Below are 71,408 nucleotides of genomic sequence, written 5' to 3' on the forward strand. Positions count from 1 at the left end.
TCACTATCTGCTTTCTCCACACCAAGCATCTTCACACATATTCTCCACCTCTGTTGTGGCCCAACCCTTGCTTCTTCTTTTTCTGAACCCTGTCTGCGTGGGAGAGTTGCTCTTGAGAATTTCATCTGGACCTTTTCCAGCTCTACAATATCCTTTTTGAGGTCAGGTGACCAGAACTCTACACGTTATACCAAGTGTGCACAAGTGTGCAAGCAGCACAGATATGTATAACTGCATTATGATATTGGCAGTTTTATTTTCTGTTCCTTTCTTAATGACTCCTAACATGGAATTTGGCTTTTCAAGCTGCCACATGCTGCTCAGCAGCATCACCAGCCCATCCACTACAACTCCATTCCTTGTCAGTCACCACCAGTTGAGACCCCATTACCATATATTTGAAGTGGGGGAATTGCACACTTGCTTCCAGGACAGCATGTGCCTAGGCTGGCCTGAGCTCAAAAACATCACATTTTTAATTTTTTAAGAATCTATGAACAGAAAGGCCAATGTCATTCTAGATTATTCCTTTGGTTTGATCTAGGGAGGTACTTAAGACTCTCTGCCTGAAGCCTTGGGAAAGCCATTCCCAGTCACTAGAAATACTGAGCTAAGACGGACACGGAACAATGGATCCAAACTACAAAAAAGAAGATTCCACCTAAACATTAGGAAGAACTTCCTGACAGTAAGAGCTGTTCGACAGTGGAATTTGCTGCCAAGGAGTGTGGTGGAGTCTCCTTCTTTGGAGGTCTTTAAGCAGAGGCTTGACAACCATATGTCAGGAGTGCTCTGATGGTGGTTCCTGCTTGGCAGGGGGTTGGACTCGATGGCCCTTGTGGTCTCTTCCAACTCTATGATTCTATGATTCTATGAAGACGGACGAACAGGCCGTTTTAGTACAGTGGTGCCTCGCAAGACGAGAAGAATCCGTTCCGTGAGTCTCTTCGTCTAGCGGTTTTTTCGTCTTGCAAAGCAAGCCCATTAGCGGATTAGCGCTATTAGCGGTTTAGCGGCTATTAGCAGCTATTAAAGGCTTAAGGGATTAGCGGATTAGCTGCTAAAAGGCTATTAGCAGCTTAGTGCCTTAGAAAAAGGGGGTGGGGAGCGGGGAAAAAACCCCAGGAATCGCAAGACATTTTCATCTTGCGAAGCAAGCCCATAGCAAATTCGTTTTGCGAAGCACCTCCAAAACGGAAAACCCTTTCGTCTAGCGGGTTTTCCGTCTTGCGAGGCATTCGTCTTGCGGGGCACCACTGTATAAGGAAGCCTCCCTCTGTGCTTGCTTTTCTCACATTTGGCTTGCTTCAGCCCCAGAAGACTCCTCTGCTGTTTAAAGAGATAAGATGGCAGCATTATCGCAGGACTACAGATTACATAATCAAGCCAACAGAAAGCAGGGAACTGTATTTACTATATACAGATGGGGGGGGGGGGGTCAGAATTCAAAATAGGCCCTTCTCCCCCACCTTGTTTAAGGATTCCAGTACCAATTACCTCAATAATAACACTCACCATCAACAAAAAGAGATCATCAATAACCAGAGACTCTGTTTATTTTTTATTTCCCAGAGCTGCCCCAGGAGAGGGGAAAGACAGCACCAGGGGAGGGGCAGCTGGGAGGTTTCTGTATTAAAATAGCATCTTCATAAAACATGCAGCTGGCTTAGACATGCACCTCTCTTGCCCCTCCTTGCACAGTCCGGTTGAGGTTGGGGATCCAAACCAGGAGGGCAGTCATCTGTAACAAGTTTCCCACCTGGCTGCTGTTGCTGCCCCTGCTCAAAGTGAAATGCAGGACTGGGCAAATAGAACAGGGAAAGGCTGGGAAATGGATCTTTTCTCCATGGAATGGATTCTTCTCCAACACTTGCTTCACTAGCCTGAAACTGCTTCCCATTTCATTATTGGCTGATGTTTGCAAATGCTTGGCATATCCCAAGGCCCCCACAAATAGGAGGACAAGGTTTCCCCTTCTTGGCTCATACTTCCAGCTTCTTTGTGGAGGAAGGGAACTCCTCTGAAGCCATTGTGACATCGCAAAGGCAAGGATGCAGATGTGTGGGATGTGGATCCATGAGGCCTGGGAGAGACAGTCACTCTGCAAGGCATTCCGCATTTGCGTTGGGGTGGTGGATGCAATATGGCAAGGGGCACAGCTGGCACCCACTACTGGGGAAGGCCTAGGAAGAAGTCTCCCCCCCTTCTGCTCAGACAGGTGCATTTTCCAGGGAGCTGGGGTGGGGTAGCTGACCACCACCCTGTCCTACCATATTTCTTATGCTCAGTCCTCCCTTCCCATACTCATCTCTGTGGGGTCGGGTCCATCTCTCCTTTTGGTTGCCTGTCTGTCCAAACCAAATAGCTCTTGCTTCTGACCAATGGCAGGGGTGGGGGGAGGGAATAACACTGCTAAGGGTCTCCCTAGTTCCTTGCCCCATAACTACCCTAACTACTGTCCCACAGACCCCACCCACCCCTTCCAAGAGCAGGGAAGGCATCAGAATATGGGATCGGGGAAGCAGGGGCCATTATTCCTCTGTCTCCGTGACTTCCTCTATCTTGCTCTGCTGCTCCTGCGATGTGCATGGAGTCTCCAAACGTTCAGCCAGCCTGGGTGCCTCAATGGTGACCTCATGAGCAACGCTCATGGAGGAACGCGGAGTCACGGGCAGACGGCCACTGACATCGGGAGCCCGGAGACGTTGCATGAATGTAGTAACACGAATGGCTTTCTGCAAAAAGAAGGGCAATGTCAAATAATGGCCCCCAGCCCCCCAATTTTTCCTGAGTCTCCTGGTGACAAGGGATACGACAGGCAGAGACATTCATAGCCTAGGCTGCCAAAACTGGTAAGCAGGACAGAGCAAAGCGCCATCTCTGACCTGCTTGCAATGGTTCCAGGGAAGCTGTCTACAGATTTCCTGGAACCATTGGCTTTGAAAGACACATCACGTCACATCGAATTGGGTTGCTGATGCATAGGGAAAGACTGAAGAGCCTCAGACTCAGCTAGCTCATCCTCCTCCTTTCACCCTGAGCTTGAGGCTAGAGCCACAATGGAAAGGTTGGTCCCATAGGCCTGGCCAGCACTTCATGTCAACTTAGTCTGTGCCCCAGAACACTTCCTGGTTCCCTAGACTCCCCTGCAATGTATCTGCTTCCTACGACATCATAATTCTTACTACTGCCTAGATCAGAGGTCTTCAGCCTGTGGGTCATGAGGCAGCACCAAGTGGGTCACAGCAAAACTGTTGCTGCCCAGTTGGATTCCAGCTAAGACTGACTGGACCACATGCAATGTGGTCAGGACACATTCTTCACATGGGACACTAGTCTTGTTGATTTCCACAAGTGCTGTAATATTTCAGGAGAAAGGTATGAGCTGTTTTTTAATAAGATACATATTTTTGACCGATCCCATGCCCTTCTTCCTTCAACTCTGCCTCTGGTGAGGGAGCTGCATTTGGAGCCAGGGGACTCTGATCAAAATTGCCGGATTTCAATAGCCTCTCAGTGGCTGACCGCTGCTCTCTACTCCCCTTCCTTCCCCACAGCGCCACCATGTGACATGTGACTCACTTACCCTCCATTTGGCCTTGGCAAAGTTCTTTTCAATCTGGGCGCAGACCCCTTCCTTGAGGTTCTTTTCAGAGGCAATGTTTCCAGATATCCTGAGAGGTAAAGAAGGTAGAATTGCAGGTGAGAGAGTGTAGGCTTTCAATAATACAAGGACAATTCAGTGTTTTTACCACCTGGTTTTCCTAGTGTTCTTAGACAAGAACCAGAAATAAGGAAAAGGCTCTGGGGCACCTGCAAGTTGGCACGGTTGTGGGAGGCATATTTAGTTAGTATCCTGCCTCTCTACCAAATGGAATACTGTAGTAAAAAAACAGTCAGTGAACACCAATGACTACATACAGCTTATGGGCCAAAGGCCTATCTAAATGAAAATGTATTTGCTAGTAGTACCTAGGAGCAGCCATTGAGGAGGCCCTCTCCCTCCCAAGGTCTTGCCAAATTCAAATGTTAGCAGGTCAGAAAAAAAAACCTCTCCCAAGGATCTGTGCACCTGAACATACCTTATGGAGCCCCAGAGAGAGGCTGGATGTGGGATGAAATATTCCCTCTAGATGGACTGATTGAAAGTCCTAGGCAGGAAACCAGATTCATACCCATTGCACAAGTCTGTCACCTCCAGAAAGTGGTCTGTACTTGGGTATGTTCTTTGAGATATAACTGCAGTTATATCAGAATATAACTGCAGTTATATCAGAATATAACTGCAGTGACAAGGAGCATAAGTACACCCTGATAGGTCTCGAAATAGTGGACACTTGTCCAAGCTGTACAATGGGCATGTCAGGCTGAGCTTGAATGATACAACACAGTGGGTTGCTCTCTTAGAAGAAACAATATATTACAAAAAAAATGAGGACATCCTGTCTGACCCATTAAGAAATATCATGAACAACATCTTAAAAGACGGAATCATGCTGGACTCTTGGAAAGACAGCCTTATTGCATGAATTCCAAAACAGGGAACGGACCATCTACTTATTAACAACTATAGGCCTATCGCACTTCTAAATAACGATTATAAATTACATGCAAATATTCTAGCTGAAAGATCCAAAAAAGTCTTCCAGATGATTATACACAATGACCAAGCTGGCTTTTTGCCCAGGAGACACATTCATAGCAACACTAGAAACATCATAAACTTATTAGAGTATTTAGATTTAAGAATAGAAAAGAAGGCAGTCTTAATGGCTGTAGATGCTGAAAAAGCTTTTGACAGGGTCTCCTGGAAATTTATGAAAGGTCTATTATATCATATGGATTTTGGTATACAGTATATAAAAGGGATTGAAGCAATATATTCAAAACAAAAAGCTAAAATAATAAATGGAAATATATCACAGGAGTGTGAAATCAGTAAAGGGGTCAGACAAGGCTGCCCACTATCCCCCTTAATCTTCATATTAACATTGGAAGTTTTATGTAAACGAATTAGGGAGGAAAAAGAAATAAAAGGGATTATGCGGGGAAATAGAAGTTACAGAATGAGGGCATTTGCTGACAATTTAATTATAACTATGGAGCAACCAAAACAGAGTTTTAACAAAGGCGTTGGAAATAATACATGGCTACGGTAAAGTTGCGGGGTTTAAACTGAATCTAAATAAGACAAAACTATTAGTTAAAAATCTGTCGCCAGATGAAAAAGCAGAATTAGAAAAAATAATACAAATTAAAATCTACCCCAAAATCAAGTATTTAGGATTATGGATAACACCAAAGAATATTAATTTATATGGAGATAATTATACCAATTGTTGGAAAGATGTCAAAAGACAGTTGGAAACATGGACTAGGTTAAATTTATCATTCTTGGGCCGTATTTCGGTAATTAAAATGATAGTTTTACCAAAGCTACTCTTTCTATTCCAAATGATTCCAATTATACGAAAGACCAGCAGTATCGACAAGTGGCAAAAAGAAATTTCTAAATTTTTGTGGAAGGGTAAAAGACCAAGAGTTAAGCATAAGATATTAATAGATACTATAGAAAGAGGTGGCTACGGGTTAACGGACTTGAAGCTATATTACGAAGCCTCATGTCTTTTCTGGTTGAAAGATTGGTGTACATTAAAAAATTGGGATATTTTAGATCTAGAAGGCCATGATAACTGCTTTGGGTGGCATGGCTATCTTAATTACAGGAAGATAAAGGCGCATAGGAGTTTCTCAAACCATACAATACGAAATGCTATATATATGGTATGGGAAAAATACAAAAGATATTTGGAACAGAAAACCCCAAGATGGAACTCTCCACTAGAAGCAATCACTGTTAAAAAAAATTAATAACATCAAAGAGAACTGGATAACGTATAACACAATATTCAGGGAGGAAGAGGGTCAACTATTATTGATAAGTTATGAGAAAATAAAAGATCACTTTTCTAGTTGGCTAGAATACTTCCAGGTGAATGAAGTGTTCAGACAGGACAAGCAGATAAGTTTTCAAAAGGAGCCTTCAAGATTTGAAAGAGAACTACTGAATAGTAAAACCAAAATAAATAAATAACAAACAAAATATTGTTGTATGTAATTTTTATTTCTCGGTTGTATTTTGTGGTGGTATGGTTGTGATTTTTGTGATATAAATCATTCAATAAAAATTATTAAAAATAAATAAATAGAAGAAGCATTCCCAAACATGGGAATGCCTCACGTGCGGAATAATCCCAGGCATGCCTACTCAGAAGTAAGTCCTGTTCATTTCAGTGGGGCTTACTCCAAGGTATGTGTGTCTTGGACTGCAGTACTAAGACAGTGTTGTTTGACTATGGCATTATTATTATTATTATTATTATTATTATTATTATTTGTTATTAGTAACATTTGTTAGTCCCACTTTGGTCTTCTCTTCCTAGAACAGGAACACACAGAGAGTGGCTAGTTCACCACCGTGTGCAAACCAACACTTGCAGTTTGTTTCTCTCTCAAAAACACCACCAGGAGTGGAAGAAGAAGAAGAAGAGAAGAGTTTGGATTTGATATCCCGCTTTATCGCTACCCGAAGGAGTCTCAAAGCGGCTAACATTCTCCTTTCCCTTCCTCCCCCACAACAAACACTCTTGTGAGGGGAGTGGGGCTGAGAGACTTCAGAGAAGTGTGACTGGCCCAAGGTCACCCAGCAGCTGCATGTGGAGGAGCAGGGAAGCGAATCCAGTTCACCAGATTATGAGTCTACCGTTCTTAACCACTACACCACACTGCTCTCTCTGATTTTTCTTGGCTTCCTGCTTGCCAGGGCAAGCCCAAGTCATTTGGCTGCCTCAATTGGACAAAGTAGGACCCTTCTCCTATTCCATGTTCAGAGGTCAGCTAGTCTTACTTCAATGCTAGTATTGGGATAATATGCCCTGCCATACCTGCAGGAAGAAGGGTAGTTATGAGGGTGCAGGGTAGGCCTCCTGGCACACTCAGTTCACAAAAGAAGGGTATGTCCAGGGGGCTCAGGGGGGAGAGCTGCAGGGCTGTTCCCATTGCTCCTCAGAATCTGCTGCCTGAAGCCATTGCCTCAATCTTCCTAATCGTAGAACTGGCCCTGTGGTTCATAGTTTGTTCAGCAGAAACAGCTTATGGATGCTGGTTCACACATAGTACTAAGCCAGTCACTCCAGTTTGTTAATGAAAGGCAGGAGGAAAACACGGATGGGGAAGAAATGGGGCAGATTATAGGCATGTTTTCCACACACGTCCTGCTAGTATTGATAGAATTTAGTTTCATTCATAGTCATCTAATAAATGCTGCAATATGTAATAAGCAACCAATTTCCCCCCATGCACATGTATGTTGAGGGCCTCATGAATGGTGAATTCTCACCAGATATGTCCCAGTGCCTCCTGGGCAGTGATTCGTTGGTCCTGGTCAACTTCCATAAGCTGTGACACCAACTTTTTGGCTGCATGGGAGAAAGGAAAAGGGTGGTTGGTGGGAAACATTAAAGAAAGTGAACAATCGTCGTCTCTGTCCCCCGTCCCCCCATGACCCAGAGCAAGGTTGGAATACATGTTCCGTGGTAGAATGGACTTTACCATTTCAAGTAACAAGAGGAGCATACATTTTGAATTCCTTATGTAGTTTTGGGGGGTGGAAAGAAGACCGCCACATTGAGAAGTGTGTGAGATACCCAGCCTCATATAACCAACATGCTAAACTCTAATTAATGCATGAAGGGGTTAAAACCATAGAGTAAGCTGTCCTGCCAGGCTTATATTAGTCCTGCACATTTTGTGATTGAAAATCCGCTGAGGCTCTCTTGCCAAAGAGTACAGTCGTACCTCGGCTCCCAAACGCCTTGGGAGTCGAACGTTTCGGCTTCTGAACAATCGAAAACTGGGAGGGTTCCAGTTTTTGAATGTTCTTTCGGAAGCCAAAAATCCGATGGAGCTTCCGCAACTTCCAATTGACTGCAGGAGCTTGCTGCAGATAATCAGAAGCCGCACTTTGGAAGTTGAACATTTCAGAAGTCGAACGGATTCTGTTCAACTTCCGAGGTATGACTGTACTTGCCCCAAACCCGGATCTTGGCATCCAGGGAATTATCCTTTTATTATAGCATATCTGTTTTCCTTTTAACCAAATCAACCCACACAGAAGATTGTGCTAAAGGATGCTCTCCCCATGTGTGCTTTCTTCATTCATTCATTTGAACAAACAGGCAGAGTTTTATATTAACAACCAATGTCCTTCCCACTTGAAGCCTGAAATCGCCCACTTTCCGTCTTGGGATTCTACTGTCTCATTCATTTGCATGTCTAGACTAGGCTAGAGGAGTCTGGTCAGAATCGAGTCAGGTCCCAGAGTCCTGGCCAGGCCTCCCTCTCTTACCGGCAAGAGAGATGTCATCCCAATAGGGGGAGTCAAAGTCGTAGTCCCCAGCCAGAATTTTGCGGAATATTCGGCGGTTGTGGCTGTTGCTGTTCTCATCATCTGTATCATCGTAGAACGGGGGGTTCCCAGACAGCCTGTTTTTTGGGGGGGCAGGTAATAGGGGTGAATCAAATCATTACAAGGTAACAGAAGACTTGGACCCAAGCAATTCTGAATCAAACACATCATTGAAATAATCATATATTCCACCTCTCAGGGAATAGCCTCGCAAGGCAGCATATAACTAAAGGAGATCCAGTGGGGGTAGAGTTGAGTGGTTAAAAAAATAAATAAGAATATGGAAGCATCTAGTCTCAGGAATCAGCAGTAAAAAATGTGGCCAAAGAAAGGCAGACGGGAAGAAATGAGTCTTCAAGGAACATCTGAAGACCTGCCCTGAAGGCCCTGTGCTTCGTGTCTGCCAATCTCAGAGGCCGTACCTGTGGGTCAGATGTCTGGCGAACCATGTCTGTCAAGCTTGTTGTGAGACTGCCACTTTGGCCTTTCCTAGGTTCCTTTCTGCCCACCTTTTACACACACACACACACACACACACACACACACACACACACACTGGTGGAACTCACAGAATAAACATGATAACTCCAACAGCCCAGCAGTCAACAGGACGTCCATAGCGCTGCCGAGCAACCACTTCAGGAGCTGTGGGGAGAAACACATATGGGTCAGAGGGGGGAAGCATTTAAGAGCTGGTTAAGACAAAACTAGTGGTGTTAGGAGGCAGGTGTCCAGGTGCTGCTTTTCACCTTCCCAGCCCCCCCCCCCCCCGGCCAAGGTGGTGTGCTGTTAGCAGCCGTATGGAAGGCAGAAATGCAAAAGGCAATGTCTTCTTTGTCACTGTGTCTCTGTGCCAGAAGGATGGCTCTATCTGTTGAATTTTTGCCTGTGAGGAAAGAAGTGTTGGGCAGCCTACAAAGCTCCTAGTTTCTGTCAGTGTGCCATGAAGGCCAGTTAGAGCTGTACAGGGGAGGAGAAATCATGCCTCTTAGTTTTTAATCCAGCTCTGGGAAAGGGAAAGACATATCCATACCCAAATATTCAGGGGTCCCGCATGGTTCTGTGATGGCCCCGTTCTCGAAGCGTGAGAGGTAAAAATCCCGCAGTACCACCTTGGAGCGATTGTTCTGGTTGTAGTACATGAGATTCTCCAGCTGGAGGCAGCAGAGACACAGGTGAACAAAGTTAGCCATCATCTCTCCCCAGCCCTAAAACGGTACAGTGCAGTACAAATGTATTCCGGGTCCCTCTGGGCCCTTTCTTCTTGTTGGAAGAGTGAAAGGCCCATCAGAGGGAGGGAGGTCACTCTGAGCATGTCAGGCCTGGGATCCAGGAATCTTTCCTTACCTTGAGATTGCGATGAACAATGTGCAGGTTATGTAAATAGGCCAATGCCTCCAGCACCTGCCGGACAACATTGCTGGCATCCTTTTCCGTGTAGTAGCCCTGGTCCAGGATCCAGTCAAAAACATCCCCACCAGTGGCCCTGCAGGCGACACACAGAATTCAGCATGAGTTGTGGAATCAACGGAAAGAGGGCAGCACACCCCATTCCCCGCTGGGCACTGCTGGATTCGGAGTAGCCAGACAACAGAATGGATTGCAGAAAAGTGACAGCCCAAGTGATTCCTACGTTGCTCTTCCAAAGACTAGGACCCCGGGACATCAGAGTTCAAATCCCCACTCAGCCACAAGGCTCACTTAGGGGACCTTAAGCGAAGCAGGCAGCCTGACCTACTTCACAGGGTTGTTGTGAGGATAAAATGGACAAGGGGTGGACCATGTTTGCTACCTTGAGTTCCTTGGAGTCAAGGTGGGATATAAAAGTAGCAGAGATGTGCAAACATTCAGAGGCAAAAGTGGGCAGAGAAGCTAATGCAAATGTTACTTTTGCAAAGTGAGATTGCTTTAAATATGCCCCTGTCTAGCCTCCACTTGGCAGGTGAGAGGCATTATCAGAGTTCAAAGACACAGCCCAGCCAAGCAATTCTCAACACCCAGTCAAGTGCACACAAACACCTAGCATGGTTTAATCAGCTTTACACAAATTGAAATGGCACTGGCATTATTTCTGTGATAGTAAGTTGTTTTTAACTGCTTTTAACATTGTACTTTAAGGGACGCGGGTGGCGCTGTGGGTAAAACCTCAGTGCCTAGGACTTGCCGATCACATGGTTGGTGGTTCGAATCCCCACGGCGGGGTGAGCTCCCGTCTTGCGGTCCCAGCTCCTGCCCACCTAGCAGTTCGAAAGCACCCCTAAGTGCAAGTAGATAAATAGGTACCACTTTAGAGCGGGAAGGTAAACAGCGTTTCCGTGTGCTGCGCTGGTGCTGGCTCGCCAGAGCAGCTTTGTCACGCTGGCCACGTGACCCGGAAGTGTCTCCGGACAGTGCTGGCCCCCGGCCTCTTAAGTGAGATGGGCGCACAACCCTAGAGTCGGACACGACTGGCCCGTACAGGCAGGGGTACCTTTACCTTTTAACATTGTACTTTAATTGTTCTAACCTGCCCCAAGCCCTTCAGGTGGGATGAGGGTGATGATGACGTTCAGGGCAGGTGGAAGGGCTCCTTGCCCTCTCAACCAGCTGCTTCTTGGGCACATTTGTGCCTGACATGTCATAGTACGCCTACACCTCCCAGTGAAACTTACAGTTCCTGGATGATGTAGAATTCCTTCCTCGTCTCAAAGGTGTCAATCAGTTGCAAGATGTTGGGGTGACTCACCCTGGAAGAAAAATGCAGAGACGCATGAGCTCCTGTCCTGCTCCCTCCACGAGTATCCACTCCCCACCCCTCCGAACTGCTTCAGTACCAGCCCAGTCCTCCATCTCCTCTCTCTCCTGATCTGACTCCTTCCACCATTCTTGCCGCCTGTCCCCTGCCAGCTTGGCTTTGTTGTTTGCACCTGAGGGACCATTTGTGCAAAAACCAAGTCAGCAGAAATCCCAGCCAGCCCCCAAGGCCCTACTCAATAATGCATGCCTGGCCTTTAGACGTCTAAAGAGGCTAAAACCAGCTCTGATGATGTCAGGTTGAGCAGGGAATCAAGCGCACAGCTTTGATGGTGGCAAACAGAGATGCGGGGAGGGGTGGCTGCTTGCAATTTGGGATGGAAACAGGTGAGGGGCTGCCACCTTTCCCTTTTGGCTCTCTCTGCCGTAGGCTTTCTTTCTTTCTTTCTTTCTTTCTTTCTTTCTTTCTTTCTTTCTTTCTTTCTTTTACATCTACCTGCCTTGCAGAAACGGAGACTCGCTTAAAGAGAAATATTAATATTCCCCCTTTCCCCCTAGCAAATGCTGCTAGCACAAAATGAGGGCGAGAGTTATGTGAGTGCTCACATGGGTCGGACTGTGCAACTACAAAGCAGAAACAGGGATATTTTCCAAATGATTTGGCAGTTAGCACCTCAAGTTAAGGTTGTCTTTAGCAGGCATGAAATCTGTTGCCGTTAGCAGCAAAATTAACTGTAAAAGCTAGGTTTAACAGCATGGGCGTAGCCGGGGGAGGGGGCAGGGAGGCAGCTGCCCCCCCCATCAAGCAAAACAAAAAAAAACTTAACTAACTGAGGTTCTGTCCCCCCAACATGGAGCCTGCCCCCTGGTGCAGTTAAAAGCAGATTAGGCATGATTTTCAAGGCTGGGTGTGGCATGAATAGAAAGTGGCAAGGGCCTCTCTCCTCACACTTCAACCGCACTCTGTGTTGGTATGGGAAATCACACATCCTCACAGAACTCTGTGTCACATGTAGTTTCATCCACAGCCTGAAGAACTTGGGAACCCCACACAAACCCCGTTTTATTCTGTTTTTAATCTGTTGGGGGCTGCCCAGAGTGTCTGGGAAAACCCAGCCGCATGGCTGGGGTATAAATAATAAAAAACTATTATTATTATTATTATTATTATTATTAACTTTGAATTTTGTGATACATTGCGGGGGGTATAAAAATATTAATGAAACAATCACAGTGCCAGAAACCACTGGGATTATAAATGCCACTTAATGTTTGTTTTGCAGTTCTCAGCAATCTTTCAGCGCTGCAGCATCTACCCTCTGGAACTGCCTGCCAATTGACATTAGACAGTCACCTTCACTTTATTGTTCTTGGTGTCTGCTAAAAGCGTTTTTGGCAAGGCTGCCAAGATGTGTAAAGTTGGCATGTATTTTAATATGTAATTTTATTTTGGGGTGTGTGTGTGTGTGTGTGTGTGTGTGTGTAATTGGTGGCTTTACTTACAATTTGTTAAGTCTTATTTTTAACTCCCAGTTGTTACTGATGATTTTAATGTCATTTTATATCTTCCATAAGCTGCTTAGAGGTTTTTATGATTAGGCAGTATACAAATTCTTTGTTATAAATTTAATAACACAAATAATACAAATGCCCCAGACCACACAGGGGAAGTTCATATTCACCCACTTACCACAGGGAAGGGAGGGGGCTGTGGGGACACTTCTAGGCTGTAACACAGGAGGCGGACCCCTCCTCCCCTGCGCAGTGGGTTGTAGCCCTACTTGTCCTGCCGCTTGTGGGACAGATTTGACACCCACCTGTCAACCACTTGGCATCACAACGACATAAAGTCACAGGCCTTTTCCAAGCTGTGCTCTTCAGAAGACTTGCTCCAGGATCACAAAGGAGTTTGCACTGAACTTGCTCTTAAAAGGGAGCGCCCCCCTCAATTTTAGAAGGGCTTTAATACAAACACCTTCCAGATCCTGGAGCAACGTATGTTCCTCTCCTCCTTGTTTACCAGGAACAGCTGAGCGAGAAGGATATTTGGTGAGCCAAAACTGGCCCATACGCCAGAGGGTCCTCACCTTTCGTGCAGTATAAGAACCAGGCATTTCACATTTGGCACACCTTGTGGTTATTCCACCAAGATGTCCTGTCTTCTCTGCTCTGGATTTTAGTTTCCTTGCTTGGCCCTTACTAGGTAGGATAGAGATATTTCCACCATCACCCCACCTGGTGCAGTTTTCAACAAGTGGTGATTTTCTCAGCATGCAGAGCCGGTGAAGGGAAAGCTTTATCTGTGGAATTTCTGCCTCATAATGCAGCAGTGCGTATATATACCCACATACTGTATATAATTCCCTAATTACAAAATATTTCTTAAACCGACCAGCCTTCAAACCATATATCATAAGAGAGATGTTAAAGACCAGAGGAGTCTTCCCGTGGAACCCCCCACCCCCACAACAGATGACAACCTTTTTGTCCTGATGCATTTGCTTTCGTGAATATTTTTATTCTCCTTTCATGTCCCCCAGTCTCCCTGTCTCGTTTCCTCACAATCCTGGAGCTCCCCAGCCCCAACGCCTCACTTCCGTTGCTATAACTGAACATTTAGCTGCGAGCTTAACTCTGGCTCGGTGGCCGTGAACTCGCTCCACAGCCTGTCAACTTGGCAGTTTGCTGAAAAGAAGCTACGGGGAGTGTTATGATTTACAGAAGCACAGCTTCTTTCTCCCCAGAACAGCAGAGCTTTATACACAGATGAGGGCCAGGGAGCACCCGGGAGTCCACTGGCACAGACACGCCAACCTGGGCTGCCTGCAGGATGGAGGGACCTTTGGCAAAGGGACTTTGGGGAGGTAAGAATAATATTTCTACCCCACCCATTCTGCTTACCCTGCCACTTTCCCTGGGAAAACCCACAATCAGTGGCAGAGCGAGGGCAAGTGTGGATGACTCCCAGCACCCCCCCCCCCACTCCTAAACCCCCATCTCAGACACGTACATCTTCAGGATGAGGATTTCATTCTTGGCTGCCCTTCGCACCTTGCGCCCGTCTTTCTTGAGAAACTTCTTGCAGATATACAGTCGGTCTGTCTGGCGTTCGCGGGCCACACAAATCTCACAGAACTCCTTCCTGTGGGACAGGGGAGGGCAAAAAAGAAACCCACTTTCGCTGTGAAAACTGCTCTGCTGCTGCTAGATGAGTCGCCCAGGCTGCCTCGTTCAGCATCTTGCTTTCTCGAGTAGCTGGCCAGATCATGTCTTGGGGAAGCAAGCAAGCGGGGCAGAAAGGTGATAGCCTGTGCCCTGTTGCCTCAGACTTTAGAGGGCCCTTTCAGCTGCCATGGCTGATAAACAATAATATATCAGTTCTCCATGCTTTGGGTTTGAGGCCACTTTTTGGAGTGTAGCATAGCTTTTAGGGGAGGAATAGGGAACCTGTGACCCACCTGATATTGCTGGACTACAAGTCCTATCATTCCTGACCTTTGGCCATGCTGGGTGGGGTTGATGGAACTTTTGGAGGATACCCCGTTCCTATTCTCAAGTGGTGGACTGGGACCTGGGAGACCAGGCTTCAAATCCTCATCAGCCATGAAACTCACTTGGTGACCTTGGGCTATCACTATCTCAACCCATCCTACCTCACAAGGTTGTTGTGAGGAGGAAGTGAGGACATGGGCTGCCTTCTCTCCTCAGAGGGAAGGCATCATCATCATCATCATCATCATCATCAAATTTTATTTATATCCCGCCCTCCCCAGCCGAAGCTGGGCTGAGAGTGGCTAACATCAAATGAATAACACATTAACATAAAATCAGACAATCAATTAAAATACATCCTCAAATCAGGATCAGAATAAAATTCAATCAGATGGCAACCTGCAGATTAGGGTTGGGGACCTTAAATGCTCACCAGGCCCAACTGTTTGTGCTGAACTTATATGGGCCTGTGAGAAAAATTGGGAGGCCACTTTCATGCAAGTTCTTATGAAAGGGGAGAGGGAGTCAGACTGAACCCCGACCAAAGGCCTGGCAGAACAGCTCCATCTTGCAGGCCCTGCGGAAAGATGTCAAGTCCCACAGGGCCCTAGTCTCTTGTGACAGAGCGTCCCACCAGGTTGGAGCCACAGCTGAAAAAGCCCTGGCTCTAGTTGAGGCCAGCCTAATCTCTCTGTGGCCGAGGACCTCCAAGATGTTTTTGTTTGAAGACCAGAAGATCCTCCGTGGGACATACCAGGAGAGGCGGTCCCATAGGTACAAGGGTCCTAGGCCGTATAGGGCTTTAAAGGTTAAAACCAGCACCTTAAACCTGATCCTGTACCCCACTGGAAGCCAGTGCAGCTGGTATAGCACCGGGTGAATGTGATCTCGCATGAAGTAAATGCAATGACCAAACCAAGTCCAGAGGCACCCGGGCAAGTTTGAATGGTTGTGGTGCATTGAAGATGCCAAATAGGCTGGCTGGACATTTGCCGCCTGTGCTGTCCTGAAGGGACTACCCTCTGGCCTTCAGCTTGTCTCTCCCAGCAGCCAGTTCATGGATCCTTCGCAGCCTAGGAGGCCATTTTGGAGAAGCCGGGCTCCTCTTCTTCCTGCTCACTTGTGGCAAAATGGCAGGCAGGGTATGGGCTAAAACGAAAGCAACAATCGCCAGAGCTGCTAACTGTCCCTTGCTCACCAGCTGCATATGTGCCATGCATTTAGAGCACACCCTACACCCCAGGGAATCTTGGGAACTGCCGTTTGTGAAGAATAAGCTACAGTTCCCAGCATTCTTTGGGGGGAAATGTGCTTTAAAAGTACATAGCTATTATATGCGTCAGGGGCACTGAAGGCAGAGCAAAGGGAAGGAAGGGGTTAAGGGCTAACGGGATGGGCAGCCGCAAAGCAGTGGCGTGAGAGATGCGAGGCCAAGAGCTCTGTCCTGCTGCCAAGTGCCAACTTCCACGTGCACCAGGCAAGGGTGAGAAGATGCTGTGGCTGCTCTGAGGCTGCTGGGTGCAGGATGGCCGTGCGAAAGAGAAGAAAGGATGCTGCAGCTGTGCCAGAAATGCCAAAGGGCGTCTGGCCAACTGCTGCGAGAGGACATTCCAAACATAGCTGTCAAGTGTCCCTTATTTGAAGGGACAGTCCCTTATTCCAGCACCATGTCCCGCTGCTGTCCCTTATTGATGGATGTCCCTTAAATGATGTCCCTTAAATTTCAAAGGAAGCAGCTCCTCTCCCTCCCTCCCTGCCGGCCAGGGAGGAGGAAGGATCCAACTGTGTTGCTTGGCTGTGTTGCTCACCCAATAAGAAGTCTAAGAACGACTGGGGGGTGGAGCTTGCATGCCTTGTGTGTGGCTAGTTAATGCAAGCTGAGGGGTTTTTTGAAAGCTGGATGCCATTTTGTTGCACGTGCTGCTGCAAACTTAGCAGTGCAAAGCCAGGCCGGGGAGCCATCTTAAGTTGAGGCTGTATAGGCCTTGTGGTGCATGTGATTCAGATTCTATTCAGTTGAGCCTCTGGTTACAAAGTTGGTTGGACAGTGTTCTCAAAGCTACCCAGCATGAGTTTGACCAGACTGCAGGAGGACAGGGAGACTGGAATGCCTGGAACATGTGAGGCTGCAGGTCCCTTATTTTGGCTGCTGGTCCCTTATTTTCAAGGCTGCTGGCCCCTTATTTTCAAATCTGTAACTTGACAGCTATGATTCCAAATAATGGGTGGCAAAGACACAAAGACCCGCCCCCAACAGCCCAGCCTGCCAGTGGCCCGGCTCCTTTGCTCCCTTGGGGTGCTTCCCCGGAGGCCACAGGGAGCTGCGGCTCTTCAGCCGGGGGCTCTTCATTCTGCTACCCTACTTACGCCCGTAGCAGCTGCCCAATCTCATACTTGTCCGTGATGTCAGACAGGCTGTTGTAGTTCTTGTCATCCCGAAGTCCGATGCAGCCAAACGGCATCCTGAGGAAAAGCAAAGTGGGCTGAAATGATTCCCGGTATAATCTGGGGGCCCAGGGAGGAGGGGGCCGTCAGGCCAGGCCAGTATTTCCTGCTCTGACTTGCAGCAGCCTTCTAGGGTATCAGGCATGAGACATTCCCAGATCCATCTGAAAACATCATGCAAAGCGTCTGTGGATCTTTCCCAAATCTTCCTTCCTTAGATTTCTTATCCACCCTTCACCAAAAAGTCTCACATACCCTCCAACGTTCTCTGATGAAAATAGGGGTGCCATATTCCATAATAATATAATGATAATTTGCCACAGCCACTCTGGGTGGCTTCTAACATATATAAAAACATAAGAAAATAATAAACCTTAAAAAACTTCCCTATCCTGGGCTGCCTTCTAACGGTTGTGTAGTTACGTATCTCCTTGGCTCAGGAGTCACCTCACTCCCTACCCACTATCATTTCTCTGCTGAAAATAGGGACATCCTAAGGAAAATAGGAACATTCTGGAATCAAATCAGAAACTGTGGTGGCTTTCATAAAACCGGGACTGCACCTGTTTTAGCTGCACCTCTGTGCGAAGTCACTTCTGCAAGTTAGGGGCTGCCACAGAGAACTAGCCCCCTCCCAGGCTAAGCTTCCCTAAGCTTCTGAGGGTAGTAAAAATACCAAGGGAATCAGCATAACATTAAATAAGAATTAAGGAAACTTTTTGTTCTTGCAGCTGTTCGAATTCTGTGTAGCCCCTAAATATTGGAGTACGAACATAAACAGGTCAGTAGGTTTTGTTTTAAGTCAACAAATTGAGTTTTGTGTGTGCAGAATTTAGCAAAATGTTTTAACATGCGTTCTTTAACTTCCTGGTTCCCTTCCAAAGAACTGCAAAGTGCCTATCACCCAATGACTGGCATACACACACTCCACGCCAGATCCATGCAACCAGAACCCCTCTTGCCACCCTCTTCACAGCATGGGGGGCTGCCTGGGACCCCAAAACCTGGTCCTAACTGGAACCATGGCCCCCTTGGAAGGGAGGAATAGGGGTGGCGAGACACAGAGGCACCTCCTGCTGCCATGACCCTTTCTCCTGTCAACGTTCCCTTCATGCCTCGTTAGCGCGGCCTTCACACTCCAGAGGCAAGGAGCAGCTAGAGCGGAAGAGCACGCACATCTCCTTTCAGGGCTGGGAACAAAACCCTTGAGTTCTCTCTCACACACACACCAGCCCAAATACATCTGTCTACATGCTGTGTGCACATTTCTGGCTCAAGAGGCAGCTACGGTGTTCTTTTACTCAATCCAGATCAAAGCCAGTTTGATAGGGAAATGCATAAAAAGGCAGAATTTCCTAAGAAGCAACAGGATAGATATGGATTGTGCCTAACATGGTGTGTCCACCGCTCCCCAAACCAGAGGTGGGAGTGCATAGGATGCAAAGCACACGGGAAGCACATAGCCTCCATTCCATGCCTCTCCCAAGGCTAAAGAGAGAACCAGGGGTCCTGGTTCCCTCAGCACCACGGAAAGCATGGTGACACATCAGACAGCACAAACAGCACCCCCTCCAGGGATGATAGGTGGGGGACCTGTTCAAATGATGCCCTTCAAATGATGCTCTACTGTAACTCCCACCATTCCTGGCCATTGGCCATGTTTCCTGGCACTCATGGAAGTTCTAGTTCAGCAACCTCTGGAGGGCCAAAAGTTCCCCATCCCTATACGACATCTCCCCTCCCCAAGGATCCCAGTCCAGAGAAGACGAATTGTGCAGAAGCCTTGTGGAAATTAATGAGACTTACAGTAACATAAGAATAGACCTGCTTGATCAAGCCAGTGGCCCATCTAGTCCCACATCCCACGCAATGTCCAACCAGATGCCGATGGGAAGCTCACCAGCAGGACCATCTCCCCACCTGGGATTCCCAGCAACCAGAATTCCAAGACAAACGACCTCCAGCAGTGGAAACAGAAGATGGCCATCCTGCCTAGTAGCTATTAATAGCTGCCATGGACTGATTGGATGCAGAGCTTGTTATTCCTAAAATCTCAAGTTCTTTTTCATAAATGTGGTTGTGTGTTAAAGCACATTGTACAAAAGCAACCCTTTTGACCAGAGATAGCTCTGGGGCATTTCAAAAGGGGGAAATTATTTTGTGGTCCATGGGCTATCTTTTTCTTTGGTGATCCCTTGTAGCTGAGTAAGGTTGTCTTCCATGAACACGGTTTTAACAATGAGTCTGTAAGAGACTGTGGAGGCCAATTCTGGATCCACACATCCTTCCACAGTGGGGATATTGGTTTCCGGACGGGAGTTGGTCCCGGTGAGGGTTTGCCAAACGTGCCTTCCTCCTAGCACGTTTCTCTCTTTCATCCTGAGTTTAAGTGCCTTCAAAACCCAAGACACCTTTGGTAAAGGCTGTTCTCCAACTGGAGTGCTTGCAGACCAGTGTTTCCCAGTTGTCAGTGTTTATACTACATTTTTTTTTAGATTTGCCTTGAGAGAGTCTTTGAACCTCTTTTTTGACCACCAGCATTACGCTTTCCATTTTTAAGTTCTGAATAGAGTAGTTCCTTTGGAAGACGATAATCAGGCATCTGAACAATATGACCAGACCAACCAAGTTGATATTGAAGAATCATTGCTTCAACACTGGTGATCTTTGCTTCTTCTAGTACACTGGCATTTGTTCACCTGTCTTCCCAAGTCATGTGTAAAAGTTTTCAGTGACACCATTGATGGAATCTTTCGAGGAGTTGATGATGGCGTTTATAAGTGGCCCATGTTTCCCAAGCATACAGTAAGGCTGGCAGTACACTAGCTTTGTAAACAAGCATTTTGGTTCCCCTGTGAATGTCATGGTCCTCAAACACTTTGTGTTTCAATCAGGAGAAAGCTACAGAACTCAGGCAATGCTGGATTTCGGCATCAGTGTTGGCCCTTGTGGAAAGATAACTGTGCAGGTAGGGAAAGTGATCAACATTTTCCAATGTTACACCATTAAGTTGGATTTGAGATGCTGCCAATAGGTTGTTTTGTGCTTGTTGGTGCAGCACTTTGGTTTTTTGGATATTGAGCAATAGCCCAAGTTTTCTTTGAAAGCTTCTTTGAAGATAGTTAGGATGGTTTGGGTAGTTGTACACACTATGTTGTCATCAGCATACTGAAGCTCTATGACTTAAGTTATGGTAACCTTACTCTTTGCTTTCAACCTACTCAGATTAAAGAGCTTTTCATTTGCTTGATTCAGTATATGATTTCTACCCCCGTGGGGAGTTTCCCTTTGACAAACTGTAGGATCATGACAATGAAAATAATAAATAGAGTTAGGGCGATAACACAACCCTGTTTAACACCCGATCCCACTTATGAATGGTTCACTTTGAGAGCCATTGCTATCTGCAATTGCTGCTGTCATATTATCATGTTCATAAATTTATCTGGGCAGCCAGTTTTCAGAAGGACAGTCCACAGGGCATTGAGATGTACAGTGTTGAAGGCCTTAAAGGTAAAGGGTAAAGGGACCCCTGACCATTAGGTCCAGTCGCAAACGACTCTGGGATTGTGGCGCTCATCTCGCTTTATTGGCCGAGGGAGCCGGTGTACAGCTTCCGGGTCATGTGACCAGCATGACTAAGCCGCTTCTGGCGAACCAGAGCAGCGCATGGAAACGCCGTTTACCTTCCTGGTGGAGCAGTACCTATTTATCTACTTGCATAGAATCATAGAGTTGGAAGAGACCACAAGGGCCATCGAGTCCAACCCCCTGCCAAGCAGGAAACACCATCAGAGCACTCCTGACATACGGTTGTCAAGCCTCTGCTTAAAGACCTCCAAAGAAGGAGACTCCACCACACTCCTTGGCAGCAAATTCCTTTCCGCTGTATAGTAAACCTCAGAAGAGCATGATCACTCGCGCCTAATGATCCTTCCACTTCTACCCCACTAACCAGGTCATCAACATTGGTTAGGACCAGATCTAAAATGGCTGTTCCTCTTGTTGCTTCTCCCACTTTCTGGACAATGAAGTTGTCTGCAAGGCCAGTGAGGAATCTGTTTGACCTTATGCTCTTGGCTGAGTTTGACATCCAACAAATATCTGGGTAATTGAAGTCCCCCATTACTACTATCTCCCTTCCTTTTGCATGCTTGGCTATCTGTTCCAGGAAGGCATCATCTATGTCCTCCGTTTGGCTTGGGGATCTATAGTAAACTCCCACAATGAGGTCACTGTTATTCTTCTCTCCCTTAATTTTGACCCAAATGCTCTCACTTTGGCTTTGAGGTTCTAAATCTTGGATCTCTTCACAGGTATACACATCCCTGACATATAACGGCACTCCTCCTCCTTTCTTGTCTGGTCTCTTTCTCTGAAATAGATTGTATCCCTCCATTATTACATTCCAATCGTGGGACTTATCCCACCAGGTTTCAGTGATGCCTATTATGTCATATTTAGTTTGCTGTACCAAGAGCTCAAGCTCACCTTGTTTATTTCCCATGCTTTGCGCATTAGTGTACAGACATTGAAGTCCATTAATCATTCCCCCGTGTGTCTTATTTAAGGATTTTTTCCTCCCACCACTAGGTCTGCGTGCTGTTTGCTCCATTTGGTCTATGACATTTGGATGATCATCTTCATCAATTGATAGACTCGTACCTTCAGGAGCACTGTCTCCCTCCCCCAGTTGGACTGTTGGACTGTTGGACTGTGTGGCTGAGCTTAACTGTGTTTTCTTCTGGCCTTCTTAATATTGGGAGGAGAATGGATAAGTTTTCATTTTTCCTTTTTTTGTTTGGGGTTTTCAGAAATGGAAGAAACAACCTAAATATATTTTCAACTATATGAGTGAGTAAAATCTCCAGTGCTCTTTCTCCAAAAGGTGGTCAGACTCCCAGTTGCAGAGCTGGCAGCCAATGGGTTCTGTTCACAAACTCCTTTCCTAGCATGGGCCTCTTGCTCTCCAGAAAGATTCTCAGGGTGTCATTGGTGATTGACATAGCCTTCCTTTCTGAGCAGAGGGGCGATCTGTCTCTTTCTTCCCCCACTCCCTCGCTGGAAGTCAGCCAGGCTGCATTCCTGCATCGGTTCTCAGTGAGTCATCAAGAACCTGAGGAACAGATCCATATAATTTCTGACTCCAAACTTATATAGTTGGATATAATATCTGGAGGCAGCTGCTTCTTACCCAGGAATAAAATGTCCCAGTTTTCTGTTGTGATTGCTGTACATTTGAATTCCTCACAAGCAAACCAACTCCTGCCTCAGGCTTGTTTTTTGACCCTTAACCCTTTTTCCTTTTCAGTAAATCTATTATTTTGACAACAGCATTGTTAAATACCTTGTAAGGGGTGACATAACTGCCAGAAAAAGTTGCAAAAGCCTGCATAAAAGGAGGGACCTGCTTGCCACTCTCAGCAGCAACTCAGCTGTCGGCCACCAGGCTCAATTCTTTTGTTCCAAATGGCTACTCAGCACTTTGATTTTTGTACTCTTGGATTTGTAGTTTATTTCTTCCAAGCAGGGTGACCAATGCAGGAGGGCCACAACGCCATCATCCTTGACCATTGGACATGCTGACTGGGGCTGATGTGAGTCGGAGGAGGTAATTATGGAGACAGGTGCTTTTCTCACATAAGGGCACCAATGAAAAAGATGCTTGAAATGATCAGGGTGGACAGTAAGCTGTGCAACACCCACATCTCTTCTGTTGAAATATACAATTACTGACTCACACTTGCATACATGAAAGGGTTAACCTGAGCTTACTTTACCTAATAGTAGAGTCATCTCATTGACAAGAAAGGCATGCACAAGAAATAGTTTGCAGAGAGGCAATTTAGAACAGCAAAAGTGAGTGTCACATCTTAATTTGAATTACTTGCCCGGCAATAGAATGTTGAGAAACAGTGCAACTTAGGGTCAAAGTGGACAGCATGTTAAATGTGTATTTGCATTTAAGGTGTGCATTTAAAAGCTGCAAACAGAAGCTGCTTTGGGGCAGCAGGGTATATATATATATATATATATATACATGTGTGTGTGTGTGTGTGTGTGCGCGCGCGCGCGCTAACCAGTAATTAGCAGGGTTGCAGTGTCTTGAGGCCTGACAAAAAACCCTCTGCAGAAACAGCTATTTGCATCGGAATGAGATCCAAGAGATGGGAGAAGGTGTGCATTGCTGAAAGGAAGCAGAAACAGCCCAGGGATGATGGGCAGGAGGACTGAGAGGGGGCAGAAGAGGCAGAGTACTTGAAAAACAGAGACCTTGTGGGGTTGGCAGGAGAAGTGAGTGGGGGAGCTGGAAGCCTGAGAAAGAAAGAAGGGCAAACAAGAAACGAGCAGAGAGAATGGAAATAAGCCCTCAGACAGGATTGGACCAGAGTAGAATTTGCAGCTTTTTCATCCCCTCATGTGTCTCTACCTTTAGTGGCAGCTTAACCTGCAGTCAAAGTTTGTCACCTTATTTATTGATTTATTATTATATTTATATTCCACCGTTCTTCCAATGAGCTCAGAATGACACACTTAGCATAGAATCATACCCTCCAACATTTCTCTGCTGAAAATAGGAATGTCCTATTCCATTATTATTATTATTATTATTATTATTATTATTATTATTATTATTATCCACCCATCTGATTAGGTTTCCCTAGGACATATTCACAAACTAGCAATAATCTACAAAAAATAATAATATAGAACAATATAGAACTATTTTCACAAGAAGTGTTGCAAAATAAACAAAGCAAAAGGGAAACAAATACAGTAATCAGGCCAAGCTAATTGTGAATAATGTGGTGACGGAAGAATTTAAGATTGAGAAAGGAACGTGACAAGGGTGCCCAATCTCTCCACTGCTCTTTATATCGGTCCTGGAGGTTTTGCTAAATATGATAAAAGGGACCAATTGGTTAAAGGGATACAAGTTGGGGCTAAACAGTACAAATTGAAAGCATTTGCTCATGACTTGGTATTAACTTTACAGGAGCCAGAATCTAGCACTAAAAGAGCATTAGAATTAATTCAAGATTTTGGCCAGGTAGCAGGCTTTAAGTTAAACAAAATGAAAACTAAGGTTTTGGAGAAAAACTTAACTGCGATGGAGAGAGACAAGTTTCAGAAGGAGACAGGACTAACATTGGCTAAGAAAGTGAAATATTTGGGGGTTAATATGACTTCTAAGAATGTGAACTTATTTAAAGATAATTATGAAAAATGCTGGTCTGAAGTGAAAAAGGATTTAGAAATTTGGTCAAACTTGAAACTATCACTGTTAGGCCGAATTGCTGTTATAAAGATGAATGTATTGCCAAGGATGCTGTTTTTGTTCCAAAACATTGCGAATTGTGGATAAAATGGATTGTTTCAAGAAGTGGCAGAGAGATATCTTCAAATTTGTCTGGCAGGGCAAGAAACCTCGAATAAAATTTAAGATATTAACAGATGCTAAAGAAAGAGGTGGATTTGCCTTGCCAGACCTTAAACTCTATTATGAATCATTTTGCTGGCTGAAAGAATGGATGCTTCTTGAAAACACTGATGTTTTGGATCTGGAAGGTTTTAACAATGTATTTGGCTGGCATGCATACTTGTGGTATGATAAGGTCAAGGTTCATAGGGCTTTTAAGAATCACATTATCAGGAAAGCATTGTTTAATGTTTGGATAAGGTATAAGGACCTGCTAGAAAACAAAACCCCAAGATGGTTGTCACCAATGGAAGCGAAAGCATTGAAAAAACTCAATATGGAGGCCAAATGGCCGAAGTATTGGGAAATTCTGGAGCAAGAGGGAGACAGACTAAAACTGCAGAGTTTTGAAAAATTAAAAAATAGAGTGAGAGATTGGCTCCATTATTAGCAAATAATGGAGGCATATAAATTGGACAAAAAATTAGGCTTCCAGGTGGAAAAATCAAAACTAGAAACAGAATTGTTAGATCCCAAAGTTAAGACTGTATAACTTGCTGTTGAAATGGAATACTCAAGATGAAACGGTGAAATCTGCTATGATTAAATGGGCACAAGATGTTGGGCATAACATTATGATGGCTGACTGGGAACAGTTATGGACCACTGGTATGAAGTTTACAGCATGTAATGCCTTAAAGGAGAATTTAATGAAAATGATTTATAGGTGGTACATAACACCAGTCAAGCTGGCAAAAATCTATCATTTGCCCAATAACAAATGTTGGAAATGTAAAGAGATAGAAGGTACCTTCTTTCACCTTTGGTGGACGTGCCCAAGGATTAAGACCTTCTGGGAAATGAATAGAATAGAATAGAATCATAGAGTTGGAAGAGACCACAAGGGTCATCGAGTCCAACCCCCTGCCAAGCAGGAAACACCATCAGAGCACTCCTGACATATGGTTGTCAAGCCTCTGCTTAAAGACCTCCAAAGAAGGAGACTCCACCACACTCCTTGGCAGCAAATTCCACTGTCGAACAGCTCTTACTGTCAGGAAGTTCTTCCTAATGTTTAGGTGGAATCTTCTTTCTTGTAGTTTGTATCCATTGCTCCGTGTCCGCTTCTCTGGAGCAGCAGAAAACAACCTTTCTCCCTCCTCTATGTGACATCCTTTTATATATTTGAACATGGCTATCATATCACCCCTTAACCTCCTCTTCTCCAGGCTAAACATGCCCAGCTCCCTTAGCCGATCCTCATAAGGCATTGTTTCCAGGCCTTTGACCATTTTGGTTGCCCTCCTCTGTACACGTTCTAGTTTGTCAGTGTCCTTCTTGAACTGTGGTGCCCAGAACTGGACACAGTACTCCAGGTGAGGTCTGACCAGAGCAGAATACAGTGGCACTATAACTTCCCTTGATCTAGATGCTATACTCCTATTGATGCAGCCCAGAATTGCATTGGCTTTTTTAGCTGCCGCGTCACACTGTTGGCTCATGTTAAGTTTGTGGTCAACCAAGACTCCTAGATCCTTTTCACATGTACTGCTCTCAAGCCAGGTGTCACCCATCTTGTATTTGTGCCTCTCATTTTTTTTGCCCAAGTGCAATACTTTACATTTCTCCCTGTTAAAATTCATCTTGTTTGTTTTGGCCCAGTTCTCTAATCTGTCAAGGTCGTTTTGAAGTGTGATCCTGTCTTCTGGGGTGTTAGCCACCCCTCCCAGTTTGGTGTCATCTGCAAATTTGATCAGGATGCCCTTGAGTCCATCATCCAAGTCGTTGATAAAGATGTTGAATAAGACCGGGCCCAAGACAGAACCCTGTGGCACCCCACTAGTCACTCTTCTCCAGGATGAAGAGGAACCATTGATGAGCACCCTTTGGGTCCGGTCAGTCAGCCAGTTACAAATCCACTGAGTGGTAGCATAGTCAAGACCGCATTTTACCAGCTTCTTTACAAGAATATCATGGGGCACCTTGTCAAATGCCTTGCTGAAATCAAGGTAGACTACATCCACTGCGTTCCCTTCATCTACCAGGCTTGTAATTCTGTCAAAAAATGAGATCAGGTTAGTCTGACATGACTTATTTTTCAGAAATCCATGCTGACTATTGGTGATCACAGCATTCCTTTCGAGGTGCTCACAGATTGTTTGCTTAATGATCTGCTCCAGAATCTTCCCTGGTATTGATGTTAGACTGACTGGGCGGTAATTATTTGGGTCCTCTCTTTTCCCCTTTTTGAAAATAGGGACAACATTTGCCCTCCTCCAGTCTGCCGGGACTTCGCCTGTTCTCCAGGAATTCTCAAAGATGACTGCCAGTGGTTCTGAGATCACATCTGCCAGTTCTTTTAATACTCTTGGATGCAGTTCATCTGGCCCTGGAGACTTGAATACATCTAAACTAGCCAAGTATTCTTGTACTATCTCCTTAGTTATTCTGGGCTGTGTTTCCTCTGCTGAATCATTTCCTCCAAATTCTTCAGGTCGGGCATTGTTTTCTTTATCGGAGAAGACTGAGGCAAAGAAGGTATTGAGGAGTTCAGCCCTTTCTGTGTCCCCTGTTTGCATTTCACCATCTTCTCCTCTGAGTGACCCCACTGTTTCTTTGTTCTTCCTTTTGCTACGAACATACCCATAGAAGCCTTTTTTGTTGCTTTTAACCTCTCTAGCAAGCCTGAGTTCATTCTGTGCTTTAGCTTTTCTGACTTTGTGTCTACACGTGCTGGCTATTTGTTTGAATTCCTCTTTGGTGGTTTCCCCCCTTTTCCATTTTTTGTACACATCCTTTTTTAATTTTAACTCAGTTAAAAGTTCTTTAGATAGCCACCCTGGCTTCTTTAGGCACCTTCCATGTTTCTGTCTCATTGGTATTGCCTGAAGTTGTGCTTTTACTATCTCCCTCTTAACAAACTCCCAGCCATCATGAACTCCCTTTCCTTTTAGTATTACTGTCCATGGGATCTCACCCAGCACTTCCCTAAGTTTTATGAAGTCGGCTTTCTTAAAGTCAAGAAATTGAGTCCTAGTATGCTTGGCTGCTCCTTTCCGTTGTATAGTAAACTTCAGAAGGGCATGATCACTTGCGCCTAATGATCCTTCCACTTCTACCCCATTAACCAGGTCATCGACATTGGTTAGGACCAGATCTAAAATGGCTGTTCCTCTTGTTGCTTCTCCCACTTTCTGGACAATGAAGTTGTCTGCAAGGCCAGTGAGGAATCTGTTTGACCTTATGCTCTTGGCTGAGTTTGATATCCAACAAATATCTGGGTAATTGAAGTCCCCCATTACTACTATCTCCCTTCCTTTTGCATGCTTGGCCATCTGTTCCAGGAAGGCATCATCTATGTCCTCCGTTTGGCTTGGGGATCTATAGTAAACTCCCACAATGAGGTCACTATTATTCTTCTCTCCCTTAATTTTGACCCAAATGCTCTCACTTTGGCTTTGAGGTTCTAAATCTTGGATCTCTTCACAGGTATACACATCCCTGACATATAACGCCACTCCTCCTCCTTTCTTGTCTGGTCTGTTTCTCTGAAATAGATTGTATCCCTCCATTTTTACATTCCAATCGTGGGACTTATCCCACCAGGTTTCAGTGATGCCTATTATGTCATATTTAGTTTGCTGTACCAAGAGCTCAAGCTCATCTTGTTTATTTCCCATGCTTTGTGCATTAGTATACAGACATTGAAGTCCATTAGTCATTCCCCCGTGTCTCTTATTTAAGGATTTTTTCCTCCCACCACTAGGTCTGCTTGCTGCTTGCTCCATTTGGTCTATGACATTTGGATGATCATCTTCATCAATTAATAGACTCCTACCTTCAGGAGCACTGTCTCCCTCCCCCACATTAGTCAGTTTAAAGCCCTCCTGATGAGGTTTCTTAGTTTTTTGGCAAAAACATTCCTCCCAACCGTTGTGAGGTGCAGCCCATCGCTTGCCAGAAGTCCATCCTCAAGAAACTGCAGTCCGTGATCTAAGAATCCAAACCGTTCCTGTTTACACCATTTGCGAAGCCAGCTGTTTACTTCCACTATTTTCCTCTCTCTCCCTGGGCCATGTCGTTCAACTGGGAGGACAGATGAGATGACGATTTGTGCATTTAATTGCTTCAATTTCCTGCCCAGAGCCTCGTAGTCTCTTTTGATCTTCTGGAGGCTATTGCTTGCAGTGTCATTGGTTCCCACATGAACCAAGAGGAAGGGGTATTTGTCAGTGGGTTTTATGATTCCTTGCAGTCGTTCAGTTACATCTTGGATCTTAGCCCCGGGGAGACAGCACACTTCCCGAGACATCTTGTCAGGCCCACAGATCACTGCTTCTGTTCCCCTCAGTAAGGAATCCCCTATCACCACTACACGCCTTCTCTTAGGTTTGGTCAGGGTTCTTCCGTGAGCGGTCCGTTCCAAGGTCGCCTGCACATTCCCTGAGGACTGACTTTGCTGCTCATCTTCATATACGTGATCGACTGTAATGAGGGAGAGATCCTCAAATGGAGTCTGCTCTTCGTCTTCCATGCTAGGGGAGAGGACCTCAAAGCGATTGTGTATTTCTAGACAATCAGAGCGAACCCTGGGCCTCCTACTTCTTTGAGTCACGTTTCTCCACATATCGGGCTCCTGTGTTGGTGAACTAGCCTCCTTCTCAGGGGAGTCCCCTGTCTCCTCCTTGGTGGAGACGGTGTGCTCTGTTGCTTCCAAGAAGAGCTCCAGCTCTCTAATTCTTTGGAGCGTAGCTACACGTTCCTCCAGTTGCTGGACTTTGTCTTTTAGGAGGGCAATCAACATGCAATTGCTGCACGTAAAGCTGCCTGCAACCTTTGGCAAGATGGCAAACATTGCGCAGGAACCGCAGGCGACTGCAGCTGTTCCCTCCCCCTCCATCTTGAGAATGTGTCGTTGGGCTTGAGACTAGCTCCCCTAAATCTAAAAGATGGTTCAAACTGCGCGCGCCGATAGGCGCGCGCCGCTGCCCTGCAAACACTGATAAGCTCCTCCCACAGCTAATCACCTTCCTCAACAGAAACCCTGCCCCCTCTGACCTTTGACCAGGGAAAGCAGCTAATCAGCCACAAGAATCACACCCACAAGAAACCCCTTTTGGCTCCTTCTTCAGCCGCTGCCCTGCAAACACTGATAAGCTCCTCCCACAGCTAATCACCTTCCTCAACAGAAACCCTGCCCCCTCTGACCTTTGACCAGGGAAAGCAGCTAATCAGCCACAAGAATCACACCCACAAGAAACCCCTTTTGGCTCCTTCTTCAGCCGCTGCCCTGCAAACACTGATCTATAATGAAATGATATATAATGAAATGAAAAAGGTATTTAAATATACCTTCCTGAAGAAACCAGAGGCCTTTCTCCTGGGCATGGTCGGCCAATTGGTGTTAAAGAAAGATAGAACTTTTTTTATGTACGCCACAACAGCAGCAAGAATACTCATTGCAAAGTATTGGAAGACACAAGATCTACCCACCCAGGAAGAATGGCAGATGAAACTGATGGACTACATGGAAATGGCGGAAATGACTGGCAGAATCCGAGACCAGGGAGAAGAGTCGATGGAGGAAGATTGGAAAAAATGTAAAGTATATTTACAGAAATATTGTAAAATTAATGAATGTTAGAAGAATATTGGAATGAAGTTATATGGTTTTAGCAGAAGTGTTATTAAGAATTATATGAATATTAATTGTTAATGTGCTAAAGTGGAAAATTTAAAGTTAAACTGTGTTAAGATAAATTATAGAACAAAAATTGAGAAAGAGGGAAAGGATTTGTTGAACTAGCTAATTTGAACTAGAATACAAAAAAGGGAGGTGCGAGGAAGTCGAGGAAACAAGCATATGAAAGATAATGAAATGAAATTTGGATGTTTTTAAATGTTTTAGTTTTTTCTTGTTGTTTTGTGGTATTGTTTTTTCTTTTCATTTTTGATGTTTTGTTTGTTAAACTTTTATTGTTTCTTTTTCTCTTTTTTATTCTTTTTCTTTCTGTAACTATTAAACATTTAATAAATATCATTTTTTTTAAAAACCAAATACAGTAATCATACATTTTAAAAGTCTGACAGGAAGAGGTCATGGGGGCACTTTTATCAAATTAGTCCAACTCTCTGTGGTAGCTTACAGCTCACTCCCATGCATGGTTACTCAGCAGTAAGTGACACTGGGTTCAGGTGGATTAATTTATATTAAACATGTCCAGGGCTGCAGCCAGCACTCCTGGTGCAGCTAAAGGGAGCCATGACACAGGCTGCAAATGAGCCAGCCTTCACCAACATGGCCCCTTCCAGATGTTTTGGAACACAACTCTCATCAGTGCATGCTTGCTAGAGCTGATGGGAGTTGTGGGTGAAAACATCTGGAGGGCACCAGGTTGGCGGAGGCTGCTATAAACACTTTCATGCGAGTAGACCCTGTGTAGGCATCTAAGGATTGCACTGTAATGCCCATTAAAAGTCAATTGCGATCACTTGCTCAATTGCTTTCAGTGGGACTTATCTTTGAAAAAACATTCTTAAGATTATGGTGTAGGGACTTGTTCCCTACAGTTCCTGCCTTGATCATGGCTTACTTTGCCTGGATCACACACCCTTCCACGTTGCACAGGCAGAAACAGCTGCACATCTGTACGGACACCATTTTTAATGCCACAAATCTCTGCCTGAACTCCCCCCACTGGGCAGCACACACAATTGCACATCACTGAAGGCTCTACTGTGCCTAATGTAGTCATCTGTTCTGCAAACAGTTTTAAAGCCAAGCAGTGTCTGTGTTTGAGTTAAATACATGCCAGAAACCATGCGACCCACAATATGTCATTCACAGTTCGAAATAGATTTTAGCAGGTGCAGTGTGTGAAACAGAAGACTGTACCCTGTTGCAATGGTTTTCAACCAGTGTGCCGTGGCACCCTGGGGTGCCTTGAATGATGGTCCGGGGTGCCGCGGGCAACACTGGCCTCTGTCCCCCTTTCCTCCCCTCTGTGGCCCTCTCTTGTCTCTGCCTCCCAAAGGCTTGCACAGCTGTTTGTTGCAGCAGCCCTGGCTACAAGCTCCCCAGGCGAAGGGTGCCTCTTGGGGTGGCCAGGGGGTGCTTCCCAGGCCCCTGTGGGGCAGTGTGAGGAGGCACCTCTCTTTGGGGTGGGGGGGAGCAGCTCAGAGACCAGGGACGGCAGCAGCTGCTGCCCAGAGGACTCCAAAGGAGAGGAGAGGAGAGGAGGCTGAGGGAACACTCCACAAGGGAGGGGGGGAGGGTGAGGGTCTGACAGCTCTGCAAACAAGGGGTGACAAAACTGGGCTCCTGAGCCCCACAGGGGAGCTGCAGAAAGAATGTAGTTGGTTAAGGGAGCCGTGGACCCAAGAAGGTTGAGAATCTCAGCCCTAATGTATAGGCATGCATGTTCACTGGAGATCAGGTACATTATTCCCTCCTCCATACAAGCCCTGGAAAGGGAATTGAACCCTGAAGATGAATGACAGCTGCAGACCCTCCAAGTGTCCCTATTTTCCAGGGACATCCCTGATTTGGCAAAGCTGCCCTGATTTCTGATGTGATCCCAGAATGTCCCGCTTTTCCTTAGGACTTCCCTATTTTCATCAGATAAATGTTGGAGGGTTTGGAGTTATCCAACTCCTGAGTCGTATGAAGGCAATCCTGTATAGGGAAATTCTTAATGTTTTTAAATGTTTATATATATTGGAAGCTGCCCAGAGTGAGTGGCTGGGGCAACCCAGTGTGGGGTATAAATAGTAAAATTATCATTATGGAATTGGATGTCCCTATTTTCACCGGAGAAATGTTGCATGCAACTGTTGCATCTCATGCAAGCAATTTTCCATCTCCCATTTTAGGTTACAAACTTTCCACATTTGGCAAGGAAATATGTTCAGCTCTCAAGCCCAGCCTCAGGGAGCAACTTTGGAGCACAGTCACTCCAAAGTTTCAGTCAGGGCTGGCCCTACCATTGGGCAGAGTGAGGCAGCAACCTCAGACAGCAGATGCTTGGGAGCAAGGACTGGTAGTTGTGGTGTTGAAGGGTGGAGCTGCCTCTGTCATGGGGCCTGCCTTGCTTGTCCTTCTCTACACTGCTGCTCTCCCAGCATTGCAGTAATTCACAACAGCCTGTCCATCATCTTCTGCAGGTGCAATGATTGGGCTTCTCCAGATGGTAACATGCCATGGATGCACTAAGAGTGCTTTAGGAGTGGGCATATTGGACCGCCTACATATCATTCTGCCCGATTTATTGTTCCATGATCTTTCCCAAATGCTACCATCTTATTGCCCTCTGGAGGGGCACAAGGAAAGAAAGACAAAGTATAAACCAGAACTTTTGTGGCAAGTCACAGGATTTCAGCAGGATGTTCCAGCACTTGCCCTGGTTGGAAGAAACACTGAAAGTGTGGATATCACCACAAGCACATATCATTGTGAATACACAATAAAAAGGATGTATGGGGTGGCTGTGTGTGTGTGTGTGTGTGAGAGAGAGAGAGAGAGAGAGAGAGAGAGAGAGAGAGAGAGATGTCCCTCTTAGGCTGTGTCTTACCACAAATTGCTGTTTATTTTTTAACAGCAGAGTGTCAGGGGATTGAGAAGAAGCCTTTTGGTTTTTCATCTTTTGATGTTGAAATGTCCAGGGACAATCCTGGCAGATCTAGTACTGGAAGATGTCTTCTCCTTGCCTCCTGCGTTTTGCTTTTTGAGGCAATCTTGGGGAAAGCTAGGACAACACAGCTTGTTCGGATGCATTTCATTGTTAAGTTTGATGGGCGTACAATAGAGTGCAGATCCCATTGTACCCGTTCCGGGCAGCCACAGAAGCCCAGGGCGGAAATCAGGAGCAAAAGAGATATAATGAAAAGGAATAGTTTTTAAAAATGAAGCTCAAATGAGGGGCTTCGGAGAAATGCCGCTCTTCCTCTCTTTCCGCCAGACTAAGGCACAGTTTCTCCTCCATTGCTTGCTGGCGAGACATCGTCTGCGGCTGCATGTGCAGAATCTCTTTCGCGCACTTCACCATATTTGGGACGCTGAAGCAGAAAGCATTTCTCTGTTTCCATCGCTCTGCTGTCACAACGATTACACAACGCTCTCCTCTCTACAAAGTTCCTAGGGGTGGCTGTGGAGTTGCTCACATGCCACGAGGGGGCAGTGCCACACTTGGAAGACAATTAGCTCATCCCCAGCTGTGGGTTTTATGGGGGGGGTGATCACAGTGTGTGGCTTGGGACGAGGGAGTGTGCATGGCTGCTTGCGGTGTATGCGCACATCTGGGGACTGATAGCTCCATGGCTTTATGACCAGAAGAAGCAGAGGAGAAGGTGAAAAAATTATTTGTACCCTCTTAAAAAACCATGAAGGAACCTGGAGAAACAGGCGCCAGGGATGAATTTGCAGAAGAGGGAGCGCAGGAGAGAGAATAAGGAGGGAAAGGAAGAGAGGAGATCAGAAGAGCTTTTGATGTGATGATCCCCACAGGGCAGCCAGAGTCTGCATACGATTCTGAGGGTGGACTGCTGCTTAGATGGAGACAAAAGATTGTGCAGCCACCCCTGGCCCTCTCTTCTTCTGCTGCCCCTGTCCCATCAGACAACCTCCCTCCTCTGGGTTTCTCAGCCTCAGCTGCTCAGAACCTGTTGCTGCCCGAGAGAGAGCCTGTGGGAAGTTCTCGTAACCCTGTTATCCAGGCTGTAACCTCCAAGAAGGCAGGCATTGCCATGGCAACCCAGCAAAGCACCGTTAGTGTCAGGTAACTTAACAGGCGAGAAGGGAAGGAAGGCCCAGGCACATCCAGCAGGAGACACACGCAGTCAGCGAGAGAGGCAGGCACTTGCTCACACCCTACCTTGTGTTGTTTACACAGCTGTGTAACTATGTGCAACAGGAGATGCAAAACCAGTAGAGGCCCACCTGACACACAGATAGGGAACCAAGGAATGCCTGTGAGTTTTTCCGTCAAAGTGCCAAGGTGCAGGAGAGGGGGGTGCTCAGGCACACAAATGGCCACACAGCGTGAACATCTGTGTCAAGACTGGCATCTGTGCCAGTGCCACATTCACATGCCCCACAAAGTGCACACACACCACTGAGGGCATGCCTCTGTGCACATACTAGGCTTCGTCCCGGCTCAGGCAGCGCAAGTGTCTCACAGACAAAAAAGCAATTTACATGCAGATAGGCATAAGCAACCATGCTTAGCTGCACAAACATGCCATGCCACAAACCCAAGGGAGGGTGCACTGAGGCACCAAGCCATGAACAGTTGCCGGATCTCAGAATGAACACACATAATGTGGTGTATCTGTATATAGATATTTTGCACACACCCCCCCACTGGAGACAGAAATGCAAATATGCATACCAGCACAACCAGTAAGTATATTGTAAGCAGATGGCTGTATTTTGTGACTACGCAGGGGGACCTCTTCATTAGGCATGTTATGACTCCACTGGAAAACATAAACCCTGGGCTACAAGGGTGGCCAAGGCACCCCCTGGCACGGGAGATCCCTTCCAAACCTGGGCTCCCTTACTAGCTACCCTCCTATACATCTTTATGCATGCACACACAGACAGAGGTACCTCCTTGGCTACCCCATTTGCACTGGGCGGGAGAGTGCCACCTTCTGCTGGGGCCACAGAGGAGACAGCGTGAAAACCCTTCTATGAAGGATGATCAGTGGCATGTCCCATTCATGAATCTTGGAGACAATGCGAAGGAAATCTCCCGGAACTTCTCAGGTTCATACAAGGAAGCTGTATCTAACCAAACTGGAATTCTAAAGCCTTTTCTCTCTTCTTTGAAACACCTGACCCTCTCGCGTGCTGCAACACTTACTGCTTTTGAAATTGCACCCTCTTTCAAATGCGGTTTGGCATATCACACGGCTGCTGACTGCTCTTGGAGGAAAACAAAACAAATATCACATGGTAGTCGCCCCCCCCGCCCCCCCTGGCCTCTATAGAGTGCCATGAACATCGATAATGCTAAGTAAACAAACAGGGACCTTGGCCTTTGACTTTATATTATTTGAAGTCGGGCTGTACATTTTTCTTGGCTTTATTGTTTTATCTTTTTGTAAACCACTTTGTGGGTTGATTTACTTTCTTTTCTTTTCTTGCAATCAAGCAACGTATAAATTTTATGAAATAAATATTAAATAAAATGTACATTTAATTGCTAAATATTACAAACATTTCAAGTTCTCTATATTGTAGGGGGGGGGGGTGGAATCTGGTACCAGAACAAGAAAACTGTATTTAGTGGATGTGCTTCAGTATTCACCACAAATATAGCAGACAACAACTAATATGCAGAATCAGATAATAGGATTTTCTATTTGTATGCCAGCTTTCTCCTAATGCATCCCCCAATTTTCTCTCTTTCTCTCTCCCCCCATGCTTTTTAACATCTATATGAAGCCTCTGGGAGAGATCATCAGGGGGGTTGGGCTGGGTGTCCATCAATATGCAGATGATACCCAGCTCTACCACTTTTAAATCGGAACCAGTGAAGGCGGTGAAAGTCCTGTGTGAGTGTCTGGAGGCAGTTGGAGGATGGATGGCGGCTAACAGATTGAGGTTGAATCCTGACAAGACAGAAGTACTGTTTTGGGGGGACAGGAGGCGGGCAGGTGTGGAGGATTCCCTGGTTCTGAATGGGGTAACTGTGCCCCTGAAGGACCAGGTGCGCAGCCTGGGAGTCATTTTGGACTCACAGCTGTCCATGGAGGCGCAGGTCAATTCTGTGTCCAGGGCAGCTGTCTACCAGCTCCATCTGGTACGCAGGATGAGACCCTCCCTGCCTGCAGACTGTCTGGCCAGAGTGGTGCATGCTCTGGTTATCTCCTGCTTAGACAGGATCAATAGGAATATTAATGCCATGGTTTCTTCCAACTGCTCAGCCTATATGTCTATGTGTAGAAAACCCCTCCTAATGTAGCAGGAAACACCAGATGCCTGCAGTGACCTTTGTTCCAAGAGAGCCAAACCCAAAGGGGATCCTGAGACCCCTTAGATCTCTTACTGTTCCAAGATTGTGGTGCATATTTTCCTTTCTAACCTCCTTAACCAAGCTAGCCAAATCTTTAGTTTCAAATCCCACCTTTTGCCATAAGTTCACCAGATAGCCTTAAAGAAACCACCTTCTCTAAGATGGGACAGACAGAAGTTGTGAAGAGACTTAATAGTGGGATTCTAGTTGGTTTTGCTCCTTGTGGTGCACTCATATATTTCCTTTGTCCTTTTGGTTTGAACAGGTGTTGCAAGCTTTCCAAACAATGCCAAAAACCTCCCAAACCTGTTTACCAGAAGCAGAAGTAGGGGAAATGCACACACTATGAATAGTGATCCCTCTTTCTTTTCTTTTCTTTTTTTCTGATAACAAAATAAAACTTCATGAGACAAACACATAAAAACTAAACCAAACCAAACCAAGGCTGACATAGGATGTTATATTCACAAGAAGAAATGATAAAGCTGCTTATTCGGATATTTGCAATAAGATGCAGACAGGTAAGTGGAGAGTACAGTCATAAGAAATGAGAGCAAGAAGTGTGGCGCATATTACTTTAAAAATACAGTATACAGAAACATAGACCCACAACTGAAACTATCAGAGACATAAGGAGTACCAATAATAAAAGGCTCTATATTACATCAAGAAACTTTTTCAAGCAATTAGGTGTCCTTATCCCAAATTTCATGAGAGGCTCGTAAAGGTAAAGGGACCCCTGACCATTAAGTCCAGTTGCAGACGACTCTGGGGTTGTAGCTTTACTGGCTGAGGGAGCCGACATTTGTCTGCAGACAGTTTTTCCAGGTCATGTGGCCAGCATGACTAAGCCGCTTCTGGCGAACCAGAGCAGCGCACGGAAACGCCGTTTACCTTCCCGCCGGAGCGGTACCTATTTATCTACTTGTACTTTGACAGGCTTTCGAACTGCTAGCTTGGCAGGAGCAGGGACCGAGCAACGGGAACTCACCCCATCACAGAGATTTGAACTGCCGACCTTCCAATCGGCAAGCCCTAGGCTCTGTGGTTTAGACCACAGGGTCATCTACGTCAAGAAGAGACAAATGTAATTTTTCTTTTTTAATGTATTCATTTGCATAAATCCCACCAAACTGAGACAACATGTTTTTCCTTTAAAAAAATGGGTGTACCATATAAGTTTTTAATGTCCTGCATTTTTCCATATATTACTCCACCACAATGAGGTGTTTATTTCAGACTATGTTTTCCATATTTGGTGGACTTGCAGCAATAAGAAAGTAATTTAACAAATCTTTCAATTTTATATTTTTATTCTCTTCTTTAAAAAAGTGAATAGTGGTCTCTCTTTCAAACTGCCTTCAGCTCTCTGGAAAAACAATAACAGACTGTTGTTTATTTCTGGCCTTAACCTCATTCCCTTCCTTGTTCAGAGTGGGGATTATAATATTGACCTATCTTACAGAATAGTTGTAAGGATTACTCAGGTAATGTCTGTGAAGTATTTTTCATTTTCTAAGTGCAATGAGTGCCTATTGCTACAACCAGAACTACTTTCTATGACTATATTCTGTTCCAATTCCCATCTGAGTCCTAGATCCTAAAAGAAAAATTGAATAATTTGTTTGTTAGACAAAGTCAAATCCACACCATACATTGAAAGCCCATTTATACCACTTTAACCCTGCTTTACCCTGCACAGAGCTATAATTCCCAGCACCCTTAATCCACTACAGTTCCCAGGATTATTGGGAGCAGGGAAGCCATGGGCTTTGCATATATGATGTGAGTGTGCCTTGAAGGCCACACTGTCCCTCAAACATGGAGCCCAAGATGACTTACAACAGGCATGAAAATGTATGTGTGTAAATGGGAAACAGAAAAAGAAACATAAATAAAACTACTATAAAATCAATAAAATTCCATGAGCTACAGAGTAGACAAGAGGGTAGCAGATCAGTTAAATACAATAGTAAATACTCTTCAATCAAATGCCTGGTGAAATAAAACAATCTTTAGTTTCGATCCCCAAGGAAGAAGTTTCAGAATTGGGGAGCCACCACAGAAAATGCCCTGATGGGACAGGTCACCCTCCTAGTGTCTCAGGGGTGGGGGTGAGACTGCAAACAGGATCTCTCCAGCTGACCCCATGGCACGTGGTGAACAGGATAGGGACAGACATCCATTTAGGTACCTGGGTCCCAAGTCGTTCAGGGCTTTAGAGGCTAATAAAGGTAAAGGTAAAGGTACCCCTGCCCGTATGGGCCAGTCTTGACAGACTCTAGGGTTGTGCGCTCATCTCTCTAGAGGCCGGGAGCCAGCGTTGTCCGCAGACACTTCCGGGTCACGTGGCCAGCGTGACGAAGCTGCTCCGGCGAACCGGCACCAGAGCAGCACACGGAACGCCATTTACCTTCCCGCTATAAAGCGGTCCTTATTTATCTACTTGCACTTGGGGGTGCTTTCGAACTGCTAGGTTGGCAGGCGCTGGGACCAAGCAACGGGAGCGCACCCCGCCGCGGGGATACGAACCGCCGACCATGCGATCAGCAAGTCCTAAGCACTGAGGTTTTACCCACAGCGCCATCCGCGTCCCACCACTGTATATGGAAGTTTATTTAATATTTTTATTAAATCTACTACTTCCTTACATTTTAAGGCCCTCCACCACCATGGGGAGGCCCAGCAAGGCCCTCTGATGCATCAAGAAGAGGTGGCAAGAATACACAGAGGAATTATACCAGAAAGATATGAATGTCTCATACACCCCAGGTAGTGTGGTTGCTGACCTTGAGCCAGACGTCCTGGAGAATGAAGTCAAATGGGCCTTAGAAAGCATTGCTAATAACAAGGCCAGTGGAAGTGATGATATACCAGCTGAACTATTTAAAATTTTAAAAGATGATGCTGTGAAGGTGCTACACTCAATATGCCAGCAAGTTTGGAAAACTCAGCAGTGGCCAGAGGATTGGAGAAGATCAGTCTACATCCCAATCCCAAAGAAGGGTAGTGCCAAAGAATGCTCCAACTACCGCACAATTGCACTCATTTCACACGCTAGCAAGGTTATGCTTAAAATTCTACAAGGAAGGCTCAAGCAGTATGTGGACCAAGAACTCCCAGAAGTGCAAGCTGGATTTAGAAGAGGCAGAGGAACCAGAGACCAAATTGCAAATATGTGCTGGATTATGGAGAAAGCTAGAGAATTCCAGAAAGACATCTACTTCTGCTTCATTGACTATGCAAAAGCATTTGACTGTGTCGACCACAGCAAACTATGGCAAGTTCTTAAAGAAATGGGAGTGCCTGATCACCTCATCTGTCTCCTGAGAAATCTCTATGTGGGACAAGAAGCTACAGTTAGAACTGGCTATGGAACAACTGACTGGTTCAAAATTGGGAAAGGAGTACAACAAGGCTGTATATTGTCTCCCTGCTTATTTAACTTATATGCAGAATTCATCATGCGAAAGACTGGGCTGGATGAATCCCAAGACGGAATTAAGATTGCCGGAAGAAATATCAACAACCTCAGATATGCAGATGACACAACCTTGATGGCAGAAAGTGAGGAGGAATTAAAGAATCTTTTAATGAGAGTGAAAGAGGACAGCGCAAAATATGGTTTGAAGCTCAACATCAAAAAAACGAAGATCATGGCCACTGGGCCCATCACCTTCTGGCAAATAGAAGGGGAAGAAATGGAGGCAGTGAGAGATTTTACTTTCTTGGGTTCCATGATCACTGCAGATGGTGACAGCAGCCACAAAATTAAAAGACGCCTGCTCCTTGGGAGAAAAGCAATGACAAACCTAGACAGCATCTTAAAAAGCAGAGACATCAACTTGCCAACAAAGGTCCGTATAGTTAAAGCCATGGTTTTCCCAGTAGTGATGTATGGAAGTGAGAGCTGGACCATTAAGAAGGCTGATCGCCGAAGAATTGATGTTTTTGAATTATGGTGCTGGAGGAGACTCTTGACAGTCCCATGGACTGCAAGAAGATCAAACCTATCCATTCTTAAGGAAATCAGCCCTGAGTGCTCACTGGAAGGACAGATCCTGAAGCTGAGGCTCCAAGACTTTGGCACCTCATGAGAAGAGAAGACTCCCTGGAAAAGACCCTGATGTTGGGAAAGATGGAGGGCACAAGGAGAAGGGGACGGCAGAGGACAAGATGGTTGGATAGTGTTCTCGAAGCTACCAGCATGAATTTGACCAAACTGCGGGAGGCAGTGGAAGACAGGAGTGCCTGGCGTGCTCTGGTCCATGGGGTCACGAAGAGTCGGACACGACTAAACAACTAAACGACAAAAACAATTCACAGGCAGCCAGTGAATAGATTTTGGAATTGGTGTTACATAATCCCTACAGTTTGCTCCACTGGCAGCCCGGTAGCAGAATTCTGCACAGTTCAAGTGTCCAGACCATCTTCAAGGAAAGCCCCGCATAGACTGCTTTGCAGTAATCTATCCCAGATAGATCACTGAGGCCAGGCTAGCTCAGTCCAGGAACAGCCCTAGTTGGTGCACTAACCAGAAGTGGGCTAAGGCACTCCTTGCTACTTGGGCTTCCAATGAAAATTTGGAATTGAGGGATACCTCAAACCAGACACTTGCTTCTTTGGGTGCTGGCACGTATGCCGTCCTCCTAGCCCTGGACAAATAGATCTCCTCAGTTCTCTCCTCAGGATTCATCTTCAGTTCATTTTCCCTCATCCAGACACCGACTTCCAGGTGTTGATCCAAACACTAAACAGCCTCTCCGGATTAGGGTGGAAAAACTGAGTTGGGTGTGATCCACGCTTTACCTCAAAACTCCAGAATACAGTTCCCAGCAGTTTCATTCACGGTATCATCATCATCAGCCTGTGACCATGGATGTCCTGTTCTTAATTTGCTTTGCTGTTTAACCTGGCAATTACTTCCATAAGCCAGGACTGGGGAACCTCTGGCCCTCCAGATGTTGAGCCTATCATCCCTGGCCATTGGCCATGCTGGCGATAATGAGACTTGGAGTCCAACAAAGTCTGGAGAGCCTCTCCAATTCCCCACCACAAGAGAACATTGATATCTCAAATGCATACTCTGCCCTTCAGGCATTCTCAAGACAGCTTATAAAAGAATCATAGAATTGTAGTGTTGGAAGGGACCCCAAGAGTCATCTAGTCCAACACCCTGCAATGCAGAAATCTTTTGTTCAACATGGGGCTTGAACCCATGACCCTGAGAGTATGAGTCCCACACTCAACTGACTGAGCTATCCCAACTCCTGGGATAACTTTTACAGATACAGTACTAAAAATGAAATTTACAGATACTACAAAACAATAACAGAACAACAGCACAGCCAGGCCTGGCAGCAAGACCCATCACAGTGCGCATTTGCCAGGACCAAGCACCTTGGCCTGGTCCAGCAGAGCGGACACTGCCACTCCCCCCAAGAGTTGTCCAGCTCCAGGCCATGCTCCAGCTTGCTCCCGGCCTCACCTGCTAACAGTGCTCAAATGGGCTAAGGGGATGCTCAGTTCTCTGCTCCATTACAGCAAGGCTGCTGGGCAAAGCCTTTCCCTTGCAAAGGGGAGGCTGAGGTTGGCGACTGCAGCAGTGGCAGCCCTAGGAGGGGAAGCAGTGGGGGGCACAGGGTGGGGCAGGTGGGGACTGCTTGGTGCTGGAGGGGGCTTGCTAACACACCCACACCCATAAAATTGGGGGCCAGGTGTGCTCAAGGGATTATTCTGCGTTATGTGAACAAGTTTTTCCATTTGGTCTGGCCTGAATTTCAGCAGATGGGCTGGTTCGCACATGTGTCTGCATTTCTCAACACTTGGTTCCTCTACACTTGCAGACTGGCAGCTGTAAATGTGAGAATTGACTCAGCCCAAAAAGCACGGTAGCCTTGGAGGAGACAGGAAAGTTCTCCTCTGTGGGTGTCAGATCTGTGGTGGCCAAGGCATGCGAGCATGTTGTGCTCACAGTGCCTATGGGAAGCAGTGCCTGATGCTCTGAGAGAAAGTAACTCTTTCACTCCTAATTTTATAAATGGCTATAAACCCCTCAGCTGGTTGTCTTCCCACCCACCTCCAACCTAAAAATCTCTGACCTCTTAAGCCTTTTCCCCTAAGCAAGATGCCTCATCGGAAACATGTTCCGCACGCCATGTGTGTGAGGCATGTTCCTAGTCCCAGATCAGGAGCCTCGGGGTCCGGCTCCTCTCTTGCTCACTCTGCTGCCCACTTGTGAATGCAGCTTCCTCATGGCAATTCATGCCCGACCTTTCTCTGCTTTGAGCCTGGACCAGATTGCCACAGTGGCAAAGCCAGTCAGGGTACATGATCTGTGTGGGTTATTCTGTCCAGAAGAAGGTCTAGCAGGAACAGGGATGGCTGAACCTGGAGGGCATCAGGGCTGCTGCTGCGGACAAGAGAATCCAGGCTCATCGGAAACCCCTCCAAGGGGAAGAGAGGCAGCTAAGTGGCAGCGCACCCTCAGGCTCAGTGCAGCTGGCACCTCCAGACAGGGCTAAGAGAGATCCTTACAGAAACCCTGTAGAATCACACCAGTCAGTGCACAATGAGACTGGGAAACGCTTTAATGAGGTCCAGAAGGAAACCAGGATCCAGGGTGGAAGGGGAAGCAAAGTTAATTTTCACCTAACAGGTTGTGCTGGCTCTGAGTGTGAATGCACTCACAGGCTACTGTCTAAAAACCAGAGAGTCTAACTTCCTTGCACCCCTCAGAAAGAAAGAGAGAAAAAGAAAGAGAGAACATGCATTATCCCACGAAGGACAGAAGGTGCAAATAGGATTGTCCAAGAGAGTTGGAGACCATGCCAGAGAATTGTTTCCTAATTTCCCAAGTTCAGTGAGAAGGTCCATCCTTATTCTACCACCCAGGTGCTCCCAGGTAAGTGATCTGCTGATCATTGTCCCATTTGGTGCCTCCACATCAAATACGCACAACTTGATAGAAGGGTTTTCAAGGAAAGATCCCCAGATTGCATAACTCTGCCTTTGGGGAAAGGGATGGGGGGGATATAAGGATGCTTCTGCTTGGATGAGATTAATTTTAACATTTCCATACCTGGAGCACAGGACTGAGCAGGCAGGAGATGCTTCATGAGAGCATAATGGAAGCCCTGACCAAAAATCCACTTAGTCCTGCATCCCATTTTCCATAGCGGTCAGGCAGATGCATCAACCAGGGGCAAAGGCACGAGCCCCTCCTGATTCTGCCTCCCAGCAACTGACCTTGCGTGTGCACTGCCTCTGAACATGGAGGTTTTGTGGAGCATTTATGCCATGGCCACTAGCCTTTGATAGATCTATCCCCCTGAATTCATCTGATCTCCCTTCAAAGCTACCTGTGACAGTGAACCATCACGTTATCCTCCATCAATGAATTCTGTAAATTAATAATGTGACAAATGCTTTCTTTTGTCTGTCCTGAATCTACTGCCAATCAATTTCATTGGGTGATCCTGAGCAGTCACAGCATTATGGGAGAGGGAGAATATATATTCAAAAGTCCCCTGTGATCTTATCCTCTTTCAGAGCTGAGTTAGTTTAATCCATGCGCTTACAACATGCAGTTGTGCAGCACACTCACAAGTCTAAGCACACACGCACACAACAGGGCACATGCTCAAGATCTCTTAACAAGGAATAGAAGGCATTACAACCACTGTTATGTGCCAGAAGGGTTACAGAACAGGTTTTTCCTATTCTCCATGCATGTTTAGTCCTGATATAACTCTACAAGCAGAATTGTGTGAGAACAGAGGGGTTAGGGAATTGGAGACCTCAGTTTGATGCACATCCAAGCGTCATAATTGACAACTGAGAATTATTGGAACAGAATGTGCAACACAGTTTAGACGTAGGCACACACATGATAATGCAAATATTATTTGATTTAATGAATCAATCAGATGTTGTTAATGCTACACAGAACCCACAGGGTATCAGCAGAAGCACTAACAGATTCTTAGGAGACAAGGTCCACTAGGTAGTCTGTCCTATTTTCAAAATAGTGCAACAGAAGTCAGTGTAGAAATGGGACTCCTAAGAAGTGGAAGGGAGAGGATCTCAAACTCTTGAAGGAAAGGGCAAGGAGTGTCAGGGAGGAAGCCGGCCACTGAGATCATGTCCCAGGTCTCCTGGAATCATCTTTCCAGAACCATGAGAATTACTGATTCTCAGAAGTCCAGTGGACTTCCCATATACCATGCTGACTCCACCACCAGAACTGAATTTTGTGATCCTTCTTCTGTAATAAACTGTAGTAGCTGATGACTGTTATTTTAAATCCAATAGATTGCAGTAAAAGACTATGCTTGTGGTGTGTGTGTGTGTGTGTGTGTGTGTGAGAGAGAGAGAGAGAGAGAGAGAGAGAGACCCTGTGAGCAATGCAGCACACACACACACTTGTAAAGTTCCTGCCAAGGCACTGGAAAGAACTCTGTGACTTGCATGCACATCTATCTGTCCATGCACACAAATGTAGCTAGGTGAGAACAATGGTCTATTGATTCACACATGTGCTTGCTCAAAGACACATAGGTGGTCATATACCAACCAATAGAAAAAGCATACAAACAGGAGATACGTATGCATTAGTGCACATGAATGCATTTGCAGAGATCCCTGGATGCATTATCTTTCACAGACACAAAAGATTCAAAATAATGCGGATACATAAACACACACACACACGTTTGAACCCACTTCTACTGTGTACATTATATATAATTACAAACACACGAATACAGCTATATTGTAGTCCATTTTCGCCTGTGTGTGTGTGTTTGAGAGATGTAGAATGAGCTTTTACAAAGCTCCTACTGCCTGGCAGGCGTTTGAGTGCATCAAATACATTGGCAGGAGCTTTAAAAACCCCTTTCTTCTGATTGTGTGCACGTGTGCTCTCCTATACGGTGCTGCCAGTGCCTTTTATTCACCCCTTTCCTTCAGCACCCAAAGCGCCTCTGCTCTTTCTCCTTTTCTGTGCAGCCCTCTTCTCATAGCCCTGTCCTCAACCCAGAGGGAACTTCTGCCCCGTCCCAAAGATGCTCCTAAACTTTCTGGGTGTCTAAAGAATGGAATCGCTTGAGCTGTGGCGCACCCAGCATGCTGCCCCTCCCATTTCCAGGTCAGAATCCTAGCCCACCTTTGTATCCCAGCTCCTGCGCCCCAGTCTCCAGTCACAATCTTAGCTCCATGCACGCCCTGCGCGCCACCTGCGGTCCATCCATTCCTGCCTCCTTCTCCCGCGTACTTGCGCGAAATGCAAACTCCTCCATCCCCCAGCCCTCCTGCTGCCCCTCCCGCTTCCTACCTGGGGGGAGCTGCGCGTCCCTCCCCCTCCTGGGGCTGGCGGGATGAGTTCCCACGTTACAGCTTGCCACGGGGCACAGGGTCGGCAGCTTGGGATGGCTCAGCCATGGCACGGAGCTGCCTGCCTCTGCGCTCCCTGGCAGAGTGTGTGAGCACAGCCTGCCTGGCAGAGAGCCCAAGGAGAAGAAAGCAGGGGCGGGAGCGGCTGCTGGGGCGGGGGGCGCCGAGGGAGGAGAGACCCAGGAACACATGGAGAGCCCGAGGCTGGGGACATGTGATTTAGGCAAAGAGAGGGCAAGAGGGAGGGTGGACGTGTGTGTGTATGTTTGTGTCAGAGGCAGTGTGCCTGCTCTGTGAAATATTGCATGTGTGTGTGAGCGCGTGCTTGCGTGCGTGCAAATGCACGCACATCAGCACATGTGAGAATGGTCCCTCAGTCGCTGCGCATCTTCGTGGCTCTGCCTGCCTCAAGGGACCTGTACTTACCTGCGCCACATCCTTTACATCTGCTTCTCTCTGACGTTTGCACAGCAGGTGGTTGTGGCTGCCGGGCGGGGGGCGGGGGGGGGGGAGTTTGGTATGTTGGCAAGTATTTGCAGAGCTGCCCGGGCGTGCAGCGAAGCGCCACTTTGCTCCTCTCCGACCACCGCAGCTGTGGAAGAGGAGGACCAACGGGTGCAAGTTTGTGTTTGCGAGCCGGTTGCTGATGCATTTGTGCCTTTCCACCACAAAGGAGAGGTGGGGCTGCCGTGTGAGGGGGGGGGGGGAGAGAGGTTATAGTCCTGTTATCCCAGTTGGGATCTGCAAAGTGTATTGCCTTCCTTTAGACTAGTATATCAGAGACCTCTCTCTCTTTCTCCTCTGTGTGCGTTTCTGTCACAGAGACTCTCTCTGTGTGTAGTAAGTTTTGGGATACATCAATGTATCCCAATTGTCAATGTATTGCGAATTGTCAATTCTGAAGACTCAATAGATGGCTTTTGTTTTATGATCAGCGTTTGCCTCTCATATTTGGTATTAGCAAGCAGCTTTTCTCCAGATCAGAAGAGTGATCGTGTTGTTGTGCTGCTCTTTATATTCTCCACCCACCCACCCACCCCACCATCTCCATTTCTGCTTCTTTTGTAACAGGCTTCTTGGTTTGCCGGCATTTCTCCTCGTTTTTGCTTCCCATCTGGCATATTGATCACACAGGTCAAGCGACATGCTGGGGGCTGCCTGGCACCTGGAGGTCCCCCTCTTGGACTCATCACACTGTAAAAAGAAACAGAAAGTCGGCATCCGCAAACCCTTCCTCCCCGTGGCAGCAAAGGAAAGGGAACAGGACACAGCCGGGGTAGGATGGTGGGCTGTGAACATCATACCAGAGAACTCGGCTTATGAAGGCAGCTTGGAAACAAATAAACAAATATGTGTGTCTGTAGACATGCAGTGACGGGTAAATCAAGGGGTACAACTGGATAGCAAGATACAGGGATGCATGGAAGGGGCTTGGAGCACCGGCAAGTGATGGGAGCTGGGAGAAAGGGACAAAATGACCAGGGACTGCACTAATGCAACTGTTCCTAAGAAATTCGGCGCCTTCCCATATCTTCTCTGTAAACAACTGTGCATTTTTATGTAGGTGATTATTTGCATGGAGCTGTAGAGCTGGAAAATTCTAGAACCAAATGCATTTCCTTTAGGTGTGTGCATACGGTATATGCAATGGCCTGTTTGCATTCATTCTATTGCAGCAGTTGCATAAACCTCTGGTGTGTTATGGAGCCTGGGCTTATAAATCAGCAGGGGGAGTTTAACTCTGCGCACTTGTGGTTTGGTTTTTTTGCAGTTTCTCCCAGAAAGAGCAGTATGTGTGCATGTGCAGAATATTTCCGAAGGGGTGTGCAGACCTTTGTGATGGTGCCTCACCCCATGCACAAGTGCATCATAAGTGCCACAGTGGCACCAACTCGAGAGCAACGTCTGTCTGAATGTGTAATCTGCAAATCTATTTGCTGCAGCAGGAACCTCTGTGGGTGTGAGATACACAATTTCTGCTGTGGAAGGAGGAGGGTGGCAGGATGCTTGGGTTCTACTCAAAGCCCTAGGCCATGCAGGTTGGGCACACAGCCTTATTTGGTAATGGCAATTAGGAAATGTCAAAACTCTGGACTTAAAATGGACTTTCCCCATGGCAATGCGCTTCAATTGCTTCAAAAAGTGGTAAGCCAGCCCTGTGGCACACTGAGTGCAGCTCGGCCTTCTGACCCCAAACCCGCCAACTGCTATTAAGCAAACCCACTTCCTGGAAGAACGGAGGCGGAAGCAAGAGGAGAAGCAACCAATAGCTCTGTCCTACTCATTCTGCCATTGAGTAGCCGTCCCTGGGAATCACCCAGTGGGGAGTGCGCTGTTGCACTCAGGTCCTGCTTGGGAGCTTCCCCTGGGCAGCTGGTTGGACAGTGAGACCAAGATGAGGGACTGCATGGGCCTTTGGCCAAATCCTGCAGGTCTCGTCTTACAAGAAAGAGGAACAAGAAAGAGGAGCAGAGGCTGAGGTTAAGGGAGGTCACAAGTCGGAAAGCCGAGGGCTGGAATAGCAGGAGCCAAGCATTGGGACACATTAAGAGAGAGCAAAATGTGGCCTTGTTCCAGCAGGAGAGCAGACAGGGCCAGGTCCCTCTCCCTTTGCGGCTTTAAGTGGGGCGTTACCTACATCTGATCCTTTTTGCGGCTCCTCATGTAGCCAAACTAGTATAATGCAGGCCAAAGAGGAATGTATCAGCAGCTCAAGGGAAGCTTCACGGCTTTGTTGTTTACTGAATTTTGATCCTGCCCTTCCTCCTGAAGCAGCACAAGGAGCAAACTGCGTTCCCAACTGCGGTGCAAATCCTTCTCTTCTGCTGATGCTGGGCAGCCAATGACAATCTCTGTTTGGACCCCATTCTCTCTGCTGGCCAGAGGACAGGGGACCTGTGGTCCTCCAGCACTTGCTGAACTGGTCAGCATGGCCAATGGTCACAGCTGTACAGGGCAATATTTGGAGGGTGCAGATTCCCCAGTCCTGCTTCCTGCATTCTCAGACCTGGCACTGTGCCCTCACACCCCACAGCTCTTAAATGTCAGACTAGCACCAGGAAGACTCAGGTTCAATTCCTGGTCAGCTAGGAAGCTCACCGGGTGACTGTGAGCCAGTCAACCTATCTCAACCTAACCTACCTTGCAAGGTCGTTGTGAGGATACACATAGATGGTGGTGGGAGGACCTTGTAAGCTCCTTGGGGGTAAGAGAAGGATAAAGACAACAGCCATAGCATGCTGCATATTTTTCTTAAAAACCAGCCACGACAGCGGCATTAGAAGGGAATCAGTGTTTCTTCAAAATATTAATAAGAGTTTAATCTCCCGAGGGGCTCAGAGCTCCACGCTCCTCTGCCCCTCCCTCCAGTCAGCATCTCACTTGGCTTTACTTCGCCAGTGACAGCTTAGAGCTTTCTAATCCCTTTGCTGGACCCTCCTAGCATGGTCACCAAATTTTAACTGAGAATACAGGGATGAACGCCCTACCCCAAAGTTGGGGAACTCATCCCCCCTCTCCTCCCCAGCCTACATCCCTTCCTCAGTTCACCTCCTTTTGACTGTCTGTCACACATACGGAAGGATGCAGCCACCTCTGGGGTGGGACGAATAAGAGAACAGCCGTCCAGAACACCTCGGCACACTTGACAAGATGCAATCACAGCTCTGCTTGGGCTGTGAAAGGAAATTAGCACCATTTGCTGAATGGGAGCAGCCGTACCCGATTTAGGAACTGCTATTCCCAGAGAGACTGTCGAATGCTGATGAAAAGCAAAGAAGGGAAGGAGTTCCTGGGTTCTGGCTGGAGCTCTGAAGGGAAAATAAGCAATTTTAGTGCCTGATGGGGCCAGGGCCATAGCTAGGGGGTGGCGAGGTGGGCACCCGCCAGGGGCGCAGGCAATGGGGGGGGGCACAAAATCAGCTAAAAATATGTCCATAAATATAAATATTGATTATTGCCTCATAAGAAATGGTTTTAGAGGGTGAATTGAATGGGGGGGGCAGGGTTGGAGGAGAGGCAGAAAGAAGAGCTAATTTGTCTGTGGCTAGGGGGAGCAACCTGGACGGTTCTGCCAGGGGCGCAAGATCACCCGGCTACGGCTCTGGATGGGGCAGGGGAGCCGGAGACTCCCAGGCTATAGGCTCAGGTCAAAGAGCAGACAAAGTGGGGGAGGTATGGGGCTGGAAGCCAGGGCCCCCAGAGTGCTCTGCCCAAGCCTCCCACTGCCTGCTTGCAGAGGGTGGCGTCAGCACCAGGATGAGCGTGAGTCACATCTGCTCTTTGAGGCTGCTTCTCTCCCCTCCCCTCCCTCCCTCCCTCCCTCCCTCCCTCCCTTCAACAGGATAATGACTTCTCTTCGCTGCTGTAAACCCTTAAAGATGTGCAACTCAGAGAAAGCTCTGGCCATGCACAGCATTATGGGGAGCGGAGAGGCAGCTGAACAAAGCTCCTTGTAGCAGGAAGCGAGAGGAAAATAAACTCAAATGAGACTGCATCTTTCTCTCTGTGTGTGTAAATGTTAACTCCAGAGAGGCTGCAGAGAAGGGATGCAAGGCACGCCCAGCAGTGGGAGGGAAAGCAATGGCTGCCAAGGGGTGTGTCTTGACAGGTGCTTCCAAGTCTGGTGATAAAGTGTGAAGGGAGACAGGGCAAAAGAACATCCCAGAGGAAGGAGGCATTGCTGAGCACCAGGAGGCCACGGCTCATGCCAAATGGCAGCCCAGTGAAGCAGCCGCTGGGAGTCCAGCTTTGGTCTATGGAAGTGGGGCAGAATCACCAGGGAGGAGCATCACACACACACCCCGGCTCTACTTTCTTCTTCATGTTAGCCAGCACTATGTAACTAGAAAGCTGCAGCGGTGTGTCAAATGGTGAAGTTGGCCTGCAAGGGGAGCTGGAAGGTGCTGTTTCTCCCTCCAAGTGCTTGGCCTTAGAACTGTACCTGTACCTTGGGGCAGGGGCAGGTAGATGGAGGCAGGGAGCAGAGAGAAATCTGGGACAGAGGAAAGCGGGTGTTTCATACGCAGGGGGTGGCAGGAGGAAGATGCTGTGCTCTACAACAGGCTAGCCAATGTTTTGAACTGCAGCTCCCATTGTCCCCAACCAGCATGGTCAGTGGTCAGGGATTGCAGGATCCATCGGCTATCTCTTCTCTAGATTATCTGCATTACAAAGCTGAGGACTCAACAGCTAAAAGAGGCACAGAGGGCAGGTATAGGTTCTAGAAAATTCTCCCCCAACCCTCCCCACATCTGCTCCTTCAAACGGTTGCCATTTGCTCATCCTCTTCAACAGTGAAGGACTTTGACCCTGCAAACAGGTGCAAAAGCATTTAGTGAGGATTGAGCATCACTGGTGTTCCTCTTTGCTTGGTGCAACGGGGGGGGGGGGCACCACAAACCAGCCACCACCTTGTATCCCTCTCCATCCAGTAAAGGTACAGGGGAGGGTACTGCTTTTGAAAAGGACTGTCCACCCCATAATTTCCAGCAAAGGAAGGAGACAGGAGGAGTCCACCCTATCTTCTGAGATGCATTGTTCATATGCAAACGCAGGAGAAAAGCCCGCGGTGAGTGACCAGGGCACCTCCAAAGGCTCTTCTCTCAGAAAGCTTTGCTGGTTGCCATAGTCCTGTGGCACACGGAACAGAGCTCTGCTCTAATGCAACATGCCCCCACCCCCGCCGTTTCCCCACCACATGGAAGTGACTGCAAAAAAACCCTAGAGCTCTTCAAGGCCATCCATTCCCATGCTATTATTTACCAGCAACCAGCACTCAGGGAGGGAGGACTGTCACCGCAGCTTTATTGTTATGGCCAGGAAAGAAAGGCAGTGTATCACATGACTAATGGGGAAAGGGGGGTGGGGGCTTCCTCCCTAAAGAAATACCTGAAAAACAGAACAGGTGCTAGAGATTCAGGAATAGAACCACAAGTGCCCTTGATTTCAAGAACACAGATAAAAAATGTGCATATTTCCTATGGTCAATTGTAAACGCTGCAGGCATAAATTTGTCTTCTGTGATTAGCAGGTGTTGCTAAATCTCACCCTCCCTGCCAGTCAGAGTGTTTAAACGTTTCCAAAAAGTTTTGCAACAGGCAGAAACCCAACAGGCACAGTTCCACTTTAGCATGGAGGCACAGACACAGGAAAGCTTCATCTGCTGGACTTCTGCCCCTGACAGAGCTGCAAACGGTGGAAGAGCTCTGCTGGAAGTGTCTTTCAAAAAAGCCAGCAAGGTAACAACCCCCCCCCCCCATGGTGCACATCTCTGCTTTTGTCTTGGGATCCTGGAGGGCTATAATCCAGACTCATGGCCAGTCCTGACAATACTGAGCAAGAGGGACACAGGATAGGCTCTGTAGATACACAGTCGATACACATACAAGGATGGGCAGCGACACACAGGATAAATATAGCACTCCACTGCAAGGCACCAGGAGGGCCATCTGCTCAAGACCTGGCTTCAGCCAGGAGTGTGTGGTGCTGCCAAATTCTACTATATCCAAGGCAGGGCCAAGGAAAGGCCTGGCCAAAACCGAAGCAGCCCTCAGGCCTCCCATTTCCCTTCGTGACAACAGCAGCTATGAGTCCAAATGCTGATGTTTCCCCCTCCTTTTCAGCATTAGCCTGTTTCTTAACAGGCAACGCACAGGCTAAATCTTGACTGTGTGCAGCGTCTGCCAGCATCCCAGGGCTCATTGTCGTATTTCCTCATAACAACATGCACATGCAGCATCTCGACAACACAGCAGCTGGGATGATGGCAGCAGGGATATGTAGCAAATGCAATCGCCCTTGAAGCAGAACAACAAGGGAGTGGGGTGGCTGGCCTGGCCTGGCCTACTCTATACTGTTCAGATTACACACCCCTTTTAGGTGGCTGAACTTTCCCTTTCCAAACCCACCAGAGAGAGAGAGAGAGAGAGAGAGAGAGAAGCTGGCAGTAAACACAAATCATCTTGGAAGTTTATTCTCAGCTTAGCCAGACAGGCAGACATCATGGAACTTATTCCTCATCCTCTGGAGGCAGCACAATTTTGCTGGGGTCATAATAATTAGAGTCAAGCACAGGCAGCCCCTGTGCCTCCCGCTCTTTAATTTTCCGTTCAGCTTCTCGACGAGACCACTCTTCCATCCTGGGGGGAGAGACAAAAGAGAGACCAAAGCAGAGCAAGTTATTGCAAGGTGTCAACAGTGCCCTGGAAATACAGGAAAGGGCTACGGGGCGCTAGACTCCAACCTTCCCCAGCGTGGGGTCTTGGGACTCTCCTCTCCCCATAGCCCTCTGCAACGTGGCCAATGTTCAGGGATGATGGCAGCTGCAGCCTGGCCACATCTGGAGAGCACCAGGCCGAGGGAGGCTGTTCTACTGTAGTGGGACCTGGCTCCTGCTATGGGCCAAATAGGGCCAGAGGGGGACAGCAGCCAGGCTGCAAAAACGGGAAGAGGCCAGCTGCAGCCACTTGATGGACGGTAGGGAGGCAAGGTGCAACAGAATTTGGATTTCTTTGGAAGGAGGAAAGGTGAAGGGGTAGAAACACAAGGACACGTAAGTCAGGGGGAGCAGTTTCCCTGGAAGAGACCGAGATGGCCAAGCGGGGTGCAAAGCCTCTTTCCATGAGGCAGAGAAAGTGCAGCATTTGCATGACGATGAGGACCAGAAGCTTGCTTAAACTACATTTCATTAGGAAGCCAGGTTCTGCATTAGACACTGAATTCCACTCAAAGTTCAGCATGTGTTGGAGCACAGAAAAGTCATCACAGGCCAAGGCTGTTCGTGTCTTCAAATCAGAGATGGGATTCATATAGAATATTTAGGGGAGACAGATACTGAATGACACTTCTACAGAACTGCTCAAGCCCCACAGCACATTTCTCAGCATGCTTTCTGCTGAGAAAGGGGAACCTTGTGGCCCCTTCAGATACTGATGGACTGCCAGTGCCTCCACCACTGGCTGTTGGCTGTGTTAGCCGGGGCTGATGGGAGTTGTAGTCCAACAACCTCTGCAGAGTCACTAAGTTCTCCAGTTCTGCTCTAGCAATGCATATAGGCACAGCTGATCAAGGAGCACTCAGAGCCGTTTGACTGTTATATCCTGGATGTACCACATTGGCACAAGGAGTTAGGAGTGTGAACCCAATCAAAGCTGCAGCATTAATTATACTGTGCTGAGATCAAGTGCAAAGCAGCTTGCCTTAATTAGTGCTTCATTAAGGAGTCTCCAGATTGCTGCTTAGCCCAGCTCTATTCAGTTTTGGGCTTCCTGTGAAAACATCAGAATCGCTGTGTGTGCATGTGAGAGTGAGAGAGAGAGAGAGAGAACAATCCTAGTCCAATTTCCTTATTAAGGTGTGGACTGGCATGGCTCTGCCCAACAAATCACCTTTTGCCCCCTGCCTCAGCTGACCCAGCACAGACCAGTCAACCCAGTTGATCAGGCATGGCCCTTGCTTGCATTTGCTCTGGGGCTTCTTGCCTGAGGCTTAGTCAGTGCTCTTAGCAAAGGGCAAGTCCAATGCACACAAGCAGCTGATTCCACATACACAAACACAAACCAGACAGCTGCTTTGGTGGCTCAGAATGCAGTAATGGGACCTGGCCTAGTTTGCAGCCCCTCCCTGCTATTTCCATCTCCTCTTCCAACAGACAGCATGAAGTCAGGCAAATTTAACAGAGGGAGGAAGGCAGGATTCTTTGAACTCTCCCTGCTCTAGTGGCAAAGAGGAGGGAGGCAATGGCGACAGCATCACCCCCTCCTTCCTAGTCTAGTGGCAGGAGTGAAGCTACCATCTAAGCCAGCATTTCTCAAACTTTTTGAACTCTGTCCTTCTTCCAAAACATCTTTCTATGCAAGCAGCGGCCCTCCCTTTGGCAAGCAGGCACACAAAGTCCTCGTGCGCAACTGCACGTATGCAGCCCAGTGGATCAAAATGTGTGCATGCGGGTGCTCACTACTCTGGCCCAGGGAAAAGGCGGGGGGGGGGGGGAGGAGAGAAAGATGTGGCCCGAAACTCCTAGTGTGTCCCCTTGCCCCTCCCTTAGTTCACATGCAAAAGCTCGGGTGACTACAAAGCCAAACCTCTGCTATGTCTTCCTGGTGTTGGATTTTCTCCCTCCCTGCAACTCTCATGCCCACCCCACCCCCAGTCTGTCCCACAGGGTCATCTACTCCATGGGTGAGGAATCTTCTTCAGTGCAGGGCCCACGTTCCCTTGGGGGCAAACTTCTGAGAGCCACATGCCAGTGGCCAAACTGGGCAAAGCAGCAAATATCAATGCTGCCTTTCAGGTACACAGCACTCGTTTCTGCAGACGCTCACCCCCCCCCCTTCTGTTCTCCACACAGGAGGACACATTTCCAGCAAGGCAAAATTATTTGGGGTGTGACTCAGGACCACTGAGGAAGGTGGCTGGGGGGGGGGTAGCTTTGGTTGCTCCCTCTCCAAGCAAACCTCAAACTCACCAGCCAGGCAGTTTTATGCACTGCAGTGGAATACATTCTCCAAACAGAGGCCCACACTTCTGACAATTCTTTGGCCACAGAAATTGCCCTGTGGAGATCTCAAAATGGGAGAGGCAAAATTTCAAGGAAAAAAGTGGAGCAGATACTCATGAGTGGCTGTGAACATTTTTATAAAATACATCAAAAGGACAGAAAGTATTCTGGTTCTGTGTAACTTCAGAAATATGGTTTTATGGTTGCCACTGACAAGTGAAGCAGCACAAAAATTTAGTGACTTATAGAAGCTGCATCAGGAGTGCTCTTTTTTGGCAAACATTTAGTAAGCAAAAGTAATAGTTCTTTTGCCTATAGCCATGAGGACTAGACACTTAGTCCCCCCCACCCCAAAATAAGACCACAGAGTATCAGGACTAAGTGCCCATTTTGCATTTCAGCCAGCCATGAGCCACATTCTTTGTATGTCTCTCTCCTCTCACCCTCTGCAAATGGGCATGTCAATAGCTACAACTTCATAAGAAAAGACTGATGTCAGAGTATCCAGTGGGGGGAGTAAGAATGGAAGGGTACACTCTCCACTCCTAGTAGAGGCACTGGAGGGGAACTCAGAAGCAGGCTTTATTGTGGCATTAGCGTTTCATTCAAGACTGATAACCCTGGGCCATAAAGTGCATTTACCAATGAATTTGCTCTCTGTTCCCTTTCGCCCCACCCCGCACTCCAGATGTTGTGCCGCTCCTATGGGACAATCCCTTACATGAGAGAAACCACCTGATCAGCCACCTGAAGGAGGCAGGAGAGGAAGGGGAGGTTGTTGCCCATAAATGGCCACTCACTACCTGCAGCGAGGACAATAATGCAAAGCATCAGCCTAAAGTAAGTTTAATTATTATTTCCCACTCCGCAACCACAGAGGATCTGCTTTGTCAGCTCATTAAGCGGAATATTAACGGACTGGAAACGGGCTTTCATCTGAAGCTCCCTGGCTGACAAATGGGACTGCAGCAACTCCACAGAGAAAGGGAAAGGGGCCAGGCAGGAGAGAAGCCGGGGAGCAGAGCTCTTTCTCTGTGTAGGAGGGGAGACCTTCTCCCTCCTTCCTGGGAGGAGTCTGAAGTGGAGGCAAGGAGACTTTGTGTGCGTGTAAAGGAGAAATGCCTTTACAGAAAGAAGAGTCTTCAGAAAAAGAGAAATAGAAATGGGAGCAGTAGCCTCCCGAGATTGCTCTTGTACTTTTATGCCAGCAGATAGGGTAAGAGAGAGTGGCGTACTCGTGCCTTGGTTATTGGCTTTTAGTGTTTGATTGTCTTCTCCAATTGCTAAGCAATTTTATTTGCTCATCACTCCAATAACATTGTTACTGGGTGGCTCATAAATACAGGTGAAACTCGAAAAATTAGAATATCGTGGAAAAGTTTCACTTTTCTTTCAGAACCTCATTATGTAGAGCTGGTGGACGGGCCACACTGAACACTCTAGAAGGAAAAGGCTGTCCTTCCATAACATAACAGCAGTGCCACAGGCTGATAGCATCTATGCCACGCTACATTGAGGCAGTAATTGATGCAAAGGGGCCCAAACCAAGCACTGAGTACATATGCATGCTTCTACTTCTCAGAGGTCCAATATTGCTCTATTTGCAATCCTTGTTTTGCTGATTTCATTTAATATTCCAATTTTCTGAGATTGTTAATTTGGGGTTTTCATTAGCTGTATGGCATGATCATCACAATTATAACAAGTAAAGGACTGACATATCTCGCTTTGCATGCCATGAGTCTATCTCATATATTAGTTTCACCTTTTAAGTTGAATTACTGAAATAAATGAACTTTTCCACGATATTCTAATTTTTCAAGTTTCACCTGTATAAGATGATATAATAAAATGTAAATAAACTGTAAGCAGCCCTGGACTTTCAGAAGGGGAGGGAGGCGGGGGGGGGGGGGAGAAAACCTAGGCCCTAAGGGTACTTTCAAACAGCAACAGACTAAAGATGGACCTTACCCGCCCACTGACACCCACCTGCCCGATTGCTGCCAATGTTTGGGGCCTATGTGTGTACCACAGCTTCAAAATCAGGCAGAGTATGGGGCAAAACACACAACAGCAAAAGGGTGTGGCTGGTTGAGATGAGGTCCAGGAACACTCCAGTGGCTGGAACAATGCAGAACAACATTGCAGAGTGGAGAGAAGCTGCACTTTCAAGTCCCAAACTCAGCCACAGATACAACTGGAAAGGGCATAAGCCACTCAACGCTCAGCCTCAGTTCCGCATCTGTAAAATGGGAAGAGTGGGCTGCTTCAAAGGCAAAGCAGATGTCTGTGATCTTTGTGCTAAGACTGCAATTATAACTAAGGATATCCAAAAGAGCTGAGATGCTCATTATAATATGCTTTCATCTTTCTCCACTGCCCTCCTCTCCTCTCCTCTCCTGTCTGGTCCTCTCCCCTGCCTAAATGCTGTCAGCTCAATTCCCCCATGTCCCCCTCCCCAACTCCAGCAAGCAGAGGCTCCTGCTGCCACAACAGGAGTTAGAGGCTCCCCAAAGACCTCGCTAATGAGACCCCATCAATTAGAGAAGAGTTATGTCTTGTGATTTGGCGCCTCCCCAGAACACAAAAAGTAGACAGGCAGGCTCCCACCACTCACAATCAAGACACCGCAGACCTAGGCCTTCTCCGAGGTGTGTGTGGAGGTGGTGGCAGCAGCAGCAAGCCAGACTATTGGCCCATCTATCCCAGCATTTTCACAGTCAACATAACTAGATGCTTTCAGAGAATCAGGGATGCAAACAATGACAGATTTTTGGCTGTCACCCTAAACAGTTTAGGAATGCATCGCAAGAGAGAATTTGCAAGTCTGTGCCTCAGAATTTTCGCTACAATAAATGGGCAAAAAAGGTTTCAACTGTGCACTCAGTATTTTTCACAGAAGTCAGTGCCCAGAAGAAAGGCTCCTATGTGTCTGTGATTGACTGCCAGTCACCAAATGAAGGTCCTAAAGGATTACTTTGTCCCTTTTCCATTCTATTTCCAAGAATTCTAGCCTTCAAGGTTTGTTTTTTAACACAAGTTTCTAGTCCCCATTTTTCCAGGAAATGGAAGCCAGTATTTTCTAATAAAAGTCCATTACCACAGGGTGTATGGAGTATGAATACATCACATTGCTTTACCCCTGCCCCCCGCAAAAACCCATCTTCATTTGTCTTTCCCTTAAAATGATTGCATTGATTCAGAGTTAGTGCAGAGTACCTGGTATGGGTAGTAACCAACTCTGTGAGTACTGAATAGAAACTGTGTCTGACAAACAGGACAGGTGCTGTTTGCTCAGAATTACACCAAATATACTCTGCCTGCTAAGTCTTGGTCTTCCTGTGGTTCCTGGGGTCTGATTTGCAGCAGCTGTGGGTGAAACACCATGAAGGCAAAGACAGGACTTGTGATGTATACAGTAATGGTGGGAGCAACCAGGTTTTTTCAGGGAAGCAGAAAGGGGCTTCTACTCCCCTCCCCTTTGTCCTTCTGGGCCTCCCTCTCCTGTGCTGCTTCTCTCACCTTGATGAGCCTGTCACATATCTGGTAGTGGTGGGAAAGCCACTTGAGTAGTGGGGGATGGCAGAGAGAAAAGCCCAGCAAAGCAAGGGAAGAATTAAGCACCCCCCTCCGTCTGCCACGGGAGCCCACCGCCTCCCCCAGTTCCAGTGTTTCCAGTACCCAGAAAGCTCTGCATTCTCTAAATGCTGAATTCTGCACCCAGTTCCAATTTGTGCAGTGCTGCAGTACAAACCATGGAATACGTTCCCTGACCACACCTCTACATCGCTCTCAGTGTACAGCTTTGCAGGCAACCCACCCTTGCCCTTTCAACTCCCAGTTCACCTGTCTGTTTGCCCAACAGGAGCCCTCCAGCCCCATTCCTTAGTAACACAGGACAACTCAAATCGACAATGTTTAGGAGAACTGGAAGCAGATGGGAAGGAGACAAAGAGACGGGCTCTAGTCTTAGCTGTAAGAGGAATGTGTTGTCTCAGAAGATGAGAAGGAGGAAGCTGCACATCAGGACTCCTGGGTTCCCATCTCAGCTCAAAAGCTGGGGGCAAAGCCTTGCTCATTAGCAATGCTCCTCTACAGGGTCTTTTGCAGAGCCAGAACGGATGGGAGCAGGAGCTGCGCAAGCCGCTTCTGATCAGAAGGTTCGATGTGCGTCAGCAGCAGAGAGAGCCAGGCTGTAACCTGCCCCTCCTTGCCAGCCAAAACAGCACGGCTCCCGGCTCTGGGCCTCGGCTCTATCTATATCCCATAAGCTAAATATACACGCGCACACCTAGCTCCAGCTAGTGCACTGCCAAAATTACTTCTAGTGGCTCTTGAGCAGCGGTGAATTTCCTCAACTCGCCCTCTAAATAGCCTGCCCTGTCTGGAAACAAACCCTTTCGCAAAGCCAGGGCCAGGCTGGGAGGGCTGCTGGGGATGGAGAAGGGGAGAAGGGCTGGGTGCTCTTGCACAGGCCATGGCTAATGCCTTTAAAACCAGGGTGGGGGACCTGTGTCTGTCCCAGGCTGTTGGGCTCCAGTTCCCATCAGCCCCAGCCAGCGTGGCCCAATGGCTGGAGATAAAGGGAGATAGATGGAGTCTGGAGGCACAGAGGGAGAGGAAAGCTTGTCGTGGATGTTGGACCACCCACCAGCTGCCATTCAGGCACAGCCTGGTGCTCTAACCAGATTTCCAAGGGGCTTCCCTCCCATTTTCTGCTCTCCCTGCCTCCCATGAGCATGGCTGCACATATCCCAAAAACCTCACTTTGACTCACAAGCAAGTATAACCCATTATTCATCCAGCATCCTGAGAAATGCAGCTTCCCTAGAAGAAAAACTATTTTTCTAGCCCTCATTATCACAGAGAAAACACCTGAAGTGTGCAGGAAATACCTCGCAAAGGATGAGAAAAAGCTTCAGCAGGGTGGAGGTGCATTTCTCTCACTGCTCAGCTCACCCAACCCAGCCATCTACCTTCCTTACAAAACAAAAACAAAACTGAGCTGAAAAACTCAATCAGAAAGCAGAATATATTATGAAAAACTACTTGTAGACATATCATTTTAAAATTATCATTAGAGGGCCTGTGTCTTCTAGATGTAGAATTTGATTTGCAGGTTGTTGTTCTTGAGAAGCACTTAGTATGGGTTGGGGCAGATGTAACACTTTTGGTTAAGAGGCTCCAGGACTGTGGGCTTTCTCCCCTCCAGCCTGATTCAGATGTTACATCTACACCAGTTAGCCACAGTTAAACAGGAGCCCTCTAGTCAAGGTGGTATACCTGTTTCATCTGTCCCACTCATTGTACCCTCAGAAGAAGCTAGTCTAGGCTGAAAGACAGCAACTGGCCACCCAGGGAGGCTGAATCGTAGTCTAGCACACTTACCACTACAACGGCTTCACTGGCTCCTGGTGGTGGATCATATTGATGCCAATGGAACACTTTGCTTTGGTTTAAAAGTGGGCTGGAGGGGTTCGCACCCAAGACGGGAGAGCGAGCACTGCTCCTGCAGCCTGCGCCATTCTTTTAACCATGGTTGTGAGAGCAAGAACATCCCATCTGTACCAGCCTACCTGCCAACATAGGAGGAAAGGGCAGAAGCGAGGGCAGGCCAGCTTACAAACACACACTGTTCCAAGCAAGCCACGTCCCTTTGACTCCAACTGGGGGCTGCAGTCCCTGCTGAGCAACCTTGCAAGAGCGATGGTGACAGGCAAAGGTAAGCTGAGCAAAGAATGGACACTTCATTGTTGCATGGTAGATGCTCAAGGACACATTGCAGCCAGGCAGAAACACCTGGGATTTTGGCAGAAATCCAGGGTCCCAGTGAAGGGTGTGGCCTGGGGAGCAGAGGTATAGCCAGTTGAGATCATAGAATAGAATAGAATCATAGAGTTGGAAGAGACCACAAGGGTCATCGAGTCCAACCCCCTGCCAAGCAGGAAACACCATCAGAGCACTCCTGACATATGGTTGTCAAGCCTCTGCTTAAAGACCTCCAAAGAAGGAGACTCCACCACACTCCTTGGCAGCAAATTCCACTGTCGAACAGCTCTTACTGTCAGGAAGTTCTTCCTAATGTTTAGGTGGAATCTTCTTTCTTGTAGTTTGGATCCATTGCTCCGTGTCCGCTTCTCTGGAGCAGCAGAAAACAACCTTTCTCCCTCCTCTATGTGACATCCTTTTATATATTTGAACATGGCTATCATATCACCCCTTAACCTCCTCTTCTCCAGGCTAAACATGCCCAGCTCCCTTAGCCGATCCTCATAAGGCATTGTTTCCAGGCCTTTGACCATTTTGGTTGCCCTCCTCTGTACACGTTCTAGTTTGTCAGTGTCCTTCTTGAACTGTGGTGCCCAGAATATAGAGATAGTGGCCCCCAGGACTGAGTTTCCCCACTCCTTCCTCTGAAACACCCACATTCTTTTTCCTTTTTCTCTTCTCCTTCTTTCTATACCACTTTATATTAGCAATACACCCCAACATTATTTTATAATATTTCCTAGTTCTCCTCTTACCATTTATCTACCGTATTTTTCGTCCTATAGGGCGCACCGGCCCATAGGACGCACCTCGTTTTTTTGGGGGGGGGAAATGAATAAAAAAAAAATTATATCCCCCCCCCCCAGCTGCAGCTGCCGCCCCAAGTCTTGCGGACACCCGCCAGAAGCAAGGGGAGCCCTCTGGAGGGCTCCCCGTGCTTCGGGAGGCAGGGTGCTGCCCCAAGCCTCGCGCGCCCGGCAGGACCTCCCGCCAGGCGCGCAAGGCTTACCGACACTAGCCCGAAGCACGGGGAGTCCTCCGGAGGGCTCCCCATGCTTCGGGCGGCAGGCTGCCGCCCCAAGCCTCGCGCGCTCGGCGGGACCTCCCGTCGGGTGCGCAAGGCTTGCGGACACTCGCCCAAAGCACGGGGAGTCCTCCGGAGGGCTCCCCGTGCTTTGGGCGGCAGGCTGCCGCCCCAAGCCTCGCACGCTCGGCGGGACCTCCCGTCGGGTGCGCAAGGCTTGCGGACACTCACCCAAAGCACGGGGAGTCCTCCGGAGGGCTCCCCGTGCTTTGGGCGGCAGTCTGCCGCCCCAAGCCTCGCGCGCTCGGCGGGACCTCCCGTCGGGTGCGCAAGGCTTGCGGACACTCGCCCAAAGCACGGGGAGTCCTCCGGAGGGCTCCCCGTGCTTCGGGCGGCAGGCTGCTGCCCGCAAGCCTTGTGAGCCCGTGGGAACTCCCACAGGGCTTGCAAGGCTTGCGGATAGCTTCCTGAAGACTGGAGAGCAAGAGGGGTCGGTGCACACCGATGCCTCTCGCTCTCCAGGCTTCAGCGAAAGCCTGCATTCGCCCCATAGGACGCACACACATTTCCCCTTCATTTTTGGAGGGGAAAAAGTGCGTCCTATGGGGCGAAAAATACGGTAGTTGGTTTCTACTAAGAGCCCTTTGCAAGCCACAAAGCCCTTCTGTATCATTCAGAGGCATTAGCTGCCCTAAACTCCCCGGATAGGACATGATAAAAATAACCAAAAAAGCCAAGAGCACTCATTAACTACTGGCTCAGGTTACCCCTCCTAAGGTCACTTGGTCCCGATTATTCTCACACACATACAAATGCAGCGAGGACAATGTTGTTGTGGGAGGAGGGGGGCTCCATTCAGAATATGCAGCCAATTAGCAGGGATATTCCATCCTCCAATCACCACCCTAACTCCTTCCCAACCAGACCTTCTGAACCCACAACAATTTTTCACCTTCCTAATTATTGAGGGAAATGGCTTCCAGTCCAGAAACTAGACTTAAGTCCAGGAGGGTATTTTAGTTGGCATGGGAAGGGAAGCGTCTAGTCCTCAATACACCTCCCTTCTCCTAGAAGGCCCATTTTCCTCTACTATCCAGGGTCCTAAGAGGGAGGAGGGAAAGAAGTTTGCTAGCTTCCCACCCTAAAATAATGACTACAGCATCTCTCTCGTAGCCTTTCCCCCTTTTGTTTCCTCTTGCAACATGTTCTTTCCTTGTAAAGCTGAGGGAAGGACCCCCACTCTCAGTAAAAGTGGCTTTCCTATTACAGCTGTTTCTTGGCCACTCTAGCTTTGCAGGGAGAAGCACCCACTGTGGCTCCCCCAGTCATGGCCAGGGTGAGAGAAGCCCAAGAGGAGCTGCTTCCACCTTGGGATGGTTGTGGTGGAAAGCCTGGCATGCAGAGGAGGGCAAGAGGAATTTCGCCTGTGCCAATCTGGGAAGCAGAAGGCCTATCCTACTTTGGGGTGCCTATGTGTTGTGCAATAACATTTAATCAGTCAGATTTAGTGGCAAAGCTTTCTGTGTTCTCCCCCGACCCCCAAGAATAACACCAAGAGGAAGTGGCAATGTACTGGATGAATCCACCGGTGTTCTGAGATGTTAAGCCTGCACAAACTTGTTGAGGATCATGTACAAGGAAGGGGATTAGGTCCAGAAACCTCACAAATTCCTTCCTAGCTTTGCAGCCCTCCCAGCTAACAGTTGCTGCCTTCTTCATACTCAAGACCTAGGGAGATTGCTGCCAGGGCAAAGCTGCCTCAGTGCCAGAGGCAATTCTGCAAGGCAACATTTCATTGGAATAGACTCTCCAGAAGCCACTTCAGAGAGGGATCAAGAGGGCAGCTATGGGCACAGAGCATATAGGACCCTCAGGCAGTCAAATCCACCTACATCTCCCAAGGATCTTAGACCTCCCACAAGCAGCAAACTCTGGGCTTTTGATTATTTCCCTCTAATTCCCTCCATCTCTTTCCTAAACCTTTCCCTCTGAGCTCCTCAAAGCAAGATCTCTGCCTCACCATAAAAAGGGTACAAAAATGAAGGGAGACTGCTCCAAAACACTGTTGCAAAGCAGACCGTTAGAGGTGAATGGAAGATTTATTGAATCACAAAAATGTCCAAAAGGCTGCACAGTCTTTCTTCAGGGAAATACCTTAAAATAAAATAAAGCTCTCATTAAATTATAGGAGGTTAGTCACATCTAGAGGTACAAATGTTCTAATACTCCATCTTGTACAGTTCTAACAAAATCCTGCCTCTTGAAGTAGGAAAATACACATGCACTACAAGATGACTTAAATATGCCCAAATGGTTTAACTGCACAGTAACAGAAAGACTGAGAAAGCTCAAGAACAACCACACCAAGAGAAAAAAACCCTTTCCAGGGAGATCTGAAGGCAAGTCTCATTTAGATGGGTGACCGCTGAGTTAGGTGTGGCCAAGAAAGCCCTGAGCTAATGTCTGGGTGCAGGGCTGCCTATTTGCTACCAGGCGCAAGGCTGAAGGTTTCGCTGCTGGATTTATAAAACTTAAACAACATGGAACTTGGTTATCTGCAGGAACACCTTCACCCACATAGGTATGGCACAGTTCATCTCTTCTGTAACATTTTAATGAAGATTCTGTTCATCTCCCCTGAGATGTCCCCCCCCCCCCGGCTAAAGAGCCCAACATATGATGGAACTGTAGACGCTCTTGTTCAATAAATATTTGGTGCACCTCAGAGAGTTGGCTTTGCATCACCATTACATGTGTACACCCTGCAACGTATCCAAAACTTACTAAAAGAGGATTTACATTCTTCAAGATCTGAATGGCAGAATATTGTTATATTTGTTCATCACTGACACTTCTCTCCCTGGGCTACTGGACTTCTAGCGTGAGAATTTTGCCTCTGGAAAGGAGGTGGAGAATGCACAATACAGGGCTAAGATAAACATCTGTGATCTGGTGCTGATATGTGTAAAAGAAAGGTTTAGAAGGAAACAAGACAAAAGGTTTCCTCTTCAGGTAAGCCTGGCCCCTGGCCCCTCTTCTCTGACTAACTGCAAGTACTGAGATGGATTCTTATAGGCTTATTCCTTCCCAGCACAGAAAACACTTGTGTTATTGGGAAGGGAAATGATAGATATACTCCTTTTGGTTTGAAGATGTTACTTGCATTAATTTTGTACTAGCAAAATCCTTGATGTTTGTGTACTCTTAAAACAAATCCTTGTAGATTGGGGATTAATGTATGGGCAACAAAAGTGGATTTTTGTGAGCCCTTATGGTGGCTAAGGAATGTCTACCTTGAGCCGCAGAGGAGACATACCCAACACCTATTACATAATGTTCTGGGGGCCTCATTCTCCTGACTACATTTGAACATATTTCATATGGGCATAAAGTTCGCCGGGATACTGATTTGGAATTCTAGAGGGCTTATATTAATTTATATGTTTAATTTAAGATTTGTGTACTGACAGTCATTGTATCAGCAATGTGAACTGATGGTGGTCTACTGTTATTATTAGCATTATTTGTGTAATATTATTATTCCCGTTTCTTTTTAAAATTGTCATTTATCTTCTTTTTTCTTTTTCCTTTCCTTGTCCAATTTGAAATAAAATAACAACAGCAACAACAAAAGGGAAATGTTTGGTCAAAACTGAGACCGAAGATCAGAAGGAGTCTGAAAACAGGGACAGAAGGGGTGGATCCCTTCATGAGGAAGCAGGATGAGAGGAAGGGGTTGGGAGATCCAGAATGTGCTTCAGGAAATGAATGGACTTATGGGGAAGCTACAGGTCAGAAGCAGAGGAGTTGCTGTGCTAGTGATGATACTGGCTGCCCTGCCCTGCTCCAAAACATTTGGACCAAAGAATCTCTGCAGGAATGGCTCAAGACATGTTGGTGCCTGAGGCAAACAAGGGCGGGGAATCAAATCAACCTCGCTCAATGGCTGAAGTGAGAAACAAAGGCTGTTGCAGGGTGGGGCGATGCTCTGAATCATGCCAAGTGGGAGCAGAGCCCAGAAGACTCTGGAGGGCAGCCACCACGCTTTCCTCCCCAGGGGTGGGATGAGACCAGCAGTGCTTCCTATTCGCGGAGAGACTGCATGGTGGAAGGCTGCTGAGGAGGCAGCAGATCCGGCCTCCAGGGAGCACACAGCAGCTGGCACTGCCACCGTGGCAGCAGCCTTACCAATGCATTCCTTGGGTGTCAGATCTGCTGCCCTGGTGGATCCTGCTGCCCGAGGTGGTTGCCTCATCTTGCCTCATGAGTGGGCTGCCCTGAGTCTCTGTGTGAGGGATGAAAAGCCTGCAAGTCTCAGCACAGCTTGGAGCAATGTTTCCCAAACGGACCTTACCCGTAGTCCGGCAGATAGCACACGAAGGTGGAGCCCAATACAATGGTAATGGATATGCCAAAAAAGAAGGCTACGCGCATGCTCCAGACGTCAACGACGGGATCTGGGTCAAAGCCGTGGTAATCTGGGTTCTGGAAGGGAAAGATGCAAACAGTCAGCCAGCAAGGGTGGAAAAAACAGGTCCTTGTTCTGAGCAAGCCAAGAAGCTGCTCCTATGGTCAGCTAACATACACAGGCCAGTAATTTCTCCTCCTTTTTTTGCTGCCCCATAAAAAGTCCTCTGGGCAGCTTACAATAAACAAAAACTACAATTATTACTATTAATACTTGTTGTGTTTTACACAGACAGCTCTCAGAGTGGCTTACATAATAAAAACAGAAATAACAAAAAACATTAAAACCAAATATAAACAGCAATAAAGAAAGCCTGAAGCAATAAGCGTAATAATAATAATAATAATAATAATAATGACAGTTCTTATTTGTCTTTGGCACCAGTAATCATCTCCTGCCAAAGCCATGCAGCTTCCATCCTTAGGGAAAGGCTTCTTTGCACTGCATGCTATTTCTACTATATTCAACCCCAACTGCCTGTCTGCCTCCATCCCCACCACAGGTGATACACAGGTGCCCAAAACATCAACTTAAGAAGATGAAATTGCTGAGAGGCCAAAACTGGAAACCTTCAGACACACAGAAGGGCAATAGTTTAAGGAGAAAAACATGGAAGTGTATGAACCAGTGGATGTGGGTAATCAATCAAGTCTGATACTGCAAAGGGCGCATAGGAAGGTATATACTTCATTTTTTTTCTTCAAAATTTTTATTGATTTTCCACAAAATAATAATAAAAAAAACGCTAACAAATAAACAGACAAACATAAATCATAACCTTATTAGAAATAATCTTCTTAACATTGTTAAGTGACTTCCTCGTATCCCCTTAGTTGAATTTCAATGTATATGACTTTAACAGTTTTCCAAATCAAAGTTCTTAAAATCTTAACTTAATCACTTAACATTAGTCTTTTTTCCCAATTCAGCATTAAACATAATAATTCCTCACACTACTTATTTAAATCCTAGGCCTAGCTGGTAATTGTAAACTTTTCCCAATTAATTTAACTTGATGTATTTAGTCATTAAATTTCTTCCTGATACTCCTCCACATTCTGGTCGCGGACTCTTCCGGTCAGGTTGGCTAGCTCCGAAAAGTCCATCATCTTCATCTGCCATTCTTCCACGGTTGGTATTTCTTGCGTTTTCCACTTCTTAGCTAGTAATATTCGAGCAGCAGTTGTGGCATACAAAAATAATTTAACATCTTTCTTGGGCAATTCCATACCTGTTATTCCAAGAAGAAAGGCCTCTGGCTTCTTTATAAATGGATATTTCAACATTTTTTTCAATTCATTATAAATCTTTCCCCAGAAGTCTTTCACCTTGGGGCAGGTCCACCACATGTGATAAAAAGTACCTTCTTTTTCTTTACATTTCCAGTTATGATAAATCTTTGCTAATTTAACAGGGGTCAAATACCATCTGTACATCATTTTCATTATATTCTCCTTTAACATTATACATGCAGTGAACTTAACCCCTTTCTTCCACAATCTTTCCCAATCCTCAAACATTATGTTATGTACTACATCTCTTGCCCAATCTATCATTACTGATGTGACTTGTTCATCCTTTGTATGCCACTCCAACAGTAACATACATTTTAGACAGATTTTTAACTTTAGAATCCAACAACTCCGTCTCCAACTTGGATTTTTCAGAAGCAAAACCGTTTTTTGTCTTCCTTCCTCATCTTTAAAAGCCAATTTTGGATTCCATTCTTCCTTGATATAGAAAACCACTCCTCTTTTTTTACTTTGTCAGAAGAAATAAATTCTTGTCCCAATCTTTTGTTTATTAGCATTTTTCTATGTAGTCTTATAATGTGGGTTTCCTGTAAACAAATTATGTCCATATTCTGTTTTTCCAAAACATGATAAACTTGCCTCCTTTTTTGAGGAGAGTTCAAACCATTTACATTCCATGAACAAATTCTCAACGCCATAATGCCAAATTAAGAGGATGCTGCCTCCGCTCCTGACAGCTGTGGGCTTTGTAATCCAAGTTCCACCGAGTGTTTTTGTAGAAATCTGTCCTTACCTCCAATGGTCTTTATCTTTTGCTTTCCTCCTTCAAATTTGAAGGATAGGCCCTCTGAGAATTCCCACCTGAAAAAAATGTTCTTCCTCCTCAAGATGTTTGTCAAATCCGTATATTGGAATCTCAGGTTCAAAAATTGGCATGGGATCTCTTTAAAGAGCACCACAGATTTGTCCTGGATTTTTAGGCCTTCTTTGTAGTGGTGACCCAAAATAATATCTCTTTGCTCCTTGGTCTTAAAAACCACTATACAGTCATAAGTTATTTTAGTGTCCTTTTTGGGACTGAATCTATAAGCTTTCTCTATCCAAGCTTCCACTTCCTCTTTTTTCAGGTCCCAACACTCCACAAAAAAGCCTATCAAAGACTCCTTGAGTTTTTCCTCTTCCAGAAAAAGACCCCCCCCCCCAATCTCAAATGCGATTCTTTTTCCTTCAACTGGAGAAAGGCAATTGCATGAGCATTTTCAGAAGAGTGACTAGTGGGGTGCCACAGGGTTCTGTCTTGGGCCCGGTCTTATTCAACATCTTTATCAACGACTTGGATGATGGACTCAAGGGCATCCTGATCAAATTTGCAGATGACACCAAACTGGGAGGGGTGGCTAACACCCCAGAGGACAGGATCACACTTCAAAACGACCTTGACAGATTAGAGAACTGGGCCAAAACAAACAAGATGAACAGTGTGACGCGGCAGCTAAAAAAGCCAATGCAATTCTGGGCTGCATCAATAGGAGTATAGCATCTAGATCAAGGGAAGTTATAGTGCCACTGTATTCTGCTCTGGTCAGACCTCACCTGGAGTACTGTGTCCAGTTCTGGGCACCACAGTTCAAGAAGGACACTGACAAACTGGAACGTGTCCAGAGGAGGGCAACCAAAATGGTCAAAGGCCTGGAAACGATGTCTTATGAGGAACGGCTAAGGGAGCTGGGCATGTTTAGCCTGGAGAAGAGGAGGTTAAGGGGTGATATGATAGCCATGTTCAAATATATAAAAGGATGTCACATAGAGGAGGGAGAAAGGTTGTTTTCTGCTGCTCCAGAGAAGCGGACACGGAGCAATGGATCCAAACTACAAGAAAGAAGATTCCACCTAAACATTAGGAAGAACTTCCTGACAGTAAGAGCTGTTCGACAGTGGAATTTGCTGCCAAGGAGTGTGGTGGAGTCTCCTTCTTTGGAGGTCTTTAAGCAGAGGCTTGACAACCATATGTCAGGAGGGCTCTGATGGTGTTTTCTGCTTGGCAGGGGGTTGGACTCGATGGCCCTTGTGGTCTCTTCCAACTCTATGATTCTATATTGCAACCATTCCAAATCTGGCCAACCTTGTATCATGCGTGGTTCTCTCATCTTTCACTTCCTTTAAGTCAGTGCTTAAAAGTTCAATCCTTTTATCCAATTTTTCAATGCTTGCTGTACTGCGATTTAAACCTTCTCTAATGTCACTCAATATTGACATCACCGACTCCTCAAATTGCTGGGCTTTAGAGCCACGTCTTACTTTTTCTGAACTCATAATAGCTTAGGAATGTCAAGGTCAGTCCCACAGTCTGGCGCAGTGGAGGAGAAAAACAGTTTCTCTCCACCAGTCCCACTGCAGCCGGCCCAGAGGCAGCGTCCCTGTTCTCTCAAACAAACTGAATACCAAAAACCAGGATGGCAAAGAGAAAATTCTCCAAAACTCCCCTTTAATCTGAGGGAGGAGGACACTTTTTAGTCAATTTAAGGTGTAGACAGGCAGCACAGGAAAGTTTGTAACAAAGTCAGTGGAAACGGAGATTGAATGTTTCCTCTTCCATTGTGATGTCACAATGGAGACAAGTCTTCCTTCCTGGGTGGTCCGCTGCAGAATGGGGAAGGCTCTCTCGTATTCACTGTCTTCCTAAAATAATTTCCTAGACACAAACACCCCCTCTTCCCTGGAGGAGGGGGAGCAAGATTGCTTGCAAAGTTTCAAAAGTTTTTCGCTTCTTAAAGGCTTCAGTCTTTGTACGCCGATTCTCACCTACTCCAACAAAAGGGGACCGACCTCAGTTTTTAAGTCTCCCTCTTCTTCCAAATTTTTTCCAAATTAATTTTGTAGTTACTTACAGTTCTGAATTTTTAAATCTTTCTTTGTGAAGGAATTGGCCACTCACGATTGCCAGTCTCGGAGCTTCGCTGCTTTGAGCTTACCGGGGAGCAGGGGAGTCGCTGGAAGGCACCCGCCGGAACATCAGGTCCTCAGAACGCCCAATCTGAGGTTTTTAATGGGGAACCACGACACTCTCGTGGTCTCCCCAACTTCAAAGCGCTGGGGCTCTTTCAGCCGAAAGAGCTCCTGACTGCCATTACTGGGCGACCAACCGGAAGCCTGCACTTCAAGGATAATCATAAAGGTAAAGGGAACCCTGACCATAGGTCCAGTCGTGGCCGACTCTGGGGTTGCGGCGCTCATCTTGCTTTACTGGCCGAGGGAGCCGGCGTACAGCTTCCGGGTCATGTGGCCAGCATGACTAAGCTGCTTCTGGTGAACCAGAGCAGCTCATGGAAACGCCGTTTACCTTCCCGCCAGAGCAGTACCTATTTATCTACTTGCACTTTGACGTGCTTTCGAACTGCTAGGTTGGCAGGAGCAGGGACCGAGCAACG

General features: G+C 46.9%; 2 protein-coding genes across 4 annotated transcripts in view; both read right to left on the reverse strand.

The window, feature by feature from the left end:
• Window positions 1-1,538: 1,538 nt before the first annotated feature.
• LOC310668126 (caM kinase-like vesicle-associated protein) lies at window positions 1,539-46,419 on the reverse strand. 3 transcript variants are annotated; one of them, XM_083421100.1, is made up of 11 exons: window positions 46,394-46,419; window positions 17,060-17,155; window positions 14,211-14,342; window positions 11,119-11,193; window positions 9,815-9,953; window positions 9,501-9,621; window positions 9,037-9,112; window positions 8,408-8,544; window positions 7,400-7,478; window positions 3,587-3,674; window positions 1,539-2,735 (listed from the first exon to the last, which is right to left on the reverse strand). In XM_083421100.1, the coding sequence occupies exons 1-11, from the start codon at window positions 46,402-46,404 to the stop codon at window positions 2,532-2,534; spliced, it is 1,158 nt and encodes a 385-aa protein (XP_083277226.1). In that variant the 5' UTR covers window positions 46,405-46,419; the 3' UTR covers window positions 1,539-2,531. The 3 variants fall into 3 exon arrangements, with proteins under 3 accessions (XP_083277226.1, XP_083277227.1, XP_083277225.1); XM_083421101.1 differs by lacking the exon at window positions 46,394-46,419 and adding an exon at window positions 45,909-46,092; XM_083421099.1 differs by lacking the exons at window positions 17,060-17,155; window positions 46,394-46,419 and adding an exon at window positions 15,515-15,952.
• Window positions 46,420-52,924: 6,505 nt separating this feature from the next.
• The window catches only part of NDUFB11 (NADH:ubiquinone oxidoreductase subunit B11), a 50,399-nt gene continuing 31,915 nt past the window's right edge, over window positions 52,925-71,408 (reverse strand). The window contains exons 2-3 of the mRNA XM_083421192.1: window positions 66,614-66,744; window positions 52,925-53,106 (exon numbers count right to left, since the gene is read on the reverse strand). Coding sequence (XP_083277318.1) covers window positions 52,977-53,106; window positions 66,614-66,744 — 261 coding nt within the window. The 3' untranslated portion in view covers window positions 52,925-52,976. The remainder of the gene's footprint in view (window positions 53,107-66,613; window positions 66,745-71,408) is intronic.

Source organism: Podarcis tiliguerta (assembly GCF_965153285.1).
Source record: "Podarcis tiliguerta genome assembly, chromosome: 17".
Lineage (NCBI taxonomy): Eukaryota > Metazoa > Chordata > Lepidosauria > Squamata > Lacertidae > Podarcis > Podarcis tiliguerta.

What these genes read in the sequence shown, in the direction of transcription:
- LOC310668126 (XM_083421099.1), bottom strand. Translation starts at nt 15,681, where the DNA reads ATGTCCAGCCAGCCTATTTGGCATCTTCAATGCACCACAACCATTCAA. An exon ending in GGTACAGGATCAGGTTTAAG is followed by an intron (nt 14,343 to 15,514) that starts GTGCTGGTTTTA and finishes CCTGTCCCACAG; the next exon opens with GAAGGAGTTCTGTGAGATTT. An exon ending in GGATGACATCTCTCTTGCCG is followed by an intron (nt 7,479 to 8,407) that starts GTAAGAGAGGGA and finishes TCTCCCATGCAG; the next exon opens with CCAAAAAGTTGGTGTCACAG.